This window comes from Palaemon carinicauda, unplaced genomic scaffold (genome assembly GCF_036898095.1).
Source record: "Palaemon carinicauda isolate YSFRI2023 unplaced genomic scaffold, ASM3689809v2 scaffold243, whole genome shotgun sequence".
NCBI lineage: Eukaryota > Metazoa > Arthropoda > Malacostraca > Decapoda > Palaemonidae > Palaemon > Palaemon carinicauda.
The window spans coordinates 101,120-173,208 of record NW_027170064.1 but is presented as its reverse complement, the minus strand read 5'-3'; the positions used below and the strand labels follow the sequence as shown (position 1 = coordinate 173,208).

The following is a 72,089-nucleotide window of genomic DNA, read 5'->3' as shown; positions in this document are numbered from 1 at the left end:
AAACAAGTACATCTTTGAAGGAAACAAGTACATCTTTGAAGGAAACAAGTACGTCTTTGAAGGAAACAAGTACATCTTTGAAGGAAACAAGTACATCTTTGAAGGAAACAAGTACGTCTTTGAAGGAAACAAGTACATCTTTTAAGGAAACAAGTACATCTTTGAAGGAAACAAGTACATCTTTTAAGGAAACAAGTACATCTTTGAAGGAAACAAGTACATCTTTGAAGGAAACAAGTACATCTTTTAAGGAAACAAGTACATCTTTGAAGGAAACAAGTACGTCTTTGAAGGAAACAAGTACATCTTTGAAGGAAACAAGTACATCTTTGAAGGAAACAAGTACATCTTTGAAGGAAACAAGTACATCTTTTAAGGAAACAAGTACATCTTTGAAGGAAACAAGTACGTCTTTGAAGGAAACAAGTACATCTTTTAAGGAAACAAGTACATCTTTGAAGGAAACAAGTACGTCTTTGAAGGAAACAAGTACATCTTTTAAGGAAACAAGTACATCTTTGAAGGAAACAAGTACATCTTTGAAGGAAACAAGTACATCTTTTAAGGAAACAAGTACATCTTTGAAGGAAACAAGTACATCTTTTAAGGAAACAAGTACATCTTTGAAGGAAACAAGTACGTCTTTGAAGGAAACAAGTACGGTAGAGATACAGTCACTCATATGAGTGTCTGGATAAACGGTTGTTTGAGGGAGATTTCCATTACATCCCTTTCTGGACGACAGGTGTCCGGAAGTGCGAAATATTTTCTCTTGTGGAGCCCTTAGGCTTGTAGCATCCAGTAGCCTAGCTAGTAATAATAATAATAATAATAATAATAATAATAATAATAATAATAATAATAATAATAATAATAAGTTGGTTTTATTGTGTGTTTAACATGTTAGATTTTCCCTTATAAAGTTTTTTAAGCATTAAATTTTATTAGGAAATTTCGTGAAAATATTGAAAAACCTCAATAGATTATATAATTAGTATGTGCCACCCATACTAGGTTGGTTTGTTGTGAGCGATCAGACGGAAAATCTCCCACCATCACATATCCATAGTGGCCAGAAAAGATTGGATAGGTGTACTAGTCATGGCCACCCATACTAGATTGGTTTGCTTTGAGCGATCAGACGAAAATCCCCCACCATCACCAATCTACCGATTATTATAAACTTTAGATTAATTTTATGTATTACTTGCTTACTTGTTTACTTGTTTACTTGTTTACTTGTTTTGGGTTTAAATCCAACCCTCCACTGAAGTCGAGTGAACTACTTCTCGGGCGGGTCCATATTAATCATCTAACGAAACATTTTCATTATAACTTATACAATTCTTTGATTGTAGCATCTTCCAAATCATATGATCTTGTGAAAAGTAATGTCTCCTTGTTTCTTCTTAATTTCAATAGCTCCCTTTAGGTCCTTCATTTCAGTTGGCAGTTTATTATAATGTCTAGGCGCACAGTAGCTAAAAACCCTTTCACCAAATTTACTATTTTTTCTTGGTTTAGTTAGTCTATGTTTGTCACTCATGTGTCTTATGTTAACATTTGTTTCTAGTTCTAGTTTGTTCAGACATTCTTTTAGATATTTTGGTTCATTTTGGTTCAGTATCTTAAACGTTAGTAAGAGTAGCTTGTATTCAATTCTCGCTTTTACCGGCAGCCAGTGTAATTTAATTAGTGCAAGGGTAACTCTTTCCCTATTGTGTAGTCCTTTTATTAATCTGGCGGCTCTGTTTTGTACTCTCTGAATTTTCTTCAGCTGATAATTTGGTAAGCCATAGAACAGTGAGTTGCAGTAATCAATTCTTGAAAATATGTGGTGATTAATGAGTATGGCCATAGATTTTTCATCTAAGTATTTCCTAATAAATGCTATGTTTCTATGATAGTTACAATTTCTTACCATATTATTTATATGTTCATTCATTGTCAGTCTGTCATCCATGATTACTCCAAGATTTCTGACAGATTTCTTTAGGTCAATGATCGATTGACCTATTTCAATTCTTTAGAAGCATTCGATTCTTTTTATATCTTTCTCATTTCCAAAAATAATACATTCACTTTTATCTTCATTGAGCTTGAGCTTTTTTGTTAACATCCAAGCCTCAATGTCTTTCATTATTTCATGTATCTTTCTTTTAGCTTCATCATCTGATTCTATTGGGAAATAGAATTGTGTATCATCAGCGTATATTTTAAACTTAACTCTCTGAGTTTCAAGTATATTTGCCAGTTCAATCGTGTAAATTTCAAACAGGAGAGGACCTAGTACACTTCCTTGAGGCACCCCTTTGGTTAGTTTTCTTGTCTCAGATTCAACATTTGATATTACTACTTTAACTTTGCGGTTTTCAAGATAACTCACAAACCAGTCATATGCTCGTTCTACGATGCCCACAGCTTTAAGGTCTTCCATCAGATATGTATGTTCTACAGCATCAAATGCTGCACTTAGATCAAGCATCACAAGAATGCAACACTTGCCATTTTTTATAATTTCTGTTATGTCATTTTTAATTGCTAACACTGTTGTTTCTGTGGAGTCATTTTCTCTGTATGCAGATTGATCATCAGGTATGGCATTAGATTTTTTCAGATATTTCCAGGTTTGTTCGTGTACAGCAGTTTCTAATAATTTTCGAAAAATATGATAGATTTGATATTGGCCTATATGAACTTAAATTGTCTATAGCACCTTTTCCTTTATAGACAGGCTTGATAAATGCAACTTTTTCACAATCAGGGAAAACTGCCTGTGTTAGACTCATATTTACCATGTTTCGGTAGGTCTCTTGTAGTCTGGTGAAATTTTCTGCATCTTTTACATCGTTAATTGGAAATGGATCATTTCCGCAGTAGGTTTTTTTTTTTACTTTCTTTATCATTCTCATATAATCACTCTGACTTAACTCTTTGAATACCCTTAGCTTACTTACACTTGTTGCTGATGTATTCCTTCGTTCTGTTGTGCCGATGTTGCGAAAACTGGAGCAAATTTGATTTATTTTTTCTTCAAAATAATCAATGAAATCATTTATTGTTACTTAGACTGTAACATATCCATAGTAAAGAACTCAAGTTTGTATAGTAAAAAATAATAAAAATTATTCCCAAAATTGTCGTATTTGGGAGAAAATCTCTTTAAAAGACATAACAGATTTTTTAAATGGAAAAATATGACTTCATATATTGGCAGTGGATAAGATATGATCTTACAAAGTCCGTTGTAATAATTAAAACAGTGCCTTTTTTTCCAGCATCCGGCCACTTTTTTTTTACCATTTACTTCATCTCCATTCCAGTTGTCTATTATCTTTTCCAACTTTGATTTTACAATAGAAAGATAATCCTTACTGATTTACTGTACTGACATCAATCTACAGTTGGCAACTGGGAAATTGGAACATCTATGATAAATAGCTTTTTCTACTGTTTTGTGTATGTATATATATATATATATATATATATATATATATATATATATATATATATATATATATATAGGCTACATAGGCCTACATACATACACACACATGTATATATATATATATATATATATATATATATATATATATATATATATATATATATATATATATATATATATATATATAATTTTAACACTCCAATAGATCAATTATATTCATATGGCAATTAATTAACCAAAAAAAATATAAGAATTATCACGTGTCTTTTTATAGTTTATACATGAAAGATCTATTTTAGAGTCGTTACTGTTCATAAAATGTTATTTCAATTGTTCAGTACTTGTAGTTTATTTCCTTTCTTCAAGAGCTTCTAACATCCTACATTTTCAACTAGGATTGTAGCTTAGATGATGATAATAAATGAATAAATAAAATGAAGAACGAAATTGAGAAGAGCCGTTACAAAATTTACTACCACGTGGCGTGGCGTGGCATGACGTGACGCGACACTAGTGAAAAGCATAAATTTGTGAAGAAACCCATTACAAAAATGGGAGCGTTTGTAGGGTGACGGCCAGATCCCGTAGAAAACGGGAATATTCTGATCTGTGGCCGTCGTTCTAAAAACGATTTTGGCGGGAGAAGCTAACTTAAAAAACCCACCTAACCTATGCTAAAAGCCATATCCTTACCCAGGGGGCTTCGCCCCCCCGGACACCCCCCCCCCCACCCCCCGCCCTTACACAACAGTTTCCTTACCTACGAGTACGACGGGAGAAGCTAACTTAAAAAAACCCACCTAACCTATGCTAAAAGCCGTGTCCTTACCCAGGGGGGCTGCGCCCTCCCGGACCCCCCCCCCCCCTTACACAACATATTTAAGATCCATAGACCATTTCCAAACGTTTTTATTCTATACAAGATAACAGTCGGAGCGATAATAAGCAAATTAGGACGCTTGGCCGTAGCGCTACAAACTACCCCAAAAATGGTTGGGGAAAGAGAATTAGAAAGACGAAAGCATACGGGATGCGGTCAGTTTGGAAAACTGAATGAGGATTCAAGGTGTAAGAATTGTGAAGAGGAAACAAGTGGACAGGCCACCGGAGGAGGACCACGATGCCTAGACGTGAAAGAAGGGAAGCAGCCGGATGACTGTGGCCAATGTGAAAAGAAGGTACAACACAACCAAAGAGGACTACAGTGTGAGCTCTGTGACTGGTGGTACCACATTGTGAAGAATTTTCTTCACTCTTCTTCTTTCAATCGTATTTTTAGCTCTCTTCTACTAATACTATAGCTACCCCTTAAATGTTCTCTTCTACATTTAATTTTCTTTAACGAAACATAGGGAGGACTATTCTAAACGAAAACTTGTTGACAGTGGCGCACGCCATGCTCGTGACGTCACAGCGTAGATACGCACAACAGAGGGCCTTAGTCGTAACCCCGGCGTATTTTGGCTTTAAAGATGGCTTATAAAGATAAAGAAGAGGAAAATCTTGCATTGAAACAAACCAGTAAAGAGATAGGGCAAGAGAACATGGCCTTGAGAGAGAACAATAAACAACTCACTGACCAAGTCAGAACTCTTACTTTACTTTACTTTACTTTTGGATGACACTCTTGGCCCTCTTTCTACCGAAGTCGGTAGCTACAGAGGGCACGACGAAGACATCAATTTAGACCTTGTAGAAGGGGTCCATCTCACCCGATTGGTAACAATCAACAAAGATGTGCGTCTTCAGTTTTCTCTTGAAAACATCGCAGTTCAAGCTCTGCTTCACCTCTAAGGGGAGCTTATTGAAAATTCTAGGAGCGCTTCTTTCAAAGGCTCTAGTACCAACATTGGTCCTGCTTCTCAGTTCCTCGAGACGATATGGATCGTCACTGTGTCTCAAGCTAACTACAGTATCAGGGCGAAAACTCTTCAACATATTTCTCATATACGAAGGTTTCTCAAATTTAAGTGCTTGGTACGTTAGGACACAAATCTTGAAAATAATCCTCGCTTTTATAGGCAACCAGTGGAGCTCGATAAGCGTTGGCGTGATCCTCTCACGGGGGGACAGGCCTTTTATTAGTCTAGCAGCTCTATTAAACACATTTTGTATCTTCCTCAAATTGTAGTTTGGTAAACCATAGTACAACACATTACAATAGTCTAGCCTGCTAAGACTAGCTAAGATAGAGAACTTAAGGATACGGCTGAAAAAGGAAATACTAGAGGAAGTTTTTGAGGAACTGGAAGAAAGAAATGAAAAAAAAGAAAGAAAGAAGAACAACCTAATTATATTTGGTATAGAAGAAGCAGACTACACAAGTCGGAAAGAGAGAATTGATAAGGAACTATAGTCCATTTCTTTTAGCGATGCATATTTGCACCGACTCGCAGCGGTGCCCTTTTAGCTCAGAAAAGTTTCCGGATCGCTGATTGGTTGGAATTATCTCGTCCAACCAATCAGCGATCCGGAAACTTTTCTGAGCTAAAAGGGCACCGCTGCGAGTTGGTGCAAATATGCATCGCTAAAAGAAATAGACTATAGATATATGTGTGCAAGTATTTGAAGAAATACAAAGTGAGGCAAAGAATGAAGACATAGTAGAAATATTCAGAATTGGTAAGCACAGAAGAGTGGAGGAAAACGACGAAAGAGGCAATGAGGGACAAGCACAAGCTAGACAAAGGCCTAGGCTCATCCTAGTAAAACTAAGAGATGAGAGAATTAAATGGAGTATCATAAAGAAAGCAAAAACAATCAGACAATGTATGGATAGTCCCTGACTTAACGACGAGAGAAAGGGAGCGAGATGGAGAATTAAGACGAGAATTGCAAGAGAAAAGGGATGCCGGGGAAGAAGGATGGTTTATAAGGAGAGGAAAATTACAGAGGAGAAATTTTTTCTAAGTAAGAAACACATTTCCATATTAGAAATAAAACTACTCAATGTACAAGGTTTAACTCAAGTCAAGCAATATGAAATAGAAAAACTTATAATAGAAAATACAAAACTGTGCCTTACTGAAACAGAGCAAAAATATATGAAAGTTAATATATCTGAAAATTTAAAAGATATAGATTCAAATAGGGAAGAAGGAGATAAGAAAGGAGGTGGTTTATGTATCATGCATAGAAAAAAATGACTTTTTAGTTACAGAGGAAATAGAAACAAAGTTTATATAGTTTATATAGGAGATATTTATTTTAATGATGTTACTCTTCTTAAAATACTTTATTTTTCACCTTTTCATTTCCTCGCTGGGCTATTTTCCCTGTTGGAGACCCTGGGCTCATAGCACACTGCTTTTCCAACTAGGGTTGTAGCTTAGCATGTAATAATAATAATAATAATAATAATAATAATAATAATAATAATAATAATAATAATAATAATAATAATAATAATAATAATAATAATAAGAGGCCTCGCCCGGAGACAAGCTCCAAGCAATCTAAAACAACTATACACATTGTATACATCCACATATATGTGAAGTGTGCACTGAAAAACTTTAGTTTTATTATTTTACTTGTATACATGTCTACAAGTGACCAAGTAAGGAATCAAATTATGGAAAAGGAAATACATCCCATTTTAGATAAGTTTAAAGAACAATCTTTTATTTTTTGGGTGATTTCAATGGTCATATAGGATTTATAGGAAACCAAGAAGTCAATACAAACGGTGAGAGAGAGTGTTAAACTGGATTGAAAACAAAAATTTAATTTTGCTAAATGGAGACCCAAATTGCAGGGGTGAAACTACATGGGAAAGTAGGGATATGAAGAGTGCCATTGATTTTGTAATGATGAATCAAGAACTATATAAAAGAGGTTTATGTGTATGAATATAAATGAAAAAAAGAAGAAAATTATGACTTGTCTGACCACAATGTACTTAGTGTACTCATACGAATTTCTCTGAAAAAATGTAAATATAGTAACAAATGAAAATAACTGAAGATACTTTAGAGAAATATATATTAGAACTAGAAAATGAACTAAGAAGAAGCACTGTGAATGACATTGAAGCTTATGAAAATCTAATAACAAATAGGCTATATCAGAAAAAAATATGAGCAAATGCTTTTTTGTTGACCAGGCGGACATGAGTCTTTTTATAGTTTATTTATGAGATATTTGTTTTTGATGTTGTTAATAGTTTATATATGACATGTCTGTTTTGACGTTGTTACTTATTTTAGAATGATTTATTGTTAATTTGTTCTCTTCATTTATTTATTTCCTTATTTCCTTTCCTTACTGGGCTATTTTTCCCTGTTGGAGCCCCTGGGCTTATAGCATCTTGCTTTTCCAACTAGGGTTGTAGCTTGGATAGTAGTAATAATAATAATAATAATAATAAAAAGAAAAATGTGGAGAAAAACGGTACAAGGGAAAGTAATGGAAGTGGAGCCTATATGGATGTCAACCGAGATAGAGAAAGCAATAAGCATAGGACGAACCTATAATAAAGAAAAAAGGAAGCTTCAAAATACCTCTCAAGAATATAAAAAATATGATACACTATACAGAGAACAGAAAATTATTGCGAAAAATATGATAAAAGGTGCCATGTGGAAGCATAAAAAAAAGTAACTGATGATATTAGACGAGATCGAAATATGACAAAAAAGCTATGGGGGCACATTAAAAGACTCAAAGGAGAAAACCTGAAGGAAAGTAAGAAGATAATACTTTATGGGGACACTGGAATACCAATAGAACCTGGAGATGGCCCAAATAAATTAACCTGTTTCTGGAATACACTCTACAGACAAAGAGAAAACACAATAAAAGAAGTGTGGAATGAAGAGAGTAGAAGAACATATGAACCATCTTTAGAGAAAGAGAAAACACGATAGAAGAAGTGTGGAATGAAGAGAGTAGAAGAACATATGAACAATCTACAGACAAAGAGAAAACACAATAGAAGAAGTGTGGAATGAAGAGAGTAGAAGAACATATGAACAATCTTTAGAGAAAGAGAAAACACAATAGAAGAAGTGTGGAATGAAGAGAGTAGAAGAACATATGAACCATCTTTAGCGAAAGAGAAAACACAATAGAAGAAGTGTGGAATGAAGAGAGTAGAAGAACATATGAACCATCTTTAGAGAAAGAGAAAACACAATAGAAGAAGTGTGGAATGAAGAGAGTAGAAGAACATGTGAACCATCTTTAGAGAAAGAGAAAACACAACAGAAGAAGTGTGGATTGAAGAGAGTAGAAGAACATATGAACCATCTTTAGAGAAAGAGAAAACACAACAGAAGAAGTGTGGAATGAAGAGAGTAGAAGAACATATGAACCATCTTTAGAGAAAGAGAAAACACAACAGAAGAAGTGTGGAATGAAGAGAGTAGAAGAACATATGAACCATCTTTAGAGAAAGAGAAAACACAATAGAAGAAGTGTGGAATGAAGAGAGTAGAAGAACATATGAACCATCTTTAGAGAAAGAGAAAACACAATAGAAGAAGTGTGGAATGAAGAGAGTAGAAGAACATATGAACAATCTTTAGAGAAAGAGAAAACACAATAGAAGAAGTGTGGAATGAAGAGAGTAGAAGAACATAGGAACAATCTTTAGAGAAAGAGAAAACACAATAGAAGAAGTGTGGAATGAAGAGAGTAGAAGAACATAGGAACAATCTTTAGAGAAAGAGAAAACACAATAGAAGAAGTGTGGAATGAAGAGAGTAGAAGAACATATGAACAATCTTTAGAGAAAGAGAAAACACAATAGAAGAAGTGCGGAATGAAGAGAGTAGAAGAACATATGAACAATCTTTAGAGAAAGAGAAAACACAATAGAAGAAGTGTGGAATGAAGAGAGTAGAAGAACATAGGAACAATCTTTAGAGAAAGAGAAAACACAATAGAAGAAGTGCGGAATGAAGAGAGTAGAAGAACATATGAACAATCTTTAGAGAAAGAGAAAACACAATAGAAGAAGTGTGGAATGAAGAGAGTAGAAGAACATAGGAACAATCTTTAGAGAAAGAGAAAACACAATAGAAGAAGTGTGGAATGAAGAGAGTAGAAGAACATAGGAACAATCTTTAGAGAAAGAGAAAACACAATAGAAGAAGTGTGGAATGAAGAGAGTAGAAGAACATATGAACAATCTTTAGAGAAAGAGAAAACACAATAGAAGAAGTGCGGAATGAAGAGAGTAGAAGAACATATGAACAATCTTTAGAGAAAGAGAAAACACAATAGAAGAAGTGTGGAATGAAGAGAGTAGAAGAACATAGGAACAATCTTTAGAGAAAGAGAAAACACAATAGAAGAAGTGCGGAATGAAGAGAGTAGAAGAACATATGAACAATCTTTAGAGAAAGAGAAAACACAATAGAAGAAGTGTGGAATGAAGAGAGTAGAAGAACATATGAACAATCTTTAGAGAAAGAGAAAACACAATAGAAGAAGTGTGGAATGAAGAGAGTAGAAGAACATATGAACCATCTTTAGAGAAAGAGAAAACACAATAGAAGAAGTGTGGAATGAAGAGAGTAGAAGAACATATGAACCATCTTTAGAGAAAGAGAAAACACAATAGAAGAAGTGTGGAATGAAGAGAGTAGAAGAACATAGGAACAATCTTTAGAGAAAGAGAAAACACAATAGAAGAAGTGTGGAATGAAGAGAGTAGAAGAACATATGAACCATCTTTAGAGAAAGAGAAAACACAATAGAAGAAGTGTGGAATGAAGAGAGTAGAAGAACATATGAACCATCTTTAGAGAAAGAGAAAACACAATAGAAGAAGTGTGGAATGAAGAGAGTAGAAGAACATAGGAACCATCTTTAGAGAAAGAGAAAACACAATAGAAGAAGTGTGGAATGAAGAGAGTAGAAGAACATAGGAACAATCTTTAGAGAAAGAGAAAACACAATAGAAGAAGTGTGGAATGAAGAGAGTAGAAGAACATAGGAACAATCTTTAGAGAAAGAGAAAACACAATAGAAGAAGTGCGGAATGAAGAGAGTAGAAGAACATATGAACAATCTTTAGAGAAAGAGAAAACACAATAGAAGAAGTGTGGAATGAAGAGAGTAGAAGAACATATGAACCATCTTTAGAGAAAGAGAAAACACAATAGAAGAAGTGTGGAATGAAGAGAGTAGAAGAACATAGGAACCATCTTTAGAGAAAGAGAAAACACAATAGAAGAAGTGTGGAATGAAGAGAGTAGAAGAACATAGGAACCATCTTTAGAGAAAGAGAAAACACAATAGAAGAAGTGTGGAATGAAGAGAGTAGAAGAACATAGGAACAATCTTTAGAGAAAGAGAAAACACAATAGAAGAAGTGTGGAATGAAGAGAGTAGAAGAACATAGGAACCATCTTTAGAGAAAGAGAAAACACAATAGAAGAAGTGTGGAATGAAGAGAGTAGAAGAACATAGGAACCATCTTTAGAGAAAGAGAAAACACAATAGAAGAAGTGTGGAATGAAGAGAGTAGAAGAACATAGGAACCATCTTTAGAGAAAGAGAAAACACAATAGAAGAAGTGTGGAATGAAGAGAGTAGAAGAACATAGGAACCATCTTTAGAGAAAGAGAAAACACAATAGAAGAAGTGTGGAATGAAGAGAGTAGAAGAACATAGGAACAATCTTTAGAGAAAGAGAAAACACAATAGAAGAAGTGTGGAATGAAGAGAGTAGAAGAACATAGGAACAATCTTTAGAGAAAGAGAAAACACAATAGAAGAAGTGTGGAATGAAGAGAGTAGAAGAACATAGGAACAATCTTTAGAGAAAGAGAAAACACAATAGAAGAAGTGTGGAATGAAGAGAGTAGAAGAATATATGAACAATCTTTAGAGAAAGAGAAAACACAATAGAAGAAGTGCGGAATGAAGAGAGTAGAAGAACATATGAACAATCTTTAGAGAAAGAGAAAACACAATAGAAGAAGTGCGGAATGAAGAGAGTAGAAGAACATATGAACAATCTTTAGAGAAAGAGAAAACACAATAGAAGAAGTGTGGAATGAAGAGAGTAGAAGAACATATGAACCATCTTTAGAGAAAGAGAAAACACAATAGAAGAAGTGTGGAATGAAGAGAGTAGAAGAACATATGAACAATCTTTAGAGAAAGAGAAAACACAATAGAAGAAGTGTGGAATGAAGAGAGTAGAAGAACATAGGAACAATCTTTAGAGAAAGAGAAAACACAATAGAAGAAGTGTGGAATGAAGAGAGTAGAAGAACATATGAACAATCTTTAGAGAAAGAGAAAACACAATAGAAGAAGTGCGGAATGAAGAGAGTAGAAGAACATATGAACAATCTTTAGAGAAAGAGAAAACACAATAGAAGAAGTGCGGAATGAAGAGAGTAGAAGAACATATGAACAATCTTTAGAGAAAGAGAAAACACAATAGAAGAAGTGTGGAATGAAGAGAGTAGAAGAACATGTGAAAAATCTACAGAGACAGAGAAAACACAATAGAAGAAGTGTGGAATGAAGAGAGTAGAAGAACATGTGAACAATCTTTAGAGAAAGAGAAAACACAATAGAAGAAGTGTGGAATGAAGACAAATTGAAACCAGATCTGTTTAAGGGAATGAGTACAAGTGAAATATGTGTAAACAAGTTAATGGAATGTCTTAAAACAATATTATCAATGAAGATTATGTCACAGAAAATTAAAAAGAGACTAACACAACACTAATACCCAAGAAATGCAAACCAACAGTGGCAGACTTGAGACCAATAGCACTAGCAAATGCATTATATAAAATATTCATGGGTATTGTAAGACAAAAGATTGAAGAGCATATTAGAGGAGGTGGACTAAGAAGGGATTTGCAAGCAGGTTTTACAGAGGAAAGAGTCACAGACAATTTATATATATATATATATAATATATATATATATATATATATATATATATATATATATATATATATATATACATATTAAAATACTGTATTTCTGAAACGTTTAAGAACAGGGACACACTTATAGTAACATCACTGGATTTTAAAAAGGCTTTTGATTCAATTAACAGAGAGAACTTAATAAAGATACTCATGGAAAAATAAAATTGATTCAAGTCTCATAAACAGTATAGCACAAATATACAGCAATGATAAGACACACCTGCATATTAATAATGAGAAACAGGCAACAATCCACATAACCAATGGTGTAAGTCTAGGATGTAATGGCTCAACTGTACTTTTCCTATTAATGACTTATGAAATTATACAGAAACTAGAAGAAGAACAAATTGGCTTTAGAAATGACCAAGTTTAAGATACCAATATTATATTATGCAGATGATGGATTACTACTTTCAAGAACAATAGAAGAGGCGAGCTTCTTCATTAAAGCCAACACTTGTTGCTACAGCATCAAACTTATAGACAACCTAGCAATGCAGCGTGGCTTACAGATAAACAAAGAGAAAAGTACTATATTAATATACAACCAGCAAGAACAGCCAGACACAATTGCCAACATCAAAATATGCAGCAAACTTAAGCATCTAGGAATAACAATAGAAAATAAGAAAAATTGTTTTAAAACACATAAAAAAGAGAAGTTGAACAAAGCTAAACAACTGGCAAACATGACATATAGTGTCACAGAAAGGAGCTGTAACAGGTTACTAGTTGGGAAGGGATATTGGTAAAGAGTTGGACTTTGCCAAACATATATTAAAGGATAACAGAAAGGAACTAATGAAAGAAATTTTTCTCGAGGAATATGAAAAAGGAAAAACCACTTGGATAAAGAGGTTGAAGGTTTATATGAACGACATGAATTTGACATTGAGAGAAATAAAAGACTTAAAGACGGAAAGTATTATATCGAAGATCAAAGAGTGGGACACAGCAAGGTAGAGAAGGGAAGCAGAACAGAAATCTACATTAAGTATATATAGAAAATATAAGAACAAGATAAAAGAAGAAGGTTGGATAGATAATACTGAAGATGCAACACTAATAGTAAGAGCAAGAACGAATAAATTAAACTTGAACTGGAGGAATCATTACCAAAGAAAAAGTGTGATAAAGAATCATTAAAACATTTTATATTAGAGTGTAAAGGTTATGACAACATAAGACACAGGTTCAACATTCCAACGGAAAACCAGAGTGAAAGTAAAGAAAAATGATTAGCAGAAATTATGCTTTTTTAATATGAACAATAATAGTGAAATACGAGAGAAGAAAAACTACATTAAAGAAATCTGGAAGACAAGATACAAGAAAATTAAAGAAAATTAAAGAGCGCGACTAAACTAAACGAGATGTGGGAGGAGCCGATGCAAAGGCTTTTCCCACAGATTGGGCTACCGCTGTGAGTCCGACTGTGACCGCTACCAGCCTACCACGCTATACACACGTTTGTCTAATTTTAAATCTCGTTATTTTGTTAACTTTTAGACATTTTAACAAATTTAGAAGGTGCAAAGTGTAGACAAGAGGTTTGTGAAGTATATTTAAATGTTTTTTTTTATATATTAAGCGTTTATTATTAGGCTTTAACCCTTTAAACATCAGGTCATTTGTTATATTTTGTTACGGGTGTGACTACGCAGGTAACGTGTTACAGAATATGTATTAATAACCTATCGTAAGTCTGTACATGCACTAAATAGCCGAATCCTCCCTGGCCCCAACGTCTAAATTTCATGGCTTAGGGTAAGCTACGAATACAGTAGGTAGGATGGGGGTCTGTGTGGGGAGGGCCATAGACCCCCCGATTACTCAAGTAGGTAGGGGGAATGGGTCCTAGGTTATTGTGGCTTTTCAGGAGCCTTTGTAGAGTGACGGCCAGATCCGTTTTCATTCATAGAAAATGGGAATATTATAAAGGGGTGGACTGTGGCCGTCATTCTAAAATCGAGTTCGTAGAAAACTGGAATATTCTGAACTGTGGCCGTCGTTCTAAAAACGATTCTGGCGGGAGAAGCTAACTTTAAAAACCCACCTAACCTATGCTAAAAGCTGTATTCTTACCCAGGGGGGCTTCGCCCCTTCGGACCCCCCCCCCCCCTTACCTACTACGGGAGCGAGAAGATTCGTGGCCGGAGTAAGAACTCGAGCCACAAATTTTCAGGTAATTTAGGGTTTTCGGCATAAAGCATAAAAGTGTGCGTTTAAGCACATATTTAAGATCCGTAGACCATTTCCAAACGTTTTTATTCTATACAAGATAACAGTCGGAGCGATAATAAGCAAATTAGGACGTTTGGCCGTAGCGCTACAAACTACCTGCTTTTCAGTCTGTCCTTACGAACTACAAAGACTCCTCAAGCCTAGCACCTTAACTAAGGTTCCATGTCTGACCTAACCTAACCTAGTATCCTTATTCCATGGTCACAGGCCTCCATTTACTTAGCTTACCCTAAGACAACTCGTAACCCTAAGACAACTTGGTTTCATTGTAGTGAATTACATGGCAATGTAACCTAGGAAAAAAACTACTGTTTCTAATAGAAAAAATTACGCTCTCTTCGAAAATGACACTCGTTCCCGTCGCAAATTAATAGTTTCAGAAATATATATACATCTATATCCTCCAATAATGGGGGACCCCCCAGTGGGAACTCGGGGTTTTGGGTGGGGAAAACATACTGGGGAATCGACATATAAACGTAAAACAAGCCTTTTCTTCTCTATACATTACCTTCTTCAAATTATAATAACCGGAGGAAAATACAAAACAGTATATCTGGATAAACTTTGGAGGTGCCGTTACAAAGATTGTGTCGTGAAAAAATACAGTAACCAGTGCTGCCAACGTCCGATGTAGATCAAATGTTATTTTGTGACCTGTCATACTACTAGGCTAGGTTAGGTGGGTTTGTTAGGTTCTGTGCCCTTTTTGTACTTTTTATATATTGAGTAAAACTTATATGGAGAAATTATTTAATATATGGAAATATCTATCATTACTATCTTTAGTAATGTCAACGTGCCGTTGGTAACTCTGTGTACCATACGTCAACGTTGGTAACACTGTGTATTATTGGTAACGTTGCTAATGTTATCGTTCGTTCGTAAGAGAAGTGACACCGTGCATCTCAAAGTTATCCAAATTGGTTGATCTGTTTGTTTCCGATTGAAATGAACATCAAATTCGCATAATTCACGTTATTTACTATAGGAAAACAATTATATTTCGTTTCCCCAGTATGTTTTCCCCACCCAAAACCCCGAGTTCCCACTGGGGGTCCCCCATATCGTATGATATACAGTAGATGTATATATATTTATGAAACTATTCATTTGCGACGGGAACGAGTGTCATTTTTGAAGAGATCATAATTTTTTCTATAAGAAACAGTAGTTTTTTTCCTAGGTTACATTGCCATGTAATTCACTACAAAAATACCGACAACTTGTAACCCAAAGAAAGCTTGTAACCCTAAGACAACCTGTAACACAAAGACAACTCGTAACCCTAAGACAACCTGTAACCCTAAGACAACTTGTAACCCTAAGACAACCCGTAACCCTAAGACAACCCGTAACCCTAAGACAACCGTGTAACCCTAAGACAACTCGTAACCTTAAGGCAACTTGTAACCTTAAGACAACCCGTATCCCTAAGACAACCCGTAACCCTAAGACAACCCGTAACCCTAAGACAACCCGTAACCCAAAGACAACCCGTAACCTTAAGACAACTTGTAACCCTAAGACAACTCGTAACATTGTGCTTACTTCCTAATCGGCTTCCATTGAGAAACTGGGTTTTTCAGATGTGTTTCCTAGTTTATCCCATTCCTTAGAATAGAGAAATATTTTTCTCCAATGATTAAAGTCATGAAAACTGTTCAAAACATCTTTTAAGTACAATAGTGACGCCTCTCATTCCGCCCAAAAAGGAAATACAGAAGCCGGACAGAGGTTTGAGTCCAGCTCAAGCTTGATATTTTGTATCCTCTGTAACCTCACCAACCTTGTGAGCTAAGGATTGATTGTTTTGGGGGAGCCTATAGGTCTACTTGCTATGTCTAAAGCAGCCATTGCCTAGCCCTCCCTGGTTGTAGCTTGGATGGAGAGCGGGCTTGGGCGCTGATCATACGAATATATGGTCAGTCTCAAGGGCATTGTCCTACTAGTGAAGGCAATGACATTGTCCCTCGCCTCTGCCATTTAAGACCGGCCTTTAAACAGGACTCCGTGGCAAGTTGCTAAAGGTTGCCAAGATACTCATTGTCTTCTAATATTTGAATGTTGCGACGCGACGCATTCGTCTCAAAATTCATGAAGCAAGTGCCAGTTGGTCTTGGATTTCCACCCACCTAAACATTAGTCTCCGTAATAAAGAGCTTAAAGGTTTGCATTTGGTGCCGGAACAAGTTAAAGTTTTGGAAATCATTTGTATTTTTCCTAACTCTACAAACTTGAAGCTCTTTACACATACGGCCCTACCATCACCTACCCCTGGGAATTCCTGCCTGCAATTGCAAAGTGGCCTTTGTTGACTACTGTATGTGTGAGCAGGGTGGTTGGTCTGCCCCCCCCACTAACTAGCGAAGGGTAGTTGCACCTTGCTAAAAGTTTTACGGCTGGTTTCAGCTGTCGCTGAAATATATCTCGATAGTAAAGAGCTTCATGTTTGTATGGTTAGAAGAATACAAATCATTTCAAAATATGTCATATTTTTCTGCTAAGACGAGTTAATTAAGACGTACCCTTTTAGGGCCTGGTTTATCTCTCATAAATCGATTCCTGTGGCGGATGAGATGGAAAGCGATAAGCAGGTCTACTTCCCTGGAATTTTATACCTTGTGAAGTCATGGAGGTTTTTTTCTATATTTTGATTTTACTTTATTATCTTTTAGTCAAGTCACCTGGTTTCAAGGAAACAAGATGAATTATTGTGGTTGAGGAGGGATATGGGTGAGGAGGGGCTGGGGGGGGGGGAATGCAAGGAATAGATATGGATGGAAATAGTTGACCGAGTGGCCGACCCTGTATACAGTGGGATTAATAATGTCGAAGGTAGTAGTAGTTTTAAGTATATAGAGAAGTAATCTTATATTCATTCCAATAAATTGTACAAACTAAAAATTATTCATAACAGCGATGTCAAAAAGTTTCTTACTTTAAAGAACTTTATTGATTGCAATAGCATTACAGTAATTTGTTTCTACATATTCTGTTTATTTACTTCCTAATTTCATTATGTTAGTCGTAATGTTCAATGAAAGTTAATTGGAAAACATAGAAATATAAGTACAGTAAAAGCAAAGTTGTTCCGTAACCGAAATACAAACCACGCTATTTACATAGGGTTTACTTTCGGCGTAGCTGGAAGGACGAGCCGTTAGAATTTAACGAGGGTGTATTACCCCCGCGCTAGTTAGTAGGGGGGTAGGGAAGTGGTAGCTAGCTACCCCTCCCCCCTCACACACCGGTGAACTGCTTCTCTTCACTTTTGGCTCGGACAGTGAACAGACGTCTCTGTCCCGTCCTCGCTTGGCAGCCATTAATGCTTTGTCTTACTAATTACTTACTTTTCTTATACTTAATATATATGTAAACATTCTTATGTTTATGTATATATTTGAGTATAGAAATACAATAAGTTTCCTTTTCAGTGTTTGTGCTATGTGTGTGTGTAGGAAGTCCACTCATTGTACGACAACTTCTCCATGTGGTCTCAGGCCACTACGGTGACCTTTCATGGGTCGCGATCTCTCCCTTGGTCCTTCGGTCTCCCTTCGGCGGGCGCCGTGGGGAATCGTTATCGCTGGACTTTACTTACTAATATGTTTCTCCGCTGTTCCTCCTTCCCTACGGGGAACTTGGTCTATCAGCGTGGGGAACTTGGGAGTTTTGTTTGACTACGGTCTCTCTCTCTCTCTCTCTCTCTCTCTCTCTCTCTCTCTCTCTCTCTCTCTTGAGTTCGTTCACCCTTTTATTACTACTACGTATTACGGTAGCTTCCTTCCCGTTGCGGGTTGAGTTGCTTCTCCGTTTATTTTCTCTCAATTTATTTATTTATTTAAATCTAATTGTATTTGTTAACTTTTCAGCCTCTGTGTAGAACGCTTCCTTTCGGGGTTCATTCGTTCTTATTATTACAGTGATACCTCGGTACTCGACCATAATCCGTTCGGGATCAGTGTTCGACCTCCGATTTGTTCGAGTACCGAAACCTTTTTTCCCATAAGAAATAATGGTATTTATTTTTATACATTCCTACGCACTCCTAAATGCCCAAAATATTAATAAAACGTGTACCTAAACAACAATAATTATTTAAATGTGTACGAAATTGGTCGGAAAACTATATAAAACAATTTTAAACCATTTACTGTACATACCTTTGAGCAGCGGTTCGATGGCATACAGGAATGGATGTGGAGAGGATGGAAGGGGGAGGTTACTGCTTGGAAGGAGAGTCCCCTTCTATGATGTGGCTGGGTAGTTCTCCTTCAGGGGTTTTTTCTCTCTGCAGTAAAAGGTCGGGCAAATCTCCTTCAGGGTTTTTTTCTCTTCTGTTTCTCTTCTTTGGAGGGGAATCAGGCTGGGATGTAGCAGCTCTCTTTTCTTTTATGAAAAGCATGTCAATTGTCAGCTGCTTCTTTCTCTTCTGCACTATTCTTCTAAAGTGAGACATAACATTATCATTAATGTAGGTATTGGCCGGCATTTTCTTCCAAAATAACCCGGTCTCATCGCAATTGAAGACTTGCTGCGGGATCAAATTTTGTTCCTTAATGTATCGGTCGAATTCAACAACGTATTTTTCAGCTGCCGCCTGATACGAACTGGCTGCCTCCCCATGCCTAGTCACACGGTGAATACCAGTTCTGTTCCGGAATTTCTCGAACCAGCCCCTGCTTGCTTTAAAAGTAAATGACGAATCACTTTCACTAGTACTGGCACTTTTCTTCACCAATTCTTCATAAATATGAAGAGCTTTCTCGCAAATGAAAGCTTCACTTATACTTTCCCCGGCCAACTGCTTTTCTTTGATAAATATAAGGAGCAACTTTTCCATTTCCTCAATTACTTGTGGCCTTTGCTTACTAATTGCTGTCACTCCCTGTGCAACATTAGCTTTCTTTATCACTTCCTTATTTTTCAAAAAGGTCGAAATGGTCGACTTCGCCATGCCATACTGTAAGACTAGATCAGACACTCTTACACCATTCTCGTATTTCGCAATAATTTCCTTCTTCAACTCGATCGTTGTTCCTCACTGTTTTCCTCTTATCCTTCCCCTTATCACTAACTTTCTTGGGGCCCATTATTATCGGCAAAAAAAGACAATAAAACGCACTAAATCACAATAAATTCTCAACACGTGTTGTCGGACTGACGCTCTCTCTTGAAATGATGCTACCCGACCAAGCGAGAGTAGCCGAGATGGCCGCTCATCTCACTCGGCCACGCGTTCGGCTGTTTGAGTTCTGATTGTTTGTTCGAACACCGCAGCAAAAATTACTCAAATTTTTTGGTCGAACTCCGATTTGTTCGAATTTAGAGTCGTTCGACTACGGAGGTATCACTGTAGTAACATTCTTAGTTGAATTACATATTTATAATTGTTATAATTCTGTTTTGTTACAGTTCTCCGCCTTCCCCCCCCCCCTTCCCGTGAGTGTCACTGGGGGAGGAGGGCGCATTCCTGGTGCGTAATTCTTATGTTCTTTTCCCGCAGGGGTTCCTCTTCGGAGTTCCCCCAGGGGAATTAATGTTAACTAAGTATTTTATTTTCACAGTTAACTATCTAGTTTTTCGTTTGCTTAATGTGCCAACGAAGCAGAGCTGTCCTCTTGGGGCCTGGGGAGTCTGCCGTTGCCGCCTTCTCTACGACTTCGTCATGGGCGTGTCCCTTCTCCTAGAAGTTCTCCCGTGACAACTGTCAGCTCCTTAGTTCATATAGAACGCTCAGGAGGTTCGCCTCCTTGGGTGGATACTTCCCTTCCGAGGGAGGTTCCCTTCCCAGGTATGAGTTTTTTCCCCTTCAGGGGGGTGTTCTTCTCTTACCTTAATTTTTTTCTGGTCCTCGGGCGGTTATGCTCTTGGTGCAGAGCTACCGCTTTTGTAACCATGCTCAAGGGGCTGAGCGGTTGCAAGGCCGGACCATGGAGTTCGTGCGATTATGCTCTTGGTGCTGAGCGGTCGCACTTGTAGCTACGCTCAAGGGGCTGAGCAAATGCAGGAGCTCCTCTTCGGAGGGTTGCTCTTTATGGTCAGCTTGCTGATCCAACGGCCCTAAGGGGCGCCTTCATCAGTTCTTCCTGTCTCTTCTATGAAGAGTTAATCTCTCTCGTTCGCGAGAGAGGACACTCATAGAGACTCCTCTTCGGAGGACTCCCCTGCTGTTGTTGCTGAAGGCTCAGTTCCCCGCTCTGAACATCTTCGAGGGGGCAGCTGAGTCCAACGGTCTCTCCTGCGAGTGTCTCTCCCCCTCGGGGGAGTTCACTAACAGAGACTCCTCTTCGGAGGACTGATGAGGGTGCTCCTGTCCGTGGTTGTCTTCATCTTCAGCCGCAGAGGATCCTCCTCGACGAGAACAGACAGTTGCAGCTGCTTCTCTAGACCTGTCAGCAGTTCATTCGCGATCTTCGACACCTGCCAGATCTTCTTGTCCTCCTTCTCCGTTCCTGGACGCAGTAGCGCTGTGGGCGCCTCCACCCCGTTTTCCAAACGGGCACCGGTCCCTTCGGGGCTAAGGGCTTATCTCACATGTGAGTAAGCCCTTTGGTGCCAGGTTTTTTTACCTGTGCAACTCTGCTCAACTGTGCGCTCGCGCGCAGTAGTTTGCAAATGTTCCTGATGTGCGCAATGCGCGCCAACGTTCGCCCTCGCGCCCACGATCTCCGGATCTGGGCGCAAGTCTCCTGCTGTGGGCCAGACTTCTGCTGAATCAACTCCTGATCGCCAACTCTTCTGAGACCTTCTGTGCAGCTGCGCGCCTACGGTCTCCTGAACGCCCACGATCGCCTGCTCGCCGGCGCACATCTGATCACCCTTTCCTGATGTGCGCATTCGCCCTCTCGCCCACGATCTCCGGATCTGGGCGCAAGCAGGGAGGTTTTTCTTCACTGAACTCCACGTGCACCTGCTCGCCAGCGCGAATCTGCGCCCCCTTCCTGATTTGCGCATACGCGCCATCGTTCGCCCACGCGCCCATGATCTACAGATCTGGACGCAGGCAAGGAGTTATTCCTTCGCCTCCTCGCCGACGATCTCTTATACGTCTGGCCGCGCATTTCTCTTGGTTCTCCTGGTTCCTGCATCGTCATGCAGTTCAAGAAGTTCCTACGCTAGCGCACAAGCGCTCACAGGTTCTTCTGGACTCGCAGCGCCTCCACTTCACTGCGCCGCCCAGGAGATACTTAAGTTAGTGCACAGGCGCTCACAGGAATCCCTGGGCTCTCCTTACGCGCCTGCGCGATTCGTCGCCTGCGCGCAAGCGTTTTCAACGCCAACGCTTCGATCGTCGTAGGTTTCCTACGCGCCCACGCGTTAACTCTCTTGTACGCGAGCGGTCGCTATGCGCCGCCGCTCGACAACGCGCCATCGCTTGCCAATGCACCATCGCTTGCCCACGCGCCATCGCTCGGTCGCTATGCGCCGCCGCTCGACAACGCGCCATCGCTTGCCAACGCTCCATCGCTTGCCCACGTGCCATCGCTCGCCCACACGCCATCGCTCGCCAACGCCCCATCGCTTGCCAAGGCGCCTTCACTTGCCAACACGCCAACGCTTGCCCACGCGCCATCGCTCGCCAACGCTTGCCCACGCGCCATCGCTCGCCAACGCGCCTTCGCCCGCCTACGAGCCATCGCTCGCTTACGCGCCATCGGTCTCCCAGCCGCCTGCGCTCGCCCTTACGTCCGCGCACACGCGAACCAGTGTTTTTCTATCGCGCGAGCGCCAGCGAGTCATCACTCGCCGAACGCGCCATCGGTCTCCCGACCTCCAGCGCTCGTCCTTTCAACCGCGCTCGCCCTTGCCTGCTCGCCCACGCGCACTTTCGTTTGCGCGCCCTCGCACCCACGCGCGAACCAACGATTTGCCATCGCGCAAGAGCCAGGGTGATTTCGACCGCTATTCCCGTTGGGTTATCGCAACACAGGCAACCTGGCGAGTCTTCTGGGGCGTGTACTTCCAGTTCACGATCTTCTCCCCGTAAACGCAGAGCATGGCACATACAAGAGCAGGAAGGATCTTCAGAGAGGTCTGGGCAACATTCTTCTCCTTCGTTTCAGGCAGGCCCCATCATCTCTACTCCTCAGGATCGTTCGATTCCCTTTCCCCTAGCGGGAGTCGCTGACACTGCGTCTGTCAGCCGTCAGCGGAGGAGGTACTTCGAGATCATGGGGTAACCTGGTTTTAGCCCTTCCTCTCTACCATTCCGTGGAATGGTCTCTCCAGGAAGTTCTTCCCTCGAGAAGTTCTCCTCCCGGCAGGTGACATTCTCGTCTTCGGAGATCTTAAGCCAAAAAAAAGCCGCAAAGTGCCACTTCGTGGCTGGTTGTCTGGCTTGGATCTCTGGGCATCCAGTTGTGATCCGAGAATTTGTCCAAGGAGAGCTCCAGGAAGGTCATGGAAACTTTCCTCCTCTCGGGCACGAGCACCATCGTTTCCCGGCTCACCAAGTTTCGAACTTGTGGGCAAACTCGATGTTGAAGCATTGAGATGCAGTGACCGAGAGGTTCCTCTCGGAAGTCCCAACCATGGATGTCGGCAAGCTCAGACACTCTTCCACTCTTGGAAAGACCTTGTTTTGAGCCCAAGGACGGGGAACGGACAGCTGAGAGGTGGAGAAAGCGAATCACGGTTCGCTCCTCTATAGGCGCTTGCATCCAGACCCTACAAACCTCCAGCGCCTCAACAACAACAGCCTCGTCAGCCTAGGACATCGGAACCAGCCCCGACAGCTAGGACAAGGTGTCTAAACAGCAGCCCCCTCCTGTCAGGGGCAAGAAGGGCGGGAAGTCCTTCTGGGGAGGCAATAATCCTAAGGGAGTGGCCGAGGCCGCAAACGCTACGATTGGCAACCCCCCTGCAGGGTCCCCAGTGGGGGGATGCCCAAGGTTGCGCGCTCAGGTGGCTGCAGCTCGGGGCCGATTCCTGGACGATCTCCGTGATCAGCCAAGGATATTGCGTCTTGTTCTTTACATCTCTGCCTCCGCTGACAGCAAATCCAGTGTCACCGAGCTCCTATGCCATGGGATCGGCAAAGGGGCTAGCCTTTCGGGCAGGAATCGAGACCATGCTCTAGAGGAGGCTCTCCAAAAGGTCATCGACGGCTCCCCCCCACGACTTCTTCAGTCAACTCTTTCTTGTAAGAAAGCGTCCGAAGTCTGGAGACCTGTCTCGACCTCTCAGCCCTGATCAAGTTTGTCGAACAAACTTCGTTCAGCGTGGAACAGCAGAGCCAATCAGGCTTGTAGTGTGACCACAACTCTTCATGTGCACACTGGAGCTGAAGGACGGGTACTTCCAGATGCCAATCCCTCCGTCTTCCAGGAAGTACTTGAAATTCAGCCTAGACAACAGATATACCAGTTCAAGGTACGGTGTTTCGATCTCCCTGCAGCACCGCAGGTGTCCTCCAGAATGTTCACCCTGTTATCTTCATGGCCACACAGGAGCGGCATCCGTCTCCTTCGCTTTCTGGATGACTGGCTATCCCAGGCAATCTCAGAATCGACCCTTCCTCAACACCGAGACAAGCTTCTGGGACTTTGCCAAGGTCTAGGGATCATGGTAATTCTCGGGAAGTCTTCTCTGCTCCCATCTCAACAACTGGGATATCTAGGCATGATATTAGACTCCAATCTCCAAGCCTTCCCATCAGATGGCAGGATAGCAAGGCTGAGGAGAATCGCAGAACCTTTCCTCAAACGAGGAGAGCTTCCAGCCCAATCTTGGTTACGCCTCCTAGGTCACCTTTCCTCCTTGGCCAATCTAGTTCCAACGGCCACTTCAGGATGAGATCCCTGCATCGGCAGCCCAAGTCCCGGTGGAATCAAAACAATGATTCCCCAGACATTCTGGTCCATTTGGGGCCTGCGGAACGAATGGACCTGCAGTGATAGCTGACCTATGGAAACCTTTGCAGGGGAATGGATCTTCTCGCCCTTTCCCCTCATTTGATGCTGTCCTCGGACTCGTCAAAACAAGGGGGGGGGGGTCCACGTTCTTAATCAGGCCTATGGTCAGAACCAGAAGGGTACCTCCACATCAATCTGCTAGGAATGAAGGCCGTAGTCTGGCCCCTCAACACTTCCAACAGACCCTGGCGAGTCACTCCATGGACGACAACTCCACGGTGGTGCCTTTTGTTTCAGCAAGCAGGGAGGTACCTTTTCATATCAACTTTCTCATCTTACAGTGGAGATACTGAGATGAACCGAAGTCCACTCATACCCTATCGGCTCGTTTCACTCCGGACAAGGAATGTGCTCTCCGACAGTCTGAGCAGGACTTCACAGATAGAGAGTACCGAGTGGTCTTCGGCCCCCTTGGTAGCCAACAGGTCCTGACCTTGTGGACCTGTTTGCGACAGCCTTGAATTTCAAGCTGCCGCTGTACTACTCCCAGTCCCAGACCCCAAGGCACTCTGGCAAGATGCCTTTCTACACGGTGGGACAACATCGATGTCTACATCTTCCCACCGTTCTGTCTGTTGAGAAGGGGGCTCAACAAGACCAGACTATCGGTCAACCTGTCGATGACTCTGATAGAGAGTGGTTCCCGGAACTTCTACATCTCCTGACGGAACTCCTGAGAGAGCTTCCCCCACAACATGAGCTACTCAAACAACCACACTGCAATATCTTCCTCAAGCCGTAGCATCGCTTCGGCTTCACGCCTGGAGACCATCCAGCATACCTTCACAGAGAGGCGTTCCGCAAGAAGTTGCGGAGTGGATGTCTCGACACCTGCGAAAATCATCCGCAGGGGTCTACCAGGCGAATTGGAGAATCTTCTGTGGTTGGTGTTGTGGGAGAGGTACCTCTCCCCTTGATGCCACTATTCCAGCAATAGCGGAGTCATTGTCTATCAGCGGGAGGAGATGCTCCTGTCGCTCTCGGCGGTGGAAACCTATCGCCCAGCCCTTAGCCTGGCCTTCAGGCTGAAAGGAATAGACATTTCCTCCTCGCTGGATCTTTCTTCGCTCAAACGTAACTACGAACTTACCTGCCCCAGTTGGAAGTGAGACCTTCTCCTGGAACATGGTTTGGGCTCTTAGGGCTCTTAAGAGATCTCCTTGCGAACCATTACGCCAGGCTTCTGATCTTCACCGGTCTTGGAAGACGATGTTCCTGCTTGCTCTGGCCTCGGCCAAGCGTGTCAGCGAACGTCATGGTCTCTCGTACGGCGTCGCCCACTCAAGAGGATAGGTGGAGGTAACATTCAGGTTCGTCCCTGAGTTGGTTACTAGACTCAAAATCTGGGAGTCCCAGACTTTCGGTCGACTCCTTCAGGATTTCGAGTCTCTGTTCTGTAGCAGATGACCCAGACCTTCTCCTACTAGGCCCAGTAAGGAGTCGGAAGGGTTATCTTAAAGAACAGCTGCAGTTCGTCCTCACGTGCAAGCCCTGTTTGGGAGCACAGGGAGGATGGAGAGGAGGGTCTTCAAGAATGCCTTTTCAACCTGGACGTAAAGGATCATCCATCACGCCCTGAATCCAGATCCTCCTCCGTCACGTCGCCTTAGGGCACACGATGTCAGACACATTGCAACGTCCCTGGCCTTCAAGAGAAACTACTCTGTGACGCAGGTGCTACAAGCTGGAGTCTGGAAGCGTCTAACGACCTTCACAGCCCACTACCTGCAGGACGTGACCCACTGGAGCCTCGATACGTCTATCGGCCCTGTGGTGGCTACACAACACCTGGTCTAACCTCAGGCTCCTTATTGGACAGGTAGCAGAAGGTTGAGGGCATTGTTATCCGGTTTTAGACTGCATGAATGAAAGAAGTATGTCTGGCCCTTACTTTCTTCATCCTCCCCTCTCTTGGGGAAAGCAGCATCCTGGGTTCTCTGCATAGCTGACCTCAAACCTCTGCAGGTAAACCATGCTTCCTTGTGTTCCTAGTATTAAGTTAATACTGTCGCGTCCCCCATACCCTGACGAGGTGGTATTTGGAACGTCCTAGCCTAGAATTCCAGCTAAAGGACTTCAGGTTGACTTCCTAGGACAAGTCACACTTCTTCCCTCCACACACAAGCTTATGTAGGCCGCACGTTTCTTGCGTAGCAAGAACTTGCGAGGTGCAGGGACTCTTTTTCTCGAGTGCTGCTCACTCGGATTCTGAGTCCCCGGGTAAGCCAAAGCCAGTAAGGCAGGGGCCTTTCTACCCTTCCTAAGGGTAAGTCACCCTATGTAAATAGCGTGGTTTGTATTTCGGTTACGGAACAAATGACAGATTCGTAGATAATTTGTATTTTTCCTAACCATACAAACCTTAGCTATTTACACATATTTGCCCGCCAGCCCTGTCCCCCAAGCCAAGTCCTACCTCTAAGTGAAGTGAAGCAGTTCACCGGTGTGTGAGGGGGGAAGGGTAGCTAGCTACCACTTCCCTACCCCCCTGCTAACTAGCGCGGGGGTAATACACCCTCGTTAAATTCTAATGGCTCGCCATTTCAGCTGCGCTAAAAGGTAAACCCATTGTAAATAGCTAAGGTTTGTATGGTTAGGAAAAATACAAATTATCTTCGAATTTGTCATATTCATTCCAATAAATTGTACAAACTAAAAATTATTCATAACAGCTGTTATGAATAATTTTTAGTTTGTACAATTTATTGGAATGAATATAAGATTACTACTCTTACTTTAAAGAACTTTATTATTGATTGCAATAGCAGTACAGAAATTTGTTTCTGCATATTCTGTTTATTTACTTCCTAATTTCATTATGTTAGTCGTAATGTTCAATGAAAATTAATTGGAAAACATTAAAATATAAGTACAGTAAAAGCAAAGTTTAGTATATTTGTATTACCAGGACTTTTTAAAACAAGGGACTGAGTTACACTCGGCACCGGACAAGTTCAACTGTTGGCCAATTCTTTCTTTCTGGCTGGTCGTGCCCCCCCGTTTCAATTTTTAACAACTTCTCATTTAGTAACTTTGTATTTTCCTTATCATCAGCATTCCTAATAATACAACAGTGTTCCCTTGGAAAATATCTCTTTCTCTCTCTCTCTCTCTCTCTCTCTCTCTCTCTCTCTCTCTTTTTAGCTTTTCAGTCCATGGATTGTTAAGTTCTTGATCAGGAAGAAAATCCTTGAAGTATTTCTTCAGAAACGTAGTTCGGTCCTCATTTCCAGCAGTCAGTAGTGATCATAGGCTGTGCTTCATGAGGGTTTCAGTCTTGTACATTGTACCTTTGTATGGGTTAGACCGGTTTTTAACCCTTTTACCCCCAGGCTCTTTGGAAATTTCCAACCCTTAACCCCCAAGGGGTTATTTTTTCCCCAGCACATTTTGCAGTACAGTATATATTTTTTAAATTGCTCTAACAGCCTTAATTTTTGTCATAGAGAGGTCAGGTTGGTCTCATTCTCTTGGAAAATGCCTGAATTTTCAATATTAAACTTACCCGATAATCATGTAGCTGTCAACTCCGTTGCCCGACAGAATTCTATGGAGGGATACGCCAGCTATCACAATACTAGAAGGGGGTGTATTTACCAGCGCCACCTGTGGCCAGGTACTCAAGTACTTCTTGTTGACACCTCCTCAATTATTCCTCTGTCGTGCTTCCGGCAAGACGTTCTGGGATACGCTTATGTTCTTGGAGTATTTTCACGACTTTGGTGAAGTATTTCTCTTTGATTTCGGCTGTTGCTTTACTGGAAACTTCTATATTAGCTTAGTTAGCTTTTGGAATTAATTTGATTAATTATGGTGACGAAGAGAGTATGAACTCTCGTTCACCTTTCAATGGCCGACCCTTCCCTTAGACGGAAGTGTTGGTGTCTAAGAGAGTATAGACTCTCTTTCTTTATTTTGCTTAACAAAAGTTATAGATTTATTTTATATCTCTCCGCCTCTTATAGGCCTCTTCGATTAACTTCCTTTTATTATAAACTTATTAAAATTAATTTTTATATTTGTTTATATTCGACCTTCCTAATAGTAGGCGGTCTTTTCTTGGTACCGAAGTTAATTAACATTGAGCCCGTCATTTCGGTTTTACCTGTTAACATATTATGCTATTTCCGCCACAGACTTTGAAAGAATTTCTTTGACAGTCTCGTACTGTTTTCAAAGTTGAACTAACGTTTTGTTTTGTCTCTGCAGTTGTTGACGTTCAGAACGTTCAACTTGCACTCTATCGTTACGATAGAGAAAGAATGTTCACGGTTTCACGTTGCAGTAAGAGTAACCGTGTCTAGCGTTTTGTTCATTCTTTCTTAACTTAATGGTTTTGATCCTAATAAAGGAACTTTTCATTTTGGGAAATATTTCAGTTTTTTCCTTTAACAATAATATGTTTTAACGATATATATGATTGGGCTCTTCTCTCAGGTTCTAAGTCAAGAGAGAGAGAGAGAGAGAGAGAGATAGAGACGGAGGGAGAAAGAGGAGAATAAACGTTTCATTCAAGCCTGCCAGGCGTACGAGTAACGTCGTTATCGTTTTTGCTCTTCTCCCTAGTCTCTTTAGGGGAAGAAACTAAACGTTTCTAGAGTGATCTAGTGTTTAGTCTCTTTCCAGCCACTGAATTATCTTTCATTAGATTTTTCTGTTACATTGTAATTCTGTTTTCGCAATTACTAACTTTTGAGAAAGGATAGAATTGCGTGTTTCAGGTACAAACCACTTAAAGTTTCGAGTTCAGTGAAATAAGTGCAAACAGAAAATCAAAGTGATAAGTGATTAGCGCAAAGTGTGTCAGTGTTGTGCGTGAGGGTACTTCTGTGCGCGCCAGTCGTTCTCCCAGTCCGGGACCTCTTGCAAGCTCCCAAGCCCAGGGGAGAAGCAATGTCGAAGGACAAAAGGGTTCAGCAGGCCTTGATCGGCGCACAGAAGTATCCTCGGTGGTTGTGGGCGTGTCTTACCGAGACCGTCACTCCCACCCGCAGACGATTGAGCCCTTATTTTGCTCGTCTGCAGAAGAAATTTAGGGGAGAAAACGCTGGTCTCAGGTCTCAAGACCTCTTAAACATAAAGTCCAGACCTATGCCAGACGTACGAAGTTAGAGTTCAACAACCCGGATGCAGTCATTGGGTTAGCTCTGACTCTCCTCAGTCATCAGTTGAATGCACTCCGCCTAAGAGGAGTAAGGTTCTGCCGCAACAGATCTCTGCTGTTAAGGCTTTACCTCAGCAGACCTTAGTGTCTGCCGACCCCAAGTTGACTCTACTGCAGTCCATGCAGTCACAACTTTCGGTCTCCCTCCGCCTACACTCCCTCCGCCTACGCTCGCTCCGCCTGATCGCAGTACCACCTGCCAGGCGTACGATGTTGTGGACTCTACTACAGTCCATGCAAGCACAGCTTTCGGACTTGATGCGTGAGTGTCGGGCTGAGAGTGTTGCGCCTCCGCCTCCGCCTACACTCCCTCCGCCCACGCTCGCTCCGCCTGATCGCAGTTCCACCTGCCAGGCGTACGATGTTGAGCCACGTGCTGAGTTTGCTGTTCCCAGTGGTGTTCAGCCTCCGCCTTCCTTAAGGCAACCTTTACAATGGGATCAGGAGGATTATACCTCTCTTCCTCCGCCTCCACTTGCTGCTCCACCAGTGATGCAACACTCGGTTGAGGTACAACAACCTCTCCCGTCCATGAGTCAGTCTCCTCAGCTCTCGCTGCAGCGAGCTCAACCCTCCACAAGGCAAGCACCACAACACCTTAGCCTTGCGCCTCAGGAGCCTCAGCTTGCGAGACATTTACCTTGTTCTGCGCAGCCTCTTCCTCATCGCGCTCCGCTCACACCACAGGAACTGGAACTTGCTACTCCGCTTCCGCCAACCGCTCAGCAAGCGCAACCCTTGGGTTCAACCACTCATGCTAGGAGTCAGCCCCCTCCACCCATGCGCCTTCCTTCTGCTTGTCTTTTATTCAGCCTTTGCAGACTGAGCCTCAGGTGTTCCCTCAACAGAGGCTTGAAGAGGAAACCACAACTATTGTTGTTCCAGCTCGTTCTGACTCTGCTGTTCAGCATACCTTACCTCCATTTTCAAACCATATGATAATGGAGGTTATTTGTATTACTTATAAAAATATATTTGTATTCCTTGCAATATATTTTTAACAAGATCGCAAATATGGCAAAAATATGAATCATGAGTTATGAATGTAAGGTAAATATTATGTTGATATTAAAACCCCATGCAAGCATGCATAAAGCACTCTAGCACTGGTCATGGAATTTCTGAGAAATGTTAAACGCCATGCACACGCTCTGCTTTCCTTACAGCAGGCTCTGCTTACAGCAGGCTCTGCTTACTACATGCTCTGCATACAGCATGCTCTGCATACAGCATGCTCTGCATACAACATGCTCTGCATACAGCATGCTCTGCATTCAGCATGCTCTGCATACAACATGCTCTGCATACAGCATGCTCTGCATTCAGCATGCTCTGCATACAACATGCTCTACATACAGCATGCTCTGCATACAGCATACTCTGCATACATCATGCTCTGCATACCTTACCGCATGCTTCTCAGTCACACATCTTTGGTTGTTGCCAACTCACTAGACTGTCAAGCAGTTTCATAACGTTGCCTTCTAGTCTGCTGCTTTTGCACCAGTGAACCCTCACTGAGAGAACTTAGCTTTTCTAGGATATGGTCCCTGTAGATGAGAAAGTTCTTTTCTCCCTCCTTCTGATATTCCCTTGAGGACTCTGTCATTTGGAGGGAGCCTTTAGCTGCATAACCTCTTATGGACTTTTATTTAAGCATAACATGCTTCCAGGGAAGGTAATGGTTCCACTTCAGTCGCTAATCCCGTCTGTTACCACACCTGCTCCCATAGACCTTGAGCTGTGTTGCATGACATGCAGTCCAGGCTTAGTCCTTGTTAGAGGATTTTTTGTTTACGGAGTCAATGTGTCACGGGGAAGACGTTCAACAACCAACAGAAGTGACTTGTTGTGACGCAGTGCGGCAACCTCAGCAACCCGATAAGGAGTTGTCTGTACGACCCAGACAGTCTAGACAGATTCGGGTTGTCACTGTACTTCCTCGCTTGCCCATGATTGACAGTTCACAGACTGTGCAGCAGTATCATGATCTTGTGTCCGGCTCCGTCAGACGACTGGCTTTTAAGAGCTCCCACAAGTCGTCGCTGTCTGGAGATTTTCAAATGGACTATGGATCTGACCAAGGAACTGGGCCTCCTGGTCAATTTTGAGGAGTCTCAGCTCGTTCCATCCCAGACCATTGTCTCCTTGGGTATGGATCTTCAGAGTCGAGCTTTTCGGACTTTTCCGTCGGCCCCAAGGATCTTCCAAGCCCTAGAATGCATCCAGAGCATGCTGAGAAGGAACCGATGCTCAGTCAGGTAGTGGATGAGTCTAACAGGGACACTTTCATCGCTGGCCCTGTTCATATTGTTAGGGAGACTCCACCTCCCCCCCCTTCAGTATCATCTAGCTGCTCACTGGATAAAGGACATGACGCTAGAGACGGTCTCAGTTCCTGTTTCCGAAGAGAGGAGGTCTTCTCTCGCGTGGTGTAAGAACAGCTTTCTTCTCAAGGAAGTCTACCTTTGGCTGTTCAGAAACACGACCGCCGTCTCCTCTCGGACGCATCAGACACGGGCTGGGGTGCGACTTTGGACGGACAAGAATGCTCGGGAACATGGAATCAGGAGCAAAGGACACTTCACATCATTTGCAAGAAGTTGTTGGCGGTTATTCTGGCCTTGATAAACTTCAAGTCCCTCCAGCTTAACAAAGTGGTGGAGGTGGACTCTGACAACACCACAGCCCTGGCTTACATCTTCAAGCAGGGAGGGACTCTTTCGTGGAAGTTGTTCTAGATCGCAAGGGACCTACTCATCTGGTCTTAAGATCGAAAGCTAACTGGTAACGAGGTTCATTCAGGGCGGTATGAATGTCATGGCAGATCACCTCAGACGGAAGGGTCAGGTCATCCCCACAGAGTGGACCCTTCTCAAGAATGTTTGCAACAGACTTTGGGCCCTGTGGGGTCAGCCAACCATAGATCTGTTCACTACCTCGATAACCTAGAGACTCCTGTTGTATTGTTCTCCGATTCCAGACCCAGCAGCAGTTCACGTGGATGCTTTTCTGCTGGATTGGTTCCATCTCGACCTGTATGCATTCCCGCCGTTCAAGATTGTCAACAGGGTACTTCAGAAGTTCTCCTCTCACAAAGGGACACGGCTGACGTTGGTTGGCTCCGCTCTGGTCCGCGAGAGAATGGTTCTTAGAGGTACTGCAATGGCTGGTCGACATTCCCAGGACTCTTCCTCTAGGAGTGAACCTTCTAAGTCTACCTCACGTAAAGAAGGTACACCCAATCCTCCACGCTCTTCGTCTGACTGCCTTCAGACTTTCGAAAGACTCTCAAGAGCTAGGGGCTTTTCGAAGGAGGCAGCCAGAGCGATTGCCAAAGCAAGGAGAACATCCACTCTCAGAATCTATCAGTCTCAAGGGGAAGTCTTCCGTAGCTGGTACAAGACCAATGCAGTTTCCTCAACCAGTACCACTGTAACCCAGATTGCTGACTTCCTGTTATATCTAAGGAAAGTAAGATCCCTTTCAGCTCCTACGATCAAGGGTTACAGAAGTATGTTGGCAGCGGTTTTCCGCCACAGAGGCTTGGATCTTTCCACCAACAAAGATCTACAGGACCTCCCTAGGTCTTTTGAGACCTCAAAGGAACGTCGGTTGTCCACTCCAGGCTGGAATCTAGACGTGGTCCTAAGGTTCCTTATGTCATCAAGATTTGAACCTCTCTAATCAGCCTCTTTTTAGGACCTCACATTAAAAACTCTTTTCCTCGTGTGCTTGACAACAGCTAAAAGAGTAAGTGAGATCCACGCCTTCAGCAGGATCATTGTTTTCACATCTGAAACGGCTACATGTTCCTTGCAGCTCGGTTTTTGCTAAACGAGCTTCCTTCACGTCCTTGGCCTAAGTCGTTCGAGATCCCAAGCCTGTCCAACTTGGTGGGGAATGATCTGAAGAGAGTACTTTGCCCAGTTAGAGCTCTTAGGTACTATCTAAAAAGGTCTTAACCTTTACAAGGACAATCAGAAGCCTTATAGTGTGCTATCAAGAAACCTTCTTTTCCAAGTTCTAAGAACTCAGTTTCTTACTATTCAGGCTTCTGATTAGAGAAACACATTCTCATCTGAAGGAAGAAGACCTTGCTTTGCTGAAGGTAAGGACACATGAAGTGGGAGCTGTGGCTACTTCAGTGGCCTTCAAACAGAACCATTCTCTGCAGAGTGTTATGGATGCAACCTATTGGAGAAGCAAGTCAGTGTTCGCATCATTCTATCTCAAAGATGTCCAGTCTCTTTACGAGTACTGCTACACCCTGGGACCATTCGTAGCAACGAATGCAGTAGTAGGCGAGGGCTCAGCCACTACATTCCCATAATCCCATAACCTTTTAACCTTTCTCTTGAATACTTTTTATGGGTTGTACGGTCGGCTAAGAAGCCTTCCACATCCTTGTTGATTTGGCGGGTGGTCAATTCTTTCTTGAGAAGCGCCGAGGTTAAAGGTTGTGATGAGGTCCTTTAGTATGGGTTGCAGCCCTGTATACTTTAGCACCTTTGAGTTGATTCAGCCTCCCAAGAGGAACGCTGCGCTCAGTAAGGAAGACGATCTTATTAAAGGCAGAGTAACGGTTCAAGTCGACTTCCTTACCAGGTACTTATTATTTCATTGTTATTGTGGATAACTGATTATATGAAATACGGGATACTTAGCTATCCTTTAGTCTTGTACACTGGTTTTTCACCCACCCCCCTGGGTGTGAATCAGCTACATGATTATCGGGTAAGTTTAATATTGAAAAATGTTATTTTTATTAGTAAAATAAATTTTTGAATATACTTACCCGATAATCATGATTTAATCGACCCTCCCTTCCTCCCCATAGAGAACCAGTGGACCGAGGAATAATTGAGGAGGTGTCAACAAGAAGTACTTGAGTACCTGGCCACAGGTGGCGCTGGTAAATACACCCCCTTCTAGTATTGTGATAGCTGGCGTATCCCTCCATAGAATTCTGTCGGGCAACGGAGTTGACAGCTACATGATTATCGGGTAAGTATATTCAAAAATTTATTTTACTAATAAAAATAACATTTTTCTCAAAAAATTATTGAAAATATGAAAAAATAAATTTTTATAGCATTTATTTGCAAGGACGTACCGGTACGTCCATGGGGGTAAAGGGATGAGTTTTGTGAAACGTACCAGTACGTCCTTTGGGGGTAAAAGGGTTAAGTCTTATGCATCATGAAAACGAATGTGAACGGCTCCTCTAGTCCTTTCAGCTTCTTGATGACCCCCAAATTGTTCTTGTTCTCTTTCCTTATTCTGAGGTTTGTGTAGAAACAGTGCCTCCCGGTAATTCAGGCCTCTGAAAATGAGATTCATTATTGATTTTCAGTTGTTCCTTATGCGATTACATTCACCTCCACTTCCTATGTGGAGTCTCTGACAGGGTTTTTGTAATGTCCGCCCCTTCTTTGGTATACTACTGTATCATTATTATCATTATGAAAAAATCTGCAACCTTCAATGAAAAAGGGAATTTTACATGCCCTACGGATCAAACAGCCAACAGGAGAAGTCTCCCCCAGTGCCATTAAAGGAGAAGTAAAAAGTGAATATGGCTGTTCTCGTTAACCAGAATGCTCGTTCATGGAGAAGGACGTGCTTATGTATCCTCATCCTTTACTTTTTACCTATATAATCTTGTATGCTTCCCCTTTGGTTAAGGTGCATTCTGCTGTCCGTGTGCACCTGTACTCTCCTGTTGGAACACATTCTTCAATTAGTGCTCTACGCAATTAAATGCTCTACTTGAAAGAACTGCCGATTACAGGGTGGACACTTCATAATAGCTACGTGATTTCCGGACAAGAGTTCTGTGAATTTTCCCTTCAGTTCTTACATCCTTGTTAAGGCAACTGATATGGTTTCTGTGATTATGTTTTTGGGAGGACAGCTTTCTAAACTTGACCTTTATCAAATGCAAGCTGATATTGTGGTTGGTACACACAAGCCTTTGTTGTCAAATGCACCAAAGAACTCTTACCAGTGAAGGTAGGTTAGTTATGTAGAAATAATAAATATCCTAATGAAAGGGATCCTCTTATCTATCATAGTAAAACCCTCTTTCAATCAACTCTTTAAACATAATCACGAGTATTTTATTTGATATTGGAAAGAGAAATGAACATCCAATCTTACTAATCATTTCTTTCCAGGTCAAACTCGAAGAAGAAGCAGAATGGGGTATAGGAAGAAGAAGAAAAGTAATCCATCTAAGATCCAGAAGTTCAAGAATCTAAGGAAGAAGAGGAAGGAAGCCTTCAAGCAACAGTCCAAGAAAGTCTTGAAGAAGCCCCCGAACGCTCCTGGAGACTCTGAGAAGAAAGGACCCAAGAACTCCTACGCTAACGACCGCTCTCTGACTTTCTACGACGGAGTTTGGGTCAAACAAGACGCCGTCGCGTCATTGCAGAGCCTCAAGGCAGAGTTGACAAAGAAGAATTTGAGCCACAAAAAGGTTTGTATCTTTTGTTTATTATCTAGATACAGAACAATGCTGTGCTTTATTTGTTCTTACTCGAATACAAACTCATCGATTAATACAGGTATGAGCGGGACTTCAGTTTGATGTGTGTTTTAGTATGACTTCAGTTTAGTACAGGTATGATTAGGACTTCAGTTTAATATGGGTATGATTAGGACTTCAGTTTAATAGGGGTTTAAGTATGACTTCAATTTAATATGGGTATGAGTACGACTTCAGTGAAGCTGAGACAGCCACTTGAACTTTCAACTACTGTATGTGGTAGAATAAGCTGGCTTGTGGTGGGTAGGCTCCGCCCACTCGCCCGGTAGAGTAGCCTTCACTTTGACTTGGCCGTCAGACAGTGCAGACATGCTTCTCGATGTTCTCACCTGTCTGATTTACTCTTTTGTTTTTCCTTTCAGACTGAATAAATGTTCTTTCAGATCTTTTTGTTCGAGGGATTTGTCAATAGAATAAGCCAAGGATATGCAGTGTTTAATGATAACTGTAATTGTGTGATGGTTTTCTGTGCTACCTGTCATCATTCAATGTATTTATTCGAGTTGGGTGGCATGTCTGTTGCTGTTCTATCCCTCGTATATGTGGGCGTATAATGGCAATATGAACCTAAGGAAGCTGCTTTTCCATAGACATCACTGATGCTTAGTCAGAATGAGAGTTCTGTTGGTGGCTAGTCTAAAGGGGAAGGGACACATCCTTGTTCTTTCCTTCAGTGTCTGCTGGTCTTGGAAGGCATCAAGAACTTATCTCTTGGTCGTGTTGTTACGGTCTCTTTCCCCATCTTTCCCCATCAACCTGTAAGCCTCCATAGAAGACAAACTTCAAGTTCTCCCCCCTTACCCTGCCTGAACTTTGTTAGAGTCTTCTCTGCAACTTCCGAAGGAGGCTTCATCGAAGTCCGGGAAGTCATATCAATACAAGTCACGCCTACCGTTTCTGGGGACCAGGAACCTCCCTTCTTGAGTGAGTGCCGAGAGTTGTCCTATAGTGGGAAGAAACCCCAGCGCACACATTAATAGGGAAGTGTCGGTATTTGGTATGGATTTTTACTCGCCTTTTACCTATCCTCAGTCCTGGAACGGGATGAAGAAGAAACATCGTTATTCACAGCTCTCGTACGAGATGAGCACACGTACTGCTGATCAGTATTCAAAGGAGCTGTCCTTCCTTCTCACAGTTCTGCTATTGTTTGAATCTTGTTCACCAAAACCCAACCCTCCTAGCTGGAATGTGTTTCAGTACAAGGTACTTCTGCCAGTATCAGGTCTTATACGAGAGATGAGCCTATAAGTTGCCTTCGATCCTCTCTTACCTCGGGAGAATGTTCCCGAGATGTTTCAGTTATACCATTGCAAAAGCTGCCCCGAAGAATCTCTCCTGACCAGTCTCTCCGCCATATGCACTGGAGGGACAGTACTGACTGGTATAGAATCTACTTGGGAAGTCCTAGTATGTTCTGGCCTCGTATGCTTTGGGGAGAGCTTACTAATCTTCCCCGAAAGTATGTTTAGTTGGGAGGCACAGGTTTGCACAAGCCTTCTTTTGGTCTCGTATGGGACCATGGACAAACGCTGCTGACTGGGACGTGGGCTGTTGCCCTCGTTCTCTTCTTTCTCATGAATGTTTGGATGGCATGACAATAATAGCTACGAAGACGACTGGTCCAATTGGAACAGTAACTTCGGATTGATGTTTTCCCTCCCTATAAACACACAGCTTCTCTTTGAGACAGCTTTCCATGTGGTACCTTTCCATAAGATTTGTCTTCATGAGCCCATCGTCCACGCACATTAACTTCCACTCGCATGAGTTTCACCTGTATAATCAGGTACACAGATGATCAACCACAAGATTAGTCATCTCCTTGCTTGTCAGACACCACATGATCAGACACTTTATGCCCGTTGTTCAGTGACGTATGGGTCACAGATCTTACGGGATCTGCTTCGTTCCAGCTTTTTAGTGCACAATGCCGCTGGTAAATTAATTTGTGGTCGATCTCATCACTTGTACTGGCTATGAGATCTTCCCTTCATGATCGCAGAAGTTTCCTCGTCTTATTTTCCTTAGTGTTTCGTCTTCATGGGACCTTTCTAGTGGGTTATTTCCTGGCACGATAGGTGTTCTTGTTTTCCCCAATTGCCATTTCCCATTGGATGTGTTGCGACACACGATCGAGAACCACACCAATCAGAACTTGCATTCATTCTTTGCATGATCGTTACTTTCGAGACGCCAGGGAACTCTTAAGCCTATTACCTGTTCCCTCCCAGTCCTCCAAAACCAGAAATCTTTTAATGCCAGATCTCCAGACGAGCAGAAACTATTCCATAGCCTAGATTTTCCCACACCCAGAAATCTGTCCAGGATAAGGGATTCTTCCTGCACCCCTACAGATTCCCAGACGCCAAGGTCTTCCAACTCATTCGCATGAATGGGCTTGGAATATGTAATTTCTCAGGTTTCATCATAGCACTCGTAGAAGCACCATTTTTGCTAAATGATCATCCTCAAGCGTTTAGCCTCAAAGGCACGAGAGCCAGAAACCATCTCTTAAGGAGACAAGCCAGTGCTTGTTTATCTCAGCAAGGGGTTGCTCCAATCTGTTCACAGACTGGCTGGTGAATTTCCAAAGGGGAAGGAATTTTCGAGGAAACATTGAGAGGATGTCATCAAAGGAGTTTTGGGAGTTATGGTACTCACTTGCTAACTGGTACCTTTAACCTCAGTCAAGCGAGGGTGATCTGCTGTTACAGTTACCTGTGTTACACCAGGAGCAGGTGAGCTGTCTTCTGCATTATAGACCAGGGTAAGGTTGTAGTGTATCTTTTTCCTTTTGCAATATGTAGGACTGTTCCTTGCCATGGTCTTTGCTCTGTTGTCTACAGAAGTCATCCGACAGCCATAACCTTCAGGTTAGTGATCATGGGCCTGGTGTGAAAATGGTGAACAGTCCTAAATGGACCGATCTTGAGTACCGTAAGGTAGGCCAATTGGGGTATCGTTTACACTGCTCCTCGTACTGTTACGGAGAGTAGCTGACGGAGTTCACATGCCAACCAGTACCTGTGGGGTTCGGTTAGCAATCATGAGCTTTGGAGCTAACAGCTACCGCAGTTTCTTTTAGAACCCCTACAGAGTTTTCTCACCAACTAGTACTTATCAGATCATTCAGCAAGATGAAACTTGTGCAAAAGTATTTTATTCACTGTTTGCACCCAAACAGTATTAAGTGATTGGTCCTTAAGGACAGAACGCTAAGCCCCTAAGCAATTGAGAGTAAGGATACGTTGTCATGCGAAGCTATTTTCCTGTTCCCCTCCTAATTCTGACGAGTGTTTCACAGAAAAGAAGTCGAAGAGGTCCAGGAATCCCAGTTGTGAAAAGTCCTGTAGGACTTTTTGTGACACCATCTCTTCTTAGTAAGTGGACAGTTCATTACTGGTCCTTAGTCCCAAGGTGGCAAGAACCACATCGGCTGAAGATGCGAAGCCCTTTGCCGCCATCCCAGGTGGCTAGTTTTGCTACACAGCAACCAGGCTGGTCGGAGATGCAGAGCCATGCGGTCTCTTTCCGTTTGGCAGATCTGGATCAGCTTGGTCATCCATATTCTACCTGGATAGGGAGGTGCTGCTCCTTTCTCTGTTAGGGATACTTTGCTTCCCCAAATTGAGAAGCCAACGCCTTTCTAGGATGTCATTGTGCTCTTGCATTCTTACGCAACCACAACTCACTCTCCACCTCGACCAACAGAGGGAAGCATATATAGTACAGCCTCTGTCTCTTCTTTTATGAAGTACTTCGGTACATTTGAATAAGGAGATACACCACTGCTCTTAACCGATCCTGTTCACTGTGGACTGTGTTGAGCCGGTCAGTCACTGGTCCCCTCTCAGCGCCTCCAATTACCAAGCCCAGCCAACCACACCCAGAGAGCAAAAGCAGTATAGTTGACCCTCCGTACACTGTACCACTCTTGTCCAGGTGCCAGGGACTTTTCCAGATCTGTAAAAATATTCACAGCCCAGTTCATGACAGCATCCTGATTATACATACTAAGACCTTTTATTATTATTATTATTATTATTATTATTATTACTATCCAAGCTACAACCCTAGTTGGAAAAGCAAGATGCTATAAGCCCAGGGGCTCCAACAGGGAAAAATAGCTCAGTGAGGAAAGGAAATAAGGAAATAAATAAATGAAGAGAACAAATTAACAATAAATCATTCTAAAATAAGAAACAACGTCAAAACAGACATGTCATATAATAAACTATCAACAACATCAAAAACAAATATGTCATAAATAAACTATAAAAAGACTATGTCCGCCTGGTCAACAAAAAAGCATTTGCTCCAACTTTGAACTTTTGAAGTTCTACTGATTCAACCACCCGATTAGGAAGATCATTCCACAACTTGGTCACAGCTGGAATAAAACTTCTAGAGTACTGCGTAGTATTGAGCCTCGTGATGGAGAAGGCCTGGCTATTAGAATTAACTGCCTGCCTAGTATTACGAACAGGATAGAATTGTCCAGGGAGATCTAAATGTAAAGGATGGTCAGAGTTGTGAAAAATCTTATGCAACATACATAATGAACTAGTTGAACGACGGTGCCAGAGATTAATATCTAGATCAGGAATAAGAAATTTAATAGACCGTAAGTTTCTGTCCAACAAATTAAGATGAGAATCAGCAGCTGAAGACCAGACAGGAGAACAATACTCAAAACAAGGTTTGAGAGTTCCTATTATAGGGAGTGAAACCAAATACAAAACGGGTTGACGAGCACATAATCTTTTGTCAAGCTTGATATTGCCCTTTAGTAACAGACGTCCTTGCTCTTAGAATCAGATGGGTGCTGGCTTCCTCATTTACTTCTGAGAGTGTAATGTTAAGGTAGTGGTGAAATGGAATACTGTGTATCAGTACTCCTTCGTCCACCTTTCAGTATACTTCAAGGGCTCCAGTCTCTCGAGGGAGACCACAGCCAGTCCTTGGCTATGGCAATTGGCTCAATTTTGAGGATTACACCCTTCTCCTAGTCTCAGCATAACCACCACCAGCTCCTTCCTCCAGAAGGCATTGGACACTGATCCATCCATTCTTGCCCCTCCGAGGCACAGTCAAGGAGGGGTTGGAGAGGAAATAAGGGGGCTGTTGATGCAGAGGTAAGGTTCCTGCCATCACTAGGGAAATGCTCTACTTTGCGCATGACCTCTCAATCCAAAATTGTTCCTTGCTTACCTTCAAGATTCCATATCTGGACATGTTACATAAGGTAGAACAATCCTAGATTTTTACGCTGTAAGTCTTGAACGATTTTCTCCAGTACTCTCCCGTCGGCTCTTCATGAGTCGTCGCAAAGACATACTGTATCTGTACTCATCTTTGCCAAACGGGTACTCTTCAGGCTGTGTTCAAATGGAACTTTGTTTCATAATCCACATCCGGAGAGGATAACACTTCATGCTTTTGTTGACACACACACACACACTCACACTCACACACTCACACACACACACACACACTCTCTCTCTCTCTCTCTCTCTCTCTCTCTCTCTCAAGCAGTACAAGGTGGGGTCACCAAAATAGTTCCAACACTAAGGCAATTTGGATATAGACGGGTGATATATCCTTTGAAATTATTTGATCCACAAACTCAACGACTAAGGGGACAGTTAATATAGGCATTCAAAATTCTTAAAGGAATAACAAATGTAGATTACAACAATTTATTCACGCTTAGCACAAATCAGTCCAGGGGTAAAGGATACAAACTGGAATTGAAAAGATACAACACCACTCAATGTGGCAATTTCTTTACATACAAAATAGAGAATACTTGGAATAGACTTCCAGCGGATGTAGTAAACAGTAACACTTAGGTAAACGAGTTCAGGAATAAGGTAGACAAGAGCAAGTGTAGTCTCTGCTAATGAGCTAAAAAGTCTTTTGAGACATTCAAAATCCTTGTAACTCTCTCTCTCTCTCTCTCTCTCTCTCTCTCTCTCTCTCTCTCTCTCTCTCATATATATTGGCGAAGGTTCTAACCACAAACAAAAGGACTCAATTTGTACATTACTAATATCAGGTTCCTGATCATTAGGGACCACTGAACCACTCATGATAGCAAGGAAAAAGGAATATCAAAGGGAGAAGAGTGAATTTTCTCTCTCTTCCTCCTCTACCACCTCCTCTTTCTTCATTCTATCCTCGTCTTCAAAAATTTCATAGAAGGAAGAAGCAGCATCAGTAATCCTGCAGAAGGCCTTACTAAAGCTCTTCTTTTGGAGGGAGTGATAGATCTTCTGATTACTTTTCCTTGGGACTTGATCAGGTGGATCAGTAGGTCAGGTGAGGTTGAGCATTGCTCTTTCCTACATCATTCCTGTCGTGAATAAGGAGGAAGGCCTGTCCCTTTGGACGCTGTTCATCTCTTTCAGAGGGATTATTGCCTTTCATCGTTCAACAGGTACCTTAGGAGTTGGACAAATGGTTGGATGAAGTTGAACGGTCTTGGCCGGTGTGACACTGCAGGTTAGCGGTTCTACACACACCAATCACCAGCACTGTAGGCCAGATAAGGGTAGGATATGTGCTGCACTTGAAACCACCCTTCTCCTCCTCCAGGGTTTTGTCATCCGGACTGGGAGCTGGGTATGGCAGATACTTATATACCAGGAGCAGATAATGGTCTCTCCAGAGATTGAGTACTTGCACCTTTCTGGTGTCTTCTGTGGGACACACTGATGTGGCCCCCAAGTCAAGTGATGTCCTGTCCTGATAGCTTTCAGGTGGGTCACAAAGAGAGAGATTAGGATAAGGGTCGTAAAGAAAGTGTCTCCAGCCAGATCGCTTTTCTGTAGATCACAGACATCCTTGCTTGCCTCTACCGAAGAAGCACCTCAATAGAGTTTGGATCCCACCACTTCAGGGAAATGATCCATGCTCAAAGGGATCTTCGAGCTTCCTTGCTTACCTTGGGGTTAGGTGCTTGGGTGGGATGGTCCTTATCCCTAGGGCACGGGCACAGGCTCCCGCTGCTAACCTGACGAGGAGATCATAGTCTTTTCATCTGCTGTAGAGAGTAGGAGAGTTTCAGGCTCTTTTTGAAGTAAAACATTGAGGGATGCAGGTTCAGTCGAGTGTACGACGCAAACACAGTACCAGTTTGGTACCGTCTTGATCATATTTCTCCCTGTAAATTGACACAAAGTTACTTGGTGTCACATTAGGGCTCTGCAGTACTACTAAAGTAGAACTCTATGGTTCACGTGCAAATGTTGAAGTCTTCTCATTACCCCTTAACAAGAACAAAGTTGCCGGATACTGTTCCTTTTGGCTTAGTGAGGGTGTTTGCTTGCAGATGCAACTTTAGTCAGTTTGTACCTTTGCCACATCAAGCAAGAACTCGCTAGCCCTCCGGTTTACATGTCGGCTCACTTGGAAGTGAAGGTATTGGAACACCCTTGGCACTTTGCACCTTACTTGGACCCCATTCCCTGGATCTTGAGGTGGCTACTCAGTAGTAATGTAGCTCTCCATGTTCCCTCACTGGACTTGAGTGCATCCCATCTAAGGTAATGAGTTTGACATAAATGTTAAGAAGTAGAATTACTGGTTCTTCTAGCTCTTTCTTGTTTCTCTCTCTCGAGGGGATGTAGCAATTGCCTCCCTTACACGCTGGTCGGACGTCTGATGCTGAGACGTTACTCCTGTTAGGGAGGTAGGATTTCCGTATTCTAGTACTGGCTTTATTTTAAGCCCGTACCGAACGAGGCCCTAACAGCTTCTGCATCCTCATGGTTGGCTGTTAGACGGTTGTTTGAGTCACCTTCCTCGTTCCCGTACAGGACCAGGAAAGACGATTTGTCCAGGGAAGAAATAACCATCAAGTTTGGTTATAAGACTCTCCCTCCCCTCCCCCAACAATGAGTGAGTCTCCCTCTTTTAAAGCCTTCATAATTATAAGTATGTCTGGGTGGCCTGGCATCATCTAAGAGTATTTTGCATTCGTTTTTGCTATCTACAGTATGTAACAAAGTGTGTCGTTTCATCTACTGTGATGTTAATTGTTATTTTATCATAAATTGTATATCTATCCTTTCATCCCAATTTACTGTCGACTATTTGCCCTTTCTACCATTTCATTTAAACTTGGTTTATCATTGGTAATCTCACACTTTAATTTCAAAGAATTCACATCATTGTCTTAAGACCTTCACTAATGAACTAGGGTGCATTGTGCAAGAGGAGCACCTCTAGGCATGAGTTCCCTGTTAATGATTTGGACTGCTGTTCTGGCACCGCAGGAGACATATCCCTATTTGAAAGGACTTGGGTTTGTATAGCTAGACAATATACAAATTGCTCTTGAAAGATTTCATTTTTTACGAGAGCGAAATCAAAACACGAGTACAAAACATAAAGCACAACTGGATATTTCAGTCATTTAAACGGTAGTTTCTTGCCATGTCAGGATAGAATTAAGGAGGGAATCTTATTGTTATTGTTATTAGCTAAACCACAAACGTAGTAGGAAAAGCAGGATGCTATAAGCCCAAAGGCTCCAACAGAGAAAAATAGCACTGTGAGGAAAGGAAAGGGTCTGGGAACTATCTTATTTATTTTCTTGTGGAGAGGATTGAATTTTTGCATTAGTGAATTCTCCTGAAAAGGTTTATGTGAATATGTTCTAATTGGGAAGAGGAATTTGTCCTTGAATTAGAAAGAATTAGTACCCCTTATTCTACCCTACATTTTCTAGCATTGTTTGATGATAGCATACCTTAGCAGCCGTTTCCCCGATGCTGGACAAATTTAGTAGTGTGCTTCATGATAGATTTAGATTATTTAGTTTTAAGTAAGACTTCAGTGTATAAATGTAGTCTTTCCTTTGAATACAAGGATGTATTAAACTTGTTAGGCTGGGAGGAACGTAGAGAGTAGAGGTCACCTTTTTGTTTTTGTTTCATTTGTTGATGTCGGCTACCCCCCCCAAATTTGGGGGAAGTGCCTTTGGTATATGTATGTATGTACATACATACATATACCAAAGGCACTTCCCCCAATTTTGGGGGGTAGCCGACATCAACAATGAAACAAAACAAAAAGGGGACCTCTACTCTCTACGTTCCTTCAGCCTAACCAGGGCATAAACATAAACATAATGATTTAGTATTTAACCTTGTAATGTATGAAGTAGAGATTTTTATAGTAACAAAAGTTTTTTTTTTATGTATCTACAAAATAAAGTACGCAACAAATTTTGTGGTAGTGAAAATGTATGTAAAATAGTATCAAATATGTACACCGGGGCAGGCACATCTTTGCAATTTTTTTTTTATGTCAATCGTACATGAAATCTTAGAATGTAGTATGTTTTATCGTTCGTTTTGACTTCTTGCCCGGCACAATCTCCTGCGCTTTGTAAGGGAATTGTAACTTTCTTGTACCTAAGATAAAGTGTGATAAGTTTAAAACATCCACATGTTGAATAAAAGAAGAGTGAAACTTTGTGTGTATGTATGACGAGTGAGAGAGAGAGAGTGTTGAAGGAAAAAGAATAGTTGGCAAACAAGGTAATAGATGTTTATCAAAGTTAAAAGTTTGTGTTTTTTAAGAATTTAATTCAAACAAACTCCATCAGTTTCATGTACATTATCCTGGTCTTAAATTTCATGATATGCACGCCAAAGAAAATGATCTCGTCACCAGACATGCAAGTCTAATGACCCATTGTTTTGGGTCTTATCCAAAATTGACAACGTGTGGATGGATGGATTACGGGATTCAGGGCTCAGTGCCCAACACTGAAATTGATAGTCTAAGTAGATGAAAGTCGCCCAGTTGATAATTTCTTGTCAGTGCACCTCAAGCAATAAACTGTAGGAATTACCAAAAGGTCTTTGCACAATGTTGGAACCATGAATCAGATTAAGAAGTTACAGCAAGTGAAGAGTGAATTTATGAAATATAGATTTGATATCTTGGCCTGAAGTGAAACACGTTGTAAGGGGATTGGTAAGGAAACTTTAGTCCAAGGAAATATATATATATATCAATTCAGGAAGAACAGATGGAGTTGGAAGGGAAAGGGTAGGAATGACAATGACACCAAGAGCAGAAAAGGCATTAACCCTATTACCCCCAGGCTATTTGGAAATTTCCAACCCTTAACCCCCAGGAGGTTATTTTTTCCCAGCACATTTTGCGTATATATTTTTTAAATTGCTCTAACAGCCTTAATTTTTGTCATAGAGAGGTCAGGTTGGTCTCATTCTCTTGGAAAATGCCTGAATTTTCTCAAAAAATTATCAAAAATATGAAAAAAAAATTTTTTATAGCATTTTTTTGCAAGGACGTACCGCTACGTCCATGGGGGTAAAGGGATGGGTTTTGTGAAACGTACCAGTACGTCCTTTGGGGGTAAAAGGCATTAACTGAGTGGAGAGCTATAAGTAGTAGATTGTTACTTGCAAAGTTCAAATCAAAGTAGTGCAATATGAGTATTATAGTTTGCTATGCACCTTCAAATGATTCCCCTGAAGAAAGTAAAGATACTGTCCTTTCAGCCCCTAACTGCTCTCATTTTAAGCCTTCCACCACACTTCCATTTCCACTTTTTTTTGTTCCGTCTTCCCGTCGGAGGTCTTAACTTTAAATTTCAAACTGCAACTACAGGGCTTTCTCTTTGAATGGTGTCCCTGGGCCAAGCATTATGGCCAAAGTTCCTAAATCCAATCTATTTGATGATGTATAAACATTTAAGTCCATAATTATTTACGTTATTCTTTCTATTTATAGCCGCATGCAGCCCATCTTTCATAAACGTGTACTTTTCTCCTCGTCAGGTTAAGTTGATAATGATGAAGGCGAAGAGGAAAGCTAATCGGAAAGTACAGACCGAGAACACGCTCAGAACGACCGAGAATAAGCCGAAAAAGAAGAAAGAGGAGAAAACGGAAGACAAGGAAGAGGAGAAAACGGAAGACAAGGAAGAGGAGGAAATGGAAGACAAGGATGGTGATGTAGTTATGGAGTGAATAAGTGCGCCAGACTGTTCCTCGCTTTGGTGGAAAGGGGCACGACGTATTGGCCACACTTTCAGAACTTGCACATGTGAAAGACAGAATTGAGTCCGTGCAAGAAGAACGTTGCAAAAGCATCATGCTTTATTGGAAATGGAAATTGTCATTGTCGTGCCACAAAATATCACGTCGTTTGTGTTCAAATGTTCATTCTTGACGTGATGGATGTTAATGATGAGTTCTGTTTACAGTCAAACCTCATTTTTTAAGTCATTTTGTGTTGAGATGTTTTTGACTTATGATAAATTATGAGATAAATTTACTTCTTTTTCTTTACTCTTCATTGAAACAGAATTATTAGGAAGACAATCGAAATCTCAGAGATTCACCTGAGCTATGACAGTGATTTATTTGCCAATTTTGTTGTTTGAAATATGTACAGCTGGTTTTTCCTATACCTGTGTATTGCCTTACACAGTAGCCCTGTGTATTAACGTATACAATAGCTTTGAGATGATACCCTTTCTTTTCTCATTCTTTTTATTCCCTAATAGTGGAATGATTGTTTTCAAGTTTTGGTGTCTATTAACCCTTTTACCCCCAGGCTATTTGGAAATTTCCAACCCTTAACCCCCAGGGGGTTATTTTTTTCCCAGCACATTTTGCAGTATATTTTTTTTTAAATTGCTCTAACAGCCTTAATTTTTGTCATAGAGAGGTCAGGTTGGTCTCACTCTCTTGGAAAATGCCTGAATTTTCTCAAAAAATTATCAAAAATATGAAAAAAAAAAATTTATAGCATTTTTTTGCAAGGACGTACCGGTACGTTCCATGGGGGTAAAGAGATGGCTTTTGTGAAACGTACCAGTACGTCCTTTGGGGGAAAAAGGGATAATAACTGAATTTATCATTTTTATTTGAGTTCTTTACCTGATGCAAATATTATGCTGTTAGTTCATTGTACTTTTTATTACATTATAGTTTGCAACAAGACTGTAACATTTGCAACGTTATATTCAAGTTTAATAATTTCGGACTATTGATCGTCATGTTCAGCTGAGGAATCTCTCTCTCTCTCTCTCTCTCTCTCTCTCTCTCTCTCTCTCTCTCTCTCTCTCTCTCTCTCTCATTAATAGAATGAGACTGCTCACAGGCACTAGTGGATGGTGTTTTACCTTATTTTTAAATAGAAATTAGATTTATGAGATATAAAAATAGATACATTTTCAGTAGAAACAAGATTTGGAAAATGGTAAGATATATAAATAAAAAGGTCAATCTGATTATACCTTAAAAGTCGGAATGTATTACTTTTATGGAAAGACTCGCGTAAGATTAACCAGGCGAGAGTTGAAGAACCCAAAGAAAAAGCAGCGCCGGTAGACAAGGGATGGAGAAGAGAACCTATACCACCATCTACAGTGTACCATGCAAGGCAAACTGCAGGCTGTAAGTCCCTAAAAAAAAAAAAATGTGAATAGATACTTTTGTGATTTGGATATACTATAGAGTACATTAATGCACAAGATACCTTCAATTTTAATCATCCATTTGGTCATGATAAATTCCAGTCAAATGTTTTATGTATCATTATTTTTAAATATTTAACTTAGCCGGTGAATATATAATAGCTGAGCCTCCGACGGCTCGACAGAAAAACACAAAAACTCGCGAGCGATCGCTATGAAGGTTGCGGGTGTGCCCACTAGCGCGAACTATCGGCCAGATACCGCATATACATGTAAACAGACCCAATTCTTCTCTGTCGGTCTGATCGACAAGACGTACCATTACTCGCTGTTAACCTGCAGTTTTTCAACAGTCTTGGTGAAGTACTTCCTTTTGGTTTGAGCTTTCGCAGTGCAGGTGTTTTATCTTCAACTTAAATCTTGAACTCTTTTTTGGATAGATTTGATTGTTGATGACTTTGGATTGTTTTTTGGACTTTCTTTGACTTTTAAAAATGGCCGACCCTTCCCTTAGTACGGAAGTGTGTTTTAGGCTTTTAGCAATTATCTTATCACGTTATAAATTGTTGTTGTTAATTATAAATTTTCCTCTATATATTTTATATCTCAACCGCTTTTATTAGGCCTCTTCGATTAGCTTTCCATTTATAATAAACATCAAGATAAATTTTAATGATTTGTTTATATGCGACCTTACCTATTCCTCCCCTAATCCGAGAGTAGGCGGTCCTAACTTGGAAACCGAAGTTAAACAACGTTGAGCCCTTTCAATCGTAAATAACTTTTACAGAGCAAATGATTTAAAACTTATTAAATGAATATTTTTTAGTAGATATTTTATGAAAGATTTTTTTAATAGTCTTCGTACTGTTTCAAAGTGAACTAACGTTTGGTTTATTTATGCTACGCAGTTTGCGCTCTATCGTTACGATAGAGAGAGAGAGAATCACGGTTTCACTTTGCAGAAAGAGTAAATCGATTCTGACATTTTGTTCATTCTTCTTTCAAACTTAAATGTTTTAAATACTAATTTAAAGGAACTTGTTAATTTTCATTTTCTTAGTCCTTTCAGTTTTTTCCTTTGGTCAAATAACCTGTTTATTGACGAAAGGTGAGTGGGCTTTTCTCTTCGGTGTGAAATCAAGAGAGAGAGAGAGAGAGAGAGGAAGAGAGAACGTTCCGATCTTTATTCTCGTCCCAAGCGATCAACGTTGTTCTCGAGTCAGTTTTTTACTCTCGTCCCAAGTCTCTGTACGGGGAGAAAGGATTAAACGTTTTTAGTTTTTATTCTCGTCCCAAGGCTGTACGGTGAGAGATTGAAAACGTAGTTTTGAATGAACTAGTGTTTAGTCTCCTCCCCAGTCACTGATCTTTTTATCTTAATATATGTTTACTGTTTTTTGCTTGTATTAATGTGCTTACATTATACGACTTATTTCGCAATTATAACCTTTTGATGTAGGGTAGAATTGCGTGCTTCAGGTAGAAATCAGTTTTATTCATGCCTAATGTGAATTGTTGAAAAATTCGATTTCAGTGAAGTAAGTGCAAAACAGAAAATCGTAGTTATAAAGTGATAATTGCGCAAAGTGTTATCAGTGTTGCGACCGAGGGTTCGTCTGTTCGTGCCTGTCGTTCGCCTAGTCCGGGACCTCTTGCAAGCTCCCAAGCCCCAGGGAGAAGTAATGTCGTACGACTTATGGGTTCGAGAGGCCTTGATCAGCAAACAGACGTTCCCTCTATGGTTTCAGGCGTGTCTCATCAAGACCGCCCCTACCATAAGACGAGCGAGACGATTTTCTCCTCGTCATCCGAAGGCTTTTCGCATAAGAAACCGTGGAGCAAGGTTTCGAGTCCCTTAAAGCGAAAGTCAGTCCCTTCAGGACAGGTCCAGCGTCCTGGTTGTAGCCATTGGGACAGCTCTGACCCTATGCAGTCATCGGAAGACTGCTCGCCGCCTAAACAAAAGCGTAACACAGGCTCCTAGAGTCTTATTGTAGGCAAGGTTTTGCAGTCACAGACGTTACCCTCGTCTCTTACCGCACCCATTCCCGTTGATCCTAAATGGGTTGTACTGCAAGACATGCAGAATAAGCTTGCCTCTCTTATGGAGGACTATTCTGCTGAGCAGGTTCACGATGATCCTCGCCGCTTAGCTGATCGAGATCCTGGCCGTCAGCCGCCCAAACGAGCCTTTGCTCGTCCTGTTGACATTGACGTTACAAAGTCACGTCAATCATGTTTTGTAGAGCCTCACTCGATGCAGTCCCGTGTTGACTCTCAGCCGCTTGTGGACGTTCAGCCGCTGCCGCTTGCTCTTGTTGACGTTCAGGACGTTCGCCAACCAGCATAGTTGACTTGTTTTGACGTTGAGCGTCAAGCACCGCAGTCAAGAGTTGTTTTGACTGCTCAGTCTAGGCAGTCAAGGCAGTCTCGAGTTGACGTCGAGCGTCCTCCCGCACCTGTTGTTGTTGCTGGTCAGTCCTTTAAGCAGTTACATGACATAGCGTCCTTGACTGCTACTGTTGCTCCTTTGCGTGTGGACTCTGCTTGTCAAGCATTGCCACCACGGCAGGTCTCTCCCTTGCTTGAGACTCGGCAATTGTCGGACAAGGTTCCTTCAGATGAGGAAGTTGCTGATCCCCCTCCTACTGATATTCCCTTGAGGACTCTGTCAGACGGAGAGGAGCCTAAAGCTGCTCAGCCCTCTATGGACTTTAAATAAATCATGCTGATTTTAAGGATCTTTGTCCGGATCTTTTTGTAACTGCTGCTCCTCGTTCGCCTAAACGTCAGAGTTTACACTAGGCCTAGCTACTTCGAAGCCGTTGTTTTCTAAGCTAGTGCTCTCTCGCTCTTCTAAGAGAGCTTTACGTTTGCTAGGCGACTGGTTAATCACCAGGAGGAGTTTAAGCTGGCTTATAGAGCGAGAGTCTGGTATGACACGGGAGAAGTTCTCGGCTTGGGAGTTCCTGCCTCTGCCCAGATAGACTTCTCAAACCTCATAGACTCTCCCTGGCGCCTGGCCATGAGACGCTCCAAGATTTTATGGTCGGCTTCAGAGCTAGACCATCTCCTGTTAGAAGTTTTTTTTTCGAGCGTTTGAAGTTTTGCTGTACAATTATGTCATGCATAAACAAGGCTTTCAGGGATGGCTCCAATAATCTGACAGCCACGTTCTCTGCAGGAACAAGTCTATCAGGGATGGCTCCAATGATCTGGCAGCCACGTTCACTGCAGGAGTACGTAAGAGGCAAGTGCGCTCAATGTGTTCATTGTCAAGACAAACTTTACGATGAAGTCTACCAGGCTGTCTTGACAGCATTAATGGAAGGCGACTGGATGGTCTCTCTTATCGGGAATCCGAGCCTCCCTGTACTTGGACGACTGGCTTCTCAGAGCATCGTCCAGTCTTCGCTGTCTGCAGGATCTACATTGGACGTTGAGTCTGGCCAGGGAGTTGGGACTTTTGGTCAACCTAGAAAAGTCCCAACTGATCCCATCCCAGATTATTCTATATTTGGGGATGGAGATTCGCAGTCCAGTTTTTTCGGGCTTTTCCGTCTGCCACCCGAATAGAACAAGCCCTGCTCAAAGTCCAACTAATGCTGAAAAGAGAACGTTTGTTCAGTCAGGAGTTGGAACCGTCTCGTAGGGACTCTCTCATCCCTGGAGCAGTTTGTCTCGCTAGGGAGACTACACCTTCGGCCTCTCCAGTTCCATCTAGCCTCTCACTGGAACAAGGACAAGACGTTAGAGACGGTATCATTCCCAGTCTCCGAACCAGTAAAGGCATGCCTGAAATGGTGGGACAGCAATATCAGTCTGAGAGAGGGACTATCCCTAGCAGTCAAGAACCCAAACCACGTGTTGTTCTCAGACGCGTCGGATTTGGGTTGGGGTGCGACCCTGGACAGTCGGGAATGCTCGGGTCTGTGGACCTCAAGTCAGAAGAGCATGCACATCAACGGCAAGGAGCTATTAGCAGTCCACTTGGCCTTGATGAAATTCGAAAGCTTTCTTCGAAACTAAGCGGTAGAGGTCAACTCAGACAACACCACAGCTTTGGCGTACATCTCCAAGCAAGGAGGCACACACTCCTTCACGCTGCTCGAGATCGCAAGGGACCTTCTCTTATGGTCAAGAAATCGAGGCATCTCCCTGTTGACGAGATTCATCCAGGGGGACTTGAACGTCTTGGCAGACTGTCTCAGTCGGAGGGGTCAGGTGATACCCACGGAATGGACCCTCCACAAGGACGTGGGCAAGAGTCTTTGGGCTACTTGGGGTCAACCCACCATAGACCTCTTTGCCACCTCGTTGACCAAAAGGTTACCAATCTATTGCTCACCAGTCCTAGATCCAGAAGCAATCCACATAGACGCGTTCCTACTGGATTGGTCTCATCTGGACTTATATGCATTCCCACCATTCAAGATAGTCAACAAGGTACTGCAGAAGTTCGCCTCTCACGAAGGGACAAGGTTGACGTTGGTTGCTACCCTCTGGCCCGCGAGAGAGTGGTTCACCGAGGTACTTCAATGGCTGGTAGACATTCCAAGAAGTCTTCCTCTAAGGGTAGATCTCTTACGTCAGCCCCACGTAAAGAATGTTCATCAAAGCCTCCCCGCGCTTCGTCTGACTGCCTTCAGACTATCGAGAGACTCTCAAGAGCTCGAGGCTTTTCGAAGGAGGCAGCCAGTGCGATTGCGAGAGCTAGGAGAGCTTCTACCATCAGAGTATACCAGTCGAAGTGGGAAGTCTTTCGAGACTGGTGCAAGCCAGCATCTGTGTCCTCTTCCAGTACCTCTGTAGCCCAAATCGGAGATTTTCTTTTACATCTGAGAAATGTTCGCTCCCTCTCAGCTCCCACGATTAAGGGCTACAGGAGCATGTTGGCTTCGGTCTTTTGTCATAGAGGCTTAGATCTTTCCAACAATAAAGATCTCCAAGATCTCCTTAAGTCTTTCGAGACCTCTAAGGAACGTCGTTTGGCAACTCCTGGATGGAACTTAGACGTGGTCCTAAGGTTCCTCATGTCAGACAGGTTTGAGCCATTACATTCAGCCTCCCTGAAGGATCTCACCCTCAAGACGCTTTTCCTAGTGTGCTTGGCTTCGGCTAAAAGGGTCAGTGAAATTCATGCCTTCAGTAAGAACATCGGCTTTTCTACAGAAAAAGCCACATGTTCACTTCAACTTGGTTTCCTGGCCAAAAATGAACTGCCTTCTCGTCCTTGGCCTAAGTCTTTTGATACACCTTGCCTGTCAGAGATCGTAGACAACAAACTTGAAAGAGTGCTGTGTCCAGTTAGAGCTCTTAAGTTCTACTTAGCTCGTACTAAGTCCTTACGAGGTGGATCTGAGGCATTATGGTGCTCAGTTAAGAAACCATCATTGCCTATGTCAAAGAATGCTTTGTCATATTTTATCAGATTTTTAATACGAGAGGCTCATTCTCACTTGAATGAAAAAGACCGATGCTTGCTTAAGGTTAAGACGCACGAAGTAAGAGCTATAGCAACTTCCGTGGCCTTTAAGCAAAATAAATCTCTGCAAAGTATTATGGACGCGACCGTTTGGAGAAGCAAGTCGGTATTTGCGTCATTATACTTAAAAGATGTCTAGACTCTTTACGAGGACTGCTACACACTGGGTCCATTCGTTACAGCGAATGCAGTAGTGGGTAAGGGTTCTACCACTACATTCCCTTAATTCCAATATCCTTTTAATCTGCTCTTGAAATGTTTTTTAATTGGGTTGTACGGAAGGCTAAGAAGCCTTTCGCATCCTGTTTTGATTTGGCGGGTGGTCAAATGTCATTTCTTGAGAGCGCCCAGATTAGGGGTTTGATGAGGTCCTGTTGTATGGGTTGCAGCCCTTGATACTTCAGCTCCTGGGAGTCTTTCAGCATCCTAAGAGGATCGCTGGGCTTCGTGAGGAAGACAGACTAATAAGGCAGAGTAATCGTCTAAGTCAACTTCCTTACCAGGTACCTATATATATTTGGGTTTTGTTATGATATAACTGTCAAAAACTCTAAGCATATACGCTGTAAACTTAATTAACTCTGGTCTCTACCCACCACCATGGGTGTGAATCAGCTATTATATATTCACTGGCTAAGTTAAATATTTAAAAATGATATTTTAATTATAAAATAAATTTTTGAATATACTTACCCGGTGAATATATAAATTAAAGGCCCCCCCTTCCTCCCCAATAGAGACCCAGCGGGATGAGAAGAATTGGGTCTGTTTACATGTATATGCGGTATCTGGCCGATAGTTGGCGCTAGTGGGCACACCCGCAACCTTCATAGCGATCGCTCGCGAGTTTTTGTGTTTTTTTGTCGAGCCGCCGGAGGCTCAGCTATTATATATTCACCGGGTAAGTATATTCAAAAATTTATTTTATAATTAAAATATCATTTCTTGCAAACAGGAATGTTTTCATCTTGACTTTGCATTCATAAGTCCAATAATTATATTTTCTTGCTTAATATTCTCTTCCTGTTCTCCTGTATCTTTGGATTGAATATAGAAGAGATGAAAATGTAGTGATTATTATACTAAAGGTTAATTATTTATACTATGTTCCTCTTCTTCAAACTCTCAGATGGACTTGTAGAGATAACAAAGTTCTTGTTTACGTTGAAGAGCAGAATTCTTGATGATTTGGTTTGGTGACCAATTTTCTATGCTGTCTTGTTTTATGTGTACCAGCCATCAAATCATCTGTCATGGCATTATTTGAATCCATAAATGAAAAGAGTAGTGTAATAGTTAATATGGCACTTAGAGATTGTGGTTATTATATGCTTGAAATATTGGCTACTTGGCATCCTCATCGTCACCTATTGCTTCTTATACGAGACTGTTATGGTTCGGAGTCAGTTTTAGTAACCGTTGGATTTTTACAAAGCAGGGACATTATAAACCCGCCTCTTTTATCCTGTCATTGTTAACCCTTTTACCCCCAAAGGACGTACTGGTACGTTTCACAAAAGCCATCCCTTTACCCCCATGGACGTACCGGTACGTCCTTGCAAAAAAATGCTATAAAAATTTGTTTTTCATATTTTTTGATAATTTTTTGAGAAAATTCAGGCATTTTACAAGAGAATGAGACCAACCTGACCTCTCTATGACAAAAATTAAGGCTGTTAGAGCAATTTAAAAAAAATACACTGCAAAATGTGCTGGGAAAAAAATAACCCCCTGGGGGTTAAGGGTTGGAAATTTCCAAATACTTGGGGGTAAAAGGGTTAAGTAGTTTACGAAGACCGTCGAGTCTCGTTGCTGGACTGTCATCGATTGCCTCACCTCAGACTTGAATGAAAAGGAAAAGAAAACCTCATTGAAAGAGTTCTAATCTTAGTCTTGATTTCAGGTTGCTTCACTTATATGATCAGTTGGAAGTGGGCTTCTCGGGGGAGAGAGTAGAATTTGCCGTTGAATTTTAATTGCCTATATGATTATTTTATTAAATTCACAGTCTAGTTACCGTGTTTGCCTCTGTCGTACTTGTTTCAAAGAAGAAAACGACGACCAGTTGTCCTGTCTGGAGAATCCCTAACCTGATGGGGACCCCGAGGTCCCAGTTGTGTTTCTGCTAAGGATTAAACATCTCTTCCTGTGACTCCCATACCTTTGGAACTGTGTAGGATTACAACCTATCTTTTCCAACTATCTCATGCTTCAATATTATTTCAATATCTTTGTAATTTGAATTTAATTTCTCTCTTCCATGGTCCGGTGATGAGAATCTCAATACTAGGTATCATGAAAGGGGAAGATCTGTAACAAGAACAGCAGAATTAGGTTAACCCTTTTACCCCCTGGCAATTTGGAAATTTCCAACCCTTAACCCCCAGCGGGTTATTTTTGTCCAGCACATTTTGCAGTATATTTTTTTCAAATTGCTCTAACAGCCTGAATTTTTGTCATAGAGAGGTCAGATTGGTCTCATTCTCTTGGAAAATGCCTGAATTTTCTCAAAAAATTATCAAAAATATGAAAAAAAAAATATAGCATTTTTTTGCAAGGACGTACCGGTACGTCCATGGGGGTAAAGGGATGGCTTTTGTGAAACGTACCAGTACGTCCTTTGCGGGTAAAAGGGGGTATGAAATAGCTGAGCTAGATCGCCAGCAGTGGGAGTCTAGCTAATTGCAAGCAAGTTGACTGGGTGATGAATATAACTTGAAGACTGGGTCTCCTTCGAAATGGACACGTCAATGGCAGCACTGTTCGTCAAAAACAGCGCTGTTCGATTATCTTGCCTTGAGTGTCCTATTCCGGACACAATCTGTTGCGAAGCTACTCAGAAGCGAGGTCAGGCATATGTTAATGTCAGGAGATGAAGGCAAAAAATACCTTTCTTGGCATTTGTATGATTACTGATGCAGAAACAATATTACTGTATACATGCAAAGAAAGTTATAATGTCTATATATCAGATGAGGAAAGAAAGACTACCTTATTTGTATAGGCAGCATAATAAATACTTAGATTATACAGTAATACGATGAATAATGAGGTAGGAATATAATCCATCTTATTGTGAAGAATAGGTTGGGAAAGTCTGAACTCTTCAAAATATATGATGTGGATAACTATGATGATTGAGAATGATCTGCAGAAAATATTTTAGTTTTTCTTTACTGTATCTTGGCAATAGGGTTTTATAATCATGGAAAAAAAAATATATTTTTTAATTACTGTATATGATGAAGAATAATGTACATTAATCAACCCTTTTACCTTCAGGCTATTTGGAAATTTCCAACCCTTAACCACCAGGGTTTTTTTTCCCAGCACATTTTGCAGTATATTATTTTTTCAATATTAAACTTAGCCGGTGATTATATAAGCTGCAGCTCTGCTGCCCGACAGAAAAACTCTACGTTCAAAATACGCCAGCGATCGCTATGCAGGTAGGGGGTGTACATCAACAGCGCCATCTGTCGAGCAGGTACTCAGTACTCAATGTAAACACAGAACTCAATTTTCTCTCTGTCGTGCCACCGGCAAGACCTACTAAATTCGCTGTTGCTTACTGGATTGGTTTTCACATATTTGGTGAAGTACACATTTCTAGTTTTGAGCTTTCGCTTTGCAGACGTTATCTTCAATACATCCTTGCATTCTTTTATTGATTTTGGATTATTTGGTGACGACTTTGAATAGATTTTGAATTCCCCTTTGACTAATTCAAGATGGCTGACCCTTCTCAAGTCCCTAAATTCAGGAAATGTAATGCTAGGGACTGTTCAAGGCGTCTTCCGAAGGCCTCTATCGATCCTCACACCGTTTGTTCCAATTGTCGGGATAAGACCTGTCAATTGGAAGATCGATGTGAGGAATGCGTTGGGCTTTCGGAATTCGATTTCATCGAATTCCAGAAATACACACGTAGGCTAGAGAGAGATAGAGTCAGGAGAAGTTCATCTCGCTCCGTTGATTTTTCCTCTCCTCATGCCCCACAACCTATTCCTTCCCCTGTAGTGGTTGCTCCTGATCCCCCTTCTAGCACTCAACAACCTTCGATGGCAGATATGATGCGTGCCATCCAGGCTCTGGGTGACAGAGTCGAGTCATTGGCGAGTGACCGTAACCAACTCATGGCAGACGTCAAGGAGTTGAAGTGTAAGAGTGCAGTGGGTAGTGACAAAGTGAGTGGTAGTGTTGTGGAAAGTGTTGTAGATAGTGTTGCGCTTGAGGGTTCGTCTGTTCGTGCCTGTCGTCCTCCCAGTCCGGGACCTCTTGCAAGCTCCCAAGCCCAGGGGAGAAGCAATGTCGTACGACCAAAGGGTTCGAGAGGCTTTAATCAGCGAACAGACGTTCCCTCCGTGGTTTCGGACGTATCTAACCAAGATCGCCCCACCCACACGAAGACGAGAGAGCCCATTTATTCCTCGTCTGCGGAAGAGGTTTCTCGAAAGAAACCATGGACCAAGGTCTCGCGGCCTCTTAAGCGCAAGTCGGTCCCTTCCGCGCAAGTCCAACGGCCCAGTTGTAGCCACTGGGTCAGTTCGGACTCGCTGCAGTCTTCCGATGACTGCACACCTCCTAAGAGAGGCAAAGCGGTACCGCATCAGGCAGTAACACCGTCTGTTGCCGCACCTGCTACTGTAGACCCTAAGTGGTCTTTGCTGCAGACCATGCAGTCACAGTTAACGTCATTGATGCAGGACTTTCGTGCGGAGAAGGTTGACGCTGCACCAACCGCTAGCCTACAACCACCCACGGTTGTGCGTCCAGTGGACGCTGAGGCTACCTTCTCCCGCACTCCAGCTGTGAGAGTCCCGCCACCCATGCGTTCCAGTGTACCCTGCCAGCCGCATGTTGACGTTCAGCGACGCACGGAACCTTCCGTTGACGTTCGCGAGTTACAACAACAACCTAAGTTGTTTTGTTTTGACGCGGTGCGTCAACCTCCGCAACCCAGTGTGGTTACCACTACTCGTCCACAGCAGACTAGACAGTCTGGAGTAGACGCTTTGCGCCCCCGCGCTGCTATGGTTGTTGCCAGTTCACAGACTGGGCAACAGTTCCATGACGTTGCGTCCGGTTCAGTCACGCATGCACCCGTGCTGCCGGACTCAGCTGACCAGCCGATTCCTACTCCTTTGCCGCTTCCTCCTCAGTTTTCAGATGATGGACTCTCTGATGATGACGACGCTGCACACATTGACGACCCGCATACGGACATCGACGAACCCAAGACCACGCAACCCTCCTTGGACTTTAGGAAAGTTCTTGCACTGTTCAGGGAGATGTTTCCTGATCAGTTTGTTTCTGCGGCCCCACGCCTCCTCCATCTGAGTTCGCTTTAGGCACGCAGTCATCCGCGCCTGCCTTTACGAAGCTCGTCCTCGCCCGCTCGTCTAAGAGAGCTTTACGAGTGTTGGGAGAATGGATGCAGTCCAAAAAGAACCTTGGGAAGACAGCATTCACGTTTCCCCCTGCAAGACTCTCTTCCAGATCGAGCGTCTGGTATGTCACGGGAGAAGTTCTCGGCTTGGGAGTTCCTGCCTCTGCCCAGGGCGACTTCTCAAGTCTAGTAGACTCTCCCCGCAGGCTAGCCATGAGACGCTCTAAGATTTGTTGGTCTCCTTCAGACTTAGACCATCTGTTGAAAGGAGTGTTCAGAGCCTTCGAGGTTTTTAACTTTTTGGATTGGTGTTTGGGAGCGTTGAGCAGGAAGATCTCCCCTTCTGACAAGGAAACTTCCATGCTCATTATGTCCTGTATGGACAAGGCCATACGTGACGGATCCAGTGAGCTTGCGGCTTCGTTCGTTTCCGGGGTCCTCAAGAAACGGGAAAACCTTTGCTCCTTCTTGTCAGCTGGAGTAACACCGTGTCAGAGATCGGAACTTATGTTTGCTCCTCTCTCAAAGTGCCTTTTCCCAGAGGAGTTGATAAAGGAGATTGCTGCCTCCTTGATTCAAAAAGATACTCATGACCTGGTTGCGTCCTCTGCCCGCAAAGCCACCCCTTTGCCTACCTTGTCTAGACCCAGGATGGACACTCCAGCGTCCAGATTCATTCCGCCCTTTCGTGGCAGAGCCTCCAGCAGAGGAGGTGCTCGTGCCGAAGGGAGACGTGGGAAGAAGAAAGGTACCAAGTCCTTTAAGGGCAGAGTCTGACTGCCTCCTTCTTCAGACAGCAGTGGGAGCCAGACTCAAGAACTTCTGGCAGACCTGGGAGAAAAGGGGCGCAGATGCACAATCTGTGAAGTTGCTCAGAGAAGGGTACAAGATCCCGTTTGTACGCAAACCCCCTCTAGCAACGTCTCCCATCGATCTCTCTCCCAGGTACAGAGAGGAGGACAAGAGACTAGCTCTGAAGCAAGAGGTGTCTCTCTTACTAGAAAAGGGAGCGGTAGTCAAAGTCCGGGACCATCAATCCCCGGGCTTCTACAACCGTCTCTTCTTAGTGGTAAAGAAGACAGGAGGGTGGAGGCCGGTGCTAGACGTCAGTGCGCTGAATGTCTTTGTCACAAAGCAGACGTTCGCCATGGAGACCACAAAGTCTGTTCTAGCAGCGGTCAGGAAGGAAGACTGGATGGTCTCTTTAGACCTAAGGGACGCTTACTTTCACGTCCCCATCCACCCAGAATCCCAACCTTTTCTGAGGTTCGTTTACGAAAAGGTTGTCTACCAATTTCAAGCCCTGTGCTTTGGCCTAAGCACGGCTCCTCTTGTCTTTACGAAGCTGATGAGGAATATTGCCAAATTCCTGCATTTAGCGGATATCAGAGCCTCCCTCTATTTGGACGACTGGCTTCTAAGAGCTTCTTCCAGTCGTCGCTGTCTGGAGAATCTAAAGTGGACTCTAGATCTGACCAAGGAATTGGGTCTCCTGGTCAATATGGAAAAGTCCCAACTGGTCCCATCCCAAACTATAGTGTACTTAGGGATGGAGATTCACAGTCAAGCTTTTCGGGCTTTTCCGTCGGCCCCCAGAACAAGTCAAGCCCAAGGATGCATCCAGAACATGCTAAAGAAGGACCGATGTTCAGTCAGACAGTGGATGAGTCTGATAGGGACGCTTTCATCCCTGGAACAGTTCATTTCGTTAGGGAGACTGCACCTCCGTCCCCTTCAATTTCACCTAGCTGTTCACTGGAAAAAGGACAAGACGCTAGAAGCGGTCTCGATCCCCATCTCCGAGAAGATGAAGTCATCACTGACTTGGTGGAAGGACAACATCAACCTCAGAGAGGGTCTGCCCCTGGCTGTTCAGACCCCCAACCACGTTCTCTTCTCGGACGCATCGGACACGGGCTGGGGTGCGACATTAGACGGTCGGGAATGCTCGGGAACTTGGAACTCGAATCAAAGAACGTTACATATCAACTGCAAGGAGCTACTGGCAGTTCATCTGGCCTTGAAAAGCTTCAAGTCCCTCCTTCTAGGCAAGGTGGTGGAGGTGAACTCAGACAACACCACGGCCTTGGCGTACATCTCCAAGCAAGGAGGGACCCATTCTATGACGTTGTACGAGATCGCAAGGGACCTCCTCACCTGGTCAAGAGATCTAAACCTTTCTCTAGTAACGAGGTTCATTCAAGGCAACATGAATGTCATGGCGGATTGCCTCAGTCGGAAGGGTCAAATCATTCCAACAGAATGGACCCTACACAAGGATGTGTGCAAGAGACTATGGGCCACATGGGGTCAACCTACCATAGATCTCTTTGCAACCTCGATGACCAAGAGGCTCCCAATTTATTGCTCGCCAATCCCGGACCCAGCAGCAGTTCATATAGATGCCTTTCTACTGGATTGGTCCCATCTAGACCTTTATGCATTCCCCCCGTTCAAGATTGTCAACAAGGTACTGCAGAAGTTCGCCTCTCACGAAGGGACAAGGTTGACGTTAGTTGCTCCCCTCTGGCCCGCGAGAGAATGGTTCACCGAGGTACTTCAATGGCTGGTGGACGTTCCCAGAACTCTTCCTCTGAGAGTGGACCTTCTACGTCCGCCACACGTAAAGAAGGTACACCCAGGCCTCCACGCTCTTCGTCTGACTGCCTTCAGACTATCGAAAGACTCTCGAGAGCTAGAGGCTTTTCGAAGGAGGCAGCCAGAGCGATTGCTAGAGCAAGGAGGACATCCACTCTTAGAGTCTACCAGTCGAAGTGGGAAGTCTTCCGAAACTGGTGCAAGTCGGTATCAGTATCCTCGACCAGTACCTCTGTAACCCAAATAGCTGACTTCCTTTTATACCTGAGGAAAGAAAGATCTCTTTCAGCTCCCACGATCAAAGGTTACAGAAGCATGTTGGCAGCAGTCTTCCGTCACAGAGGCTTAGATCTTTCTAACAACAAAGATCTACAGGACCTCCTTAAGTCTTTTGAGACCTCGAAGGAGCGTCGTTTGGCTACACCGGGTTGGAATTTAGACGTGGTACTAAGATTCCTTATGTCAGAAAGGTTCGAGCCACTACAATCAGCCTCCTTTAAAGATCTCACTTTAAAGACTCTTTTCTTCGTTTGCTTAGCAACAGCTAAAAGAGTCAGTGAGATACACGCCTTCAGCAAGAACATCGGATTTTCATCTGAAACGGCTACATGTTCTTTACAGCTTGGTTTTCTAGCCAAAAACGAGCTACCTTGTCGTCCTTGGCCGAAATCGTTCGATATTCCAAGCCTTTCAAATTTGGTTAGAAATGAACTAGAAAGAGTCTTATGCCCTGTTAGAGCTCTTAAGTTTTATTTAAGACGAACTAAACCTTTACGAGGACAGTCAGAAGCTTTATGGTGTGCTATTAAGAAACCTTCTTTACCTATGTCAAAGAATGCAGTTTCCTATTATATCAGACTGTTGATACGAGAAGCTCATTCCCATCTGAATGAGGAAGACCATGCTTTGCTGAAGGTAAGGACACATGAAGTTAGAGCTGTCGCAACTTCAGTGGCCTTTAAACAAAATAGATCTCTGCAGAGTATAATGGACGCAACCTATTGGAGAAGCAAGTCAGTGTTCGCGTCTTTTTATCTTAAAGATGTCCAGTCTCTTTACGAGAACTGCTACACCCTGGGACCATTCGTAGCAGCGAGTGCAGTAGTGGGTGAGGGCTCAACCACTACATTCCCCTAATTCCATAACCTTTTTTAATCTTTCTCTTGAAATGTTTTTTATTGTTGTTTTTTGGGTTGTCCGGAAGGCTAAGAAGCCTTTCGCATCCTGGTTGATTTGGCGGGTGGTCAAATTCTTTTCTTGAGAAGCGCCTAGATTAGAGGTTTTGATGATTTCCTTTAGTATGGGTTGCAACCCTTGATACTTCAGCTCCTAGGAGTCGCTCAGCATCCTAAGAGGATCGCGAGGCTCAGTAAGGAAGACGTACTTAAAAAAGGCAGAGTAATTGTTCAAGTCGACTTCCTTACCAGGTACTTATTTATTTTATGTTTGTTATTTTGAATAACTGCTAAAATGAAATACAAAATACTTAGCTCATAATAATGTAAACAATTAATGCTGGTCTCTACCCACCCCCCCTGGGTGTGAATCAGCTTATATAATCACCGGCTAAGTTTAATATTGAAAAATGTTATTTTTATTAATAAAATAAATTTTTGAATATACTTACCCGGTGATTATATATTAAAGGACCCTCCCTTCCTCCCCAATAGAGACCCAGTGGACCGAGGAGAAAATTGAGTTCTGTGTTTACATTGAGTACTGAGTACCTGCTCGACAGATGGCGCTGTTGATGTACACCCCCTACCTGCATAGCGATCGCTGGCGTATTTTGAACGTAGAGTTTTTCTGTCGGGCAGCAGAGCTGCAGCTTATATAATCACCGGGTAAGTATATTCAAAAATTTATTTTATTAATAAAAATAACATTTTGAATTGCTCTAACAGGCTTAATTTTTGTCATAAAGAGGTCAGGTTGGTCTCATTCTCTTGAAAAATGTCTGAATTTTCTCAAAAAATTATCAAAATTTATAGCATTTTTTTTTGCAAGGACATACCGGTACGTCCATGGGGGTAAAGGGATGGCTTTTGTGAAACATACCAGTACGTCCTTTGGGGGGAAAAGGGTTAATAGTAGTGTAAAGTTGTTAAGATGTTAAGTATCTGATTATGTTCCTTGATAGTGTTCATTTGTATGTAATGTAATTTCACCAGGTAAAATGGCCGTCGCAGGTTTTTGCACCGAGTTCCCCTGTCTTGCCGCCCCTGGATGCCAAGCCACCGCCTTCCTTCCATGGCCTGATTGATATCCTTGTAAGTACTGGGCTAAAATCTTCTCTATCTCTTTTGTAAGTGACATTAAACTCAAAAGAAAATTATGCTATTTGCAATTTATACTGGATTTTGATATGATCTTAATTTAGTATATATCAGCATCATTAGATTTCACTAGTCGTCTCCATCTTGAGCTTTTGAATCAATACTGGAAGAGATCAGTTAACCCTTTTACCCCCAAAGGACGTACTAGTACGTTTCACAAAACCCATCCCTTTACCCCCATGGACGTACTGGTACGTCCTTGCAAAAAAATGCTGTAAAAAATTTTTTTTTCATATTTTTGATAATTTTTTGAAAAAATTCAGGCATTTTCCAAGAGAATGAGACTAACCTGACCTCTCTATGACAAAAATTAAGGCTGTTAGAGCAATTTAAAAAAAATATAGTGCAAAATGTGCTGGGAAAAAAATATTCAAGTGGCCGTTAGACACGATCACGTATACTAATTCTGTGTTGCGATGGGTGATGATTGCCCAGAGTTTACTTCCATCAAATTCAGGTTGGGCATCTTGGTTATAACAGAGTTTATTTATGCTGTTTTATATAGATATGTGCAAACAGGTTACATTTATCTTAACTTACATTTCTGTTATTACTACAGTATTTAAAAGTTTTAAAGTTTGTTCATGAGTGGCACTAGCAGGGGACAGGATAGTGCCCCAAGCCCCCTCTCTGTCAGGCTAGCATCAAGGAGGTCCAGGCAATGGCTGCCGATGACTCGGCAATTAGACCTATTGGCTCCCCTAAACTCATATCTATATGCAAGAGCTATTTTTTTATTATAGGCAATTCCTTTTTATGGTTTGTTTAATTTTTTTAAACCTGATTTGGGTTAAGTCTATAAGTGAGAGTTAAGATTTAACTTACCGTACTTCAGTTCCAACTTTATGTCATTCATCCTTAAGTATTAACCCTTTTACCCCCAGGCTCTTTGGACATTTCCAACCCTTAACCCCCAAGGGGTTATTTTTTTCCCAGCACATTTTGTAGTATATATTTTTTTAAATTGCTCTAACAGCCTTAATTTTTGTCATAGAGAGGTCAGGTTGGTCTCATTCTCTTGGAAAATGCCAGAATTTTTTCAAAAAATTATCAAATATATGAAAAAAAAAAAATTTAAAGCATTTTTTTGCAAGGACGTACCGCTACGTCCATGGGGGTAAAGGGATGGGTTTTGTGAAACGTACCAGTACGTCCTTTGGGGGTAAAAGGGTTAAATACTAAAATAGAAACCAAATGACATTGGTTTCAACATCGTGAAATAATCAGTACGTTCTGCTTTGTACAGTACTTTACTTCACACGGAAGCTTATTATCTAGTTGTTATATAATGATAGCAAGGTGTAATGTACCACCCGTGTGTCACACGATCGTACATACTAACGACATTTCTCTTTTTTGTATATATTATCCTTTGTATCTTCGCTCTCTCCCCTCGCACTGACAGCAACTTGCATGAACCTGTCTGCCGATTTCTCATTGTTGACTGTTAACAGAACCAGTTGCCGGTTGGACAAGAAATATCATGTTGTATTTTGTGACCTTGCCGGAACCTAGTGTGTATCTCTACTCAATGTGTCTGTAATAAAGTACTCAGTTGCTTTCATCCCACTTTTGAGTCACAACCTACTCTTGGCACGTCACAGTTAGTACTTTTTCGTGTTCAGTACTGTATGTGTATAGGGAACATGTACGTTTAAATTTTTTTTTTTTTTTGCTTAGAATTTCCTTAGAGAAAATTAACCCTTTTATCCCCAAAGGACGTACTGGTACGTTTCTCAAAAGCCATCCCTTTACCCCCATGGACGTACCGGTACGTCCTTGCAAAAAATTGCTATAAAAATTTTTATTTTTTTATTTTCAATATTAATCTTACCCGATAATCATGTAGCTGTCAACTCCGTTGCCCGACAGAATTCTACGGAAGGGATACGCCAGCGATCACTATACAAGAAGGGGGTGTACTCACCAGCGCCACCTGTGGCCAGGTACTGCAGTACTTCTTGTTGACACCACCTCAATTTTTCCTCTGTCGTGCTTCCGGCAAGACCTACAAAACTTGTCTCTTAGCTTAGATAGCTTTTAGATTGATTTGATCAATGGTTAACGATATTTTGCTTTAATTGGAATCCCCCTTGACTGTTCTTTGATTCAAGATGTCCGACCTTTCTCAAGCTCCTCCCCAAAGACGATGTAGGACTTGTATTAGGCGTATTCCGAAGGCCTCGGTTGATCCTCACACCGTTTGTTCCGACTGTAGGGGAAAATCCTGTCAGTTGGAAGATCGATGTGAGGAATGCGCCGGACTTTCGGAACTTGATTTTGTTCGATTCCTCAAGTATACCACTAAGTTAGAGAGAGAGAGAGTTAGGAGGAGTTCGGCTCGCTCTTCGCTTTATTCCTCACCCCATGATCCTCAACCTTTTCCTCCCCCTGTAGTGGCTACCCCCGATCCTACTATTTGTGCTCAGCCTGATATGTCTGATGTTTTACGTGCCATTCAGGCTTTAGGTGATAAAGTGGAGTCGGTAGTGAGTGACCACAAGTTCCTCTTGGCGGACGTCAAGGAACTTAAAGTGAAAAGTGCAGTGGGAAGTGGTAGTGCCAGTGCTGTGCCGAGTGCTAGTGTCAGTGTCAGTGTTGTGCGTGAGGGTACTTCTGTGCGTGCCAGTCGTCCTCCCAGTCCGGGACCTCTTGCAAGCTCCCAAGCCCAGGGGAGAAGCAATGTCAAAGGGCAAAAGGGTTCGGCAGGCCTTGATCGGCGCACAGAAGTATCCTCGGTGGTTGCGGGCGTATCTTACGGAGATCGTCACTTCCACTCTCAGACGATTGAGCCTTTAATTTCCTCGTCTGCAGAAGAATTTTCGGGGAGTAAACGCTGGACTCAGGTCTCAAGACCTCTTAAGCGTAAAGTCCAAACCTCACGAGTTCAACAGCCCGGATGTAGTCATTGGGCTAGCTCTGACTCGCCGCAGTCATCAGGTGACTGCACACCTCCTAAGAGAGGTAAGGCGATGCCTCAACAGACCTCAACTTCTGTTAAGGCTTTGCCTCAACAGACCTCATCGTCTGTTGATCCCAAGATGGCTTTGCTGCAGTCCATGCAGTCGCAGCTTGCGGTCTTAATGAGTGAGTTTCAGGCAGAGAAGGTTACACCTCCGCCTGCGAGCGCTCCTCCTCCTCTCCGCAGTCCAGTCTGCCAGACGTACGAAGTTGAGGTTCCTCAAGCTACCTCCATGCGTGAGCTACCGCGTTGGGAGTTGCCAGTTACCAGCGTTGTGCAGCAACCTCCTCAACAATGGGGACAGGAGTCTTATGCCTTACAACCTCCTCTTCCCTTGAGACAAGAGTTTCTTGCAGTAAGACCATCCTCGAGGCAGCAACCTCTTGAGGTACGACAACCTCTACCATCCTTGAGGCAGCCACCTCAGCTCTCGCAGCTGCAACCTCAACTCTCGAGGCAAGCACCTCAAGAACCTCAACTCGTGAGACAGGAGCCGCGTTCTGCGCAGCCGCCACCTCAACTCTCGCAGCTCACACCTCAAGAACCTCAACTCGGGAGACAGGAATCTCTTACTGCGCAACCACCTCAACCCTTGAAGCAAGCGCAACTCTTGAGACAGGAACCTCATGCAATGAGTCAGCCACCTCAACGCATGCATCTACCACCTTCTCCTCTACTTGACCAGTCTTTGCAGCCTGAACCTCAGGTTTTACTTCAGTCGCCTCTCACCACACTTGCTCCTCAAACCTCCGCAGTACCTCCTTCATCCCAGCCTCATGACTTTGTCATTAACAGCCCTCATCCTCTTCAACAGAGACTTGAGGATGAGACCGCAAGTGTTTATGCACCCGCTTGTCAGGATTCTGCTGTTCAGCATACCGCTGTAACTTTACCTCTCGCTTCCCAACACTCAGGTGATGAGGTTTCGGAGGAGGAAGCTGCGCACCTAGATGATCCCTCTTCGGACATGGAGGAACCCAAGTCGTTACCACCCTCCATTGACTTTCGCAAGGTCCTGGCTCTTTTCAGAGAGGTTTACCCGGATCATTTTGTTTCTGCTACCCCTCGCTCCCCTCCATTAGAGTTTTCTCTAGGCATGCAAACTGTTAAGTCGGCCTACACTAAGCTCGTCTTTGCTAGATCCTCTAAGAGAGCTTTAAGAATGTTAGGGGATTGGTTACAGTCCAAACAGCAACTAGGGAAGACTTCATTTATGTTTCCTCCTACTAAGCTGACTTCTAAGGCGGGCGTATGGTATGCCACAGGAGAGGAACCAGGCTTGGGAATCCCTGCCTCTGCCCAGGCTGACTTCTCAAGTTTGGTTGACTCTCCACGTAGATCGGCTATGAGGCGCTCTAAGGTCTGCTGGACCTTTTCCAACTTAGACCACTTCTTAAAGGGTGTCTTTCGCGCCTTTGAGATTTTCAATTTTCTCGACTGGTGCCTGGGGGCCTTGAGCAAGAAGACTGCCCCTGCTGACAAGGACTCGGCCATGCTTATAATGTCCTGTATGGATAAAGCAATTCGCGATGGGTCCGGCGAACTTGCCTCCATGTTTGTTTCGGGAGTACTCAAGAAAAGGGAACAACTGTGCACTTTCCTTTCCACTGGTATCACCTCTTGTCAAAGGTCTCAGTTACTTTTTGCTCCGCTTTCTAAGTTCCTGTTTCCTGAGGAGCTTATCAAGGAATTGTCTGCGGCCCTTATTCAGAAGGACACTCATGACCTTGTGGCCTCTTCAGCTCGTAAGGCTAAGGTTGCTCCTTCGGTTCCTAGAACTTACCGCACCCCAGTGGCCGATACTCCTGCTACAAGATTTATTCCGCCCTTTCGTGGCAGAGCCCCCAGCCGAGGAAGTACCCGTCCAGACGCTTTCAGGGGCAGGTCTAAGAAAGGTCCCAAGCCTTCGAAAGGCAAACACTGACTCTCCTCCACTCCAGACAGCAGTAGGAGCCAGACTCAAGATCTTCTGGCAAGCTTGGGAAAGAAGAGGTGCAGACGCCCAGTCTGTCAAGTGGCTAAGGGAGGGTTACAGGATACCATTCTGCCGCAATCCCCCTCTGACCACTTCTCCCATCAACCTCTCTCCCAACTACAAGGAAAAGGACAAGAGGCTAGCGTTACACCAGGAGGTGTCGCTCCTGTTACAGAAGAAGGCAGTGGTGATAGTCCGGGACCATCAATCCCCGGGCTTCTACAACCGTCTCTTTCTGGTGGCCAAGAAGACAGGAGGTTGGAGACCGGTGCTGGACGTCAGTGCGCTCAATGCTTATGTCACCAAGCAGACGTTCACTATGGAGACGACGAAGTCGGTCCTAGCAGCGGTCAGGCAGGAGGACTGGATGGTCTCGTTGGATCTGAAAGACGCTTACTTTCACGTTCCTATTCATCCAGACTCCCAACCTTTCCTGAGATTCGTTTTTGGAAAGGTTGTGTACCAATTCCAAGCCCTGTGTTTTGGCCTAAGCACAGCGCCTATGGTGTTTACGCGTCTGATGAGGAATATTGCAAAATTCCTCCACTTAGCGGACATCAGAGCCTCCCTTTATTTAGATGACTGGCTGTTAAGAGCCCCCACAAGTCGTCGCTGTCTGGAGAGTCTCAACTGGACTTTGGACTTGATCAAGGAACTGGGTCTTTTGGTCAACTTAGAAAAGTCCCAGCTTATTCCCTCCCAATCCATCGTTTACCTGGGAATGGAGATTCGGAGTCAGGCTTTTCGGGCTTTTCCGTCGGCCCCAAGAATCAGCCAAGCCCTAGAGTGCATTCTGAGCATGCTGAAGAGGAACAGATGCTCGGTGAGACAGTGGATGAGTCTAACAGGGACCCTGTCATCGTTAGCCCTGTTCATCGAGTTAGGGAGACTCCACCTCCGCCCTCTCCAATTCCATCTAGCAGCTCACTGGGACAAGGATTTGACGCTCGAAGCGGTCTCTATTCCTGTCACCAAAGAGATGAAGACTACTCTCATGTGGTGGAAGACCAACATCCTTCTCAAGGAGGGTCTATCGTTAGCGATTCAGACCCCCAATCTTCATCTCTTTTCGGACGCATCAGACTCGGGCTGGGGCGCGACCTTGGACGGACAGGAATGCTCGGGAACATGGACCAAGGAACAGGAAACGCTTCACATCAACTGCAAGGAGCTGCTGGCAGTTCATCTGGCCTTAATGAACTTCAAGTCCCTCCTGCTAAACAAGGTGGTGGAGGTGAACTCCGACAACACCACAGCCTTGGCTTACATCTCCAAGCAGGGAGGGACCCATTCGAGGAAGCTGTACGAGATAGCAAGGGACCTCCTCATTTGGTCAAGAAGTCTAAACCTCACTCTGGTAACGAGGTTCATTCAGGGCAATATGAACGTCTCAGCAGATCGCCTCAGCAGGAAAGATCAAGTCATCCCCACGGAATGGACCCTTCACAAGAGCGTGTGCGACAGACTTTGGACCTTGTGGGGTCAGCCAACGATAGATCTGTTCGCCACCTCCATGACCAAGAGGCTCCCTTTGTACTGTTCCCCAGTTCCAGACCCAGCAGCAGTTCACGTGGATGCTTTTCTGCTGGATTGGTCCCATCTCGACCTATATGCATTCCCGCCGTTCAAGATCATCAACAGAGTCATTTAGAAGTTCGCCTCTCACGAAGGGACACGGCTGACGCTGGTTGCTCCCCTTTGGCCTGCAAGAGAATGGTTCACAGAGGTACTACAATGGCTGGTCAACGTTCCCAGGACTCTCCCTCTAAGAGTGGACCTTCTACGTCAACCTCACGTAAGGAAGGTACACACAAACCTCCACGCTCTTCGTCTGACTGCCTTCAGACTGTCGAAAGACTCGCTAGAGCTAGAGGCTTTTCGAAGGAGGCAGCCAGAGCGATTGCCAGAGCAAGGAGGATATCCACTCGTAGAGTCTACCAATCCAAGTGGGAAGTCTTCCGAAGCTGGTGCAGAGCCAATGCAGTTTCCTCTACCAATACCTCTGTAACCCAAGTTGCTGACTTCCTGTTACATCTTAGGAATGTTAGATCTCTTTCGGCTCCTACGATTAAAGGGTACAGAAGTATGTTGGCTTCAGTTCTCCGCCACAGAGGTTTGGATCTTTCCTCCAACAAGGACCTACAAGACATCCTTAAATCTTTCGAGACTTCTAAAGAACGTCGTTTGTCCACTCCAGGCTGGAATCTAGACGTAGTCTTAAGGTTCCTTATGTCTCCTAGGTTCGAACCTCTCCAGTCAGCTTCCTTCAAAGACCTTACTCTCAAAACTCTTTTCCTCGTCTGCCTTGCGACAGCCAAAAGAGTTAGTGAGGTTCACGCCTTCAGCAAGAACATAGGATTCACATCCGAATCAGCAACATGTTCTTTACAGCTCGGATTTTTAGCTAAAAATGAACTTCCTTCACGTCCTTGGCCTAGATCGTTCGAAATTCCTAGCCTTTCCAACATGGTGGGTAACGAGCTAGAGAGAGTTCTTTGCCCTGTCAGAGCTCTGAAATACTATCTTAAAAGGTCAAAACCTATACGAGGACAGTCAGAGGCCTTATGGTGTGCCATCAAGAAACCTTCGATGCCTATGTCCAAAAACGCAGTTTCGTATTATATAAGGCTTCTGATT

At 42.9% G+C, this 72,089-nt stretch overlaps 1 protein-coding gene across 1 annotated transcript; it reads left to right on the top strand.

The window, feature by feature from the left end:
* Positions 1-13,771: 13,771 nt before the first annotated feature.
* LOC137636164 (uncharacterized) lies at positions 13,772-47,557 on the top strand. The gene is made up of 3 exons (XM_068368561.1): positions 13,772-13,825; positions 35,865-36,166; positions 47,059-47,557. Exons 2-3 carry the CDS (start codon positions 35,888-35,890, stop codon positions 47,248-47,250), a joined length of 471 nt encoding a protein of 156 aa, XP_068224662.1. The 5' UTR covers positions 13,772-13,825; positions 35,865-35,887; the 3' UTR covers positions 47,251-47,557.
* The last annotated feature ends 24,532 nt before the right edge of the window (positions 47,558-72,089 follow it).

Coding starts and splice junctions, on each gene's coding strand:
- LOC137636164 (XM_068368561.1), top strand. CDS start 35,888: ATGGGGTATAGGAAGAAGAAGAAAAGTAATCCATCTAAGATCCAGAAG. Junction 36,167..47,058: donor AGAATTTGAGCCACAAAAAG/GTTTGTATCTTT, acceptor TCTCCTCGTCAG/GTTAAGTTGATAATGATGAA.